The 72089-nt window shown below is 36.4% G+C and overlaps 3 protein-coding genes and 1 long non-coding RNA gene across 9 annotated transcripts in view; 1 reads left to right on the top strand and 3 right to left on the bottom strand.

Annotated features, from left to right (window-relative positions):
* The window catches only part of bmpr1ab (bone morphogenetic protein receptor, type IAb), a 32149-nt gene extending 14300 nt beyond the window's left edge, over positions 1-17849 (bottom strand). Inside the window, exons 1-2 of one of the 2 annotated variants that reach the window (XM_083556583.1) lie at positions 17571-17849; positions 9954-10111 (exon numbers count right to left, since the gene is read on the bottom strand). The gene's annotated coding sequence lies outside the window, so the exon portion shown is untranslated. The remainder of the gene's footprint in view (positions 1-9953; positions 10112-17570) is intronic. The other variant, XM_083556584.1, reaches the window with a different exon arrangement.
* Positions 17850-21046: 3197 nt separating this feature from the next.
* ldb3b (LIM domain binding 3b) lies at positions 21047-34416 on the bottom strand. 2 transcript variants are annotated; one of them, XM_083556640.1, is made up of 10 exons: positions 34322-34416; positions 33888-34106; positions 29643-29794; positions 27717-27792; positions 26013-26035; positions 24607-24807; positions 23763-23789; positions 21816-21982; positions 21667-21703; positions 21047-21563 (listed from the first exon to the last, which is right to left on the bottom strand). In XM_083556640.1, the coding sequence occupies exons 2-10, from the start codon at positions 33981-33983 to the stop codon at positions 21467-21469; spliced, it is 876 nt and encodes a 291-aa protein (XP_083412766.1). In that variant the 5' UTR covers positions 33984-34106; positions 34322-34416; the 3' UTR covers positions 21047-21466. The 2 variants fall into 2 exon arrangements, with proteins under 2 accessions (XP_083412766.1, XP_083412767.1); XM_083556641.1 differs by having other exon boundaries at positions 34300-34339.
* Positions 34417-37812: 3396 nt separating this feature from the next.
* Positions 37813-40602, top strand: LOC310734547. Its single transcript, XR_014536069.1, has 3 exons — positions 37813-37973; positions 38008-38368; positions 38483-40602. It is a non-coding gene; the product is annotated as an uncharacterized lncRNA (long non-coding RNA).
* A 479-nt stretch (positions 40603-41081) lies between these two features.
* On the bottom strand, positions 41082-66822 carry opn4b (opsin 4b). 4 transcript variants are annotated; one of them, XM_083556521.1, is made up of 12 exons: positions 66651-66822; positions 66419-66549; positions 55815-55957; positions 54757-54890; positions 51949-52152; positions 51701-51872; positions 50462-50629; positions 48458-48565; positions 44824-45010; positions 44527-44718; positions 42324-42389; positions 41082-41346 (listed from the first exon to the last, which is right to left on the bottom strand). In XM_083556521.1, the coding sequence occupies exons 1-12, from the start codon at positions 66745-66747 to the stop codon at positions 41101-41103; spliced, it is 1848 nt and encodes a 615-aa protein (XP_083412647.1). In that variant the 5' UTR covers positions 66748-66822; the 3' UTR covers positions 41082-41100. The 4 variants fall into 4 exon arrangements, with proteins under 4 accessions (XP_083412647.1, XP_083412649.1, XP_083412650.1 ...); XM_083556523.1 differs by lacking the exon at positions 66651-66822 and having other exon boundaries at positions 66419-66634; XM_083556524.1 differs by lacking the exon at positions 66651-66822 and having other exon boundaries at positions 66340-66632.
* Positions 66823-72089: the final 5267 nt, after the last annotated feature.

The following is a 72089-nucleotide window of genomic DNA, read 5'->3' as shown; positions in this document are numbered from 1 at the left end:
CTGCGCCCTACTTTTCACACTTCCAAAGTAAAGGGGATACTAAAGAAGGGGATTTAGTGGCTCAATTGGGACTTTTGCCTCCTCTTTTGGAGGAAACAACAGGTACAGCTATAACATGGACTCCAGTTACGACACCAGCAAAAAAAAAAAAAAAACATTCACAATTCTATTAGCTTACCACACACTATGCATCTTAAATACCACCACACAGGATTACAATCTTCAGATTTTAAAACTAAAAGGCACAAAAACCACCTCAGATCAGAAGAAACAACAAGTATTTTCGAGTAACCCAGTCCAGTTATTCTTATTTAGTACTTTTACTTATTATAGAAAACAGAGAGATGGCTGCAAAACATTAGTTATAAAAGTTTGAGGGACAGACTATGTGTGGTTAACAGTTGAGCATGCTAAGGCCTGAGTTAAGTTTGTGGGTCTGTGAGGGAAGACTGTTATATCACACTCATACAAGGCCCCCTGACACTCATAATTCCATCTGTAAACAAGAGCTTCCGCTACACACAGTCGGTGCTTAACACACAAGCCACACGCTGGACTCCTCAGCAACCGCTTCCCACTTCCAAACCTTTAGACTGAGAAACTGAATAACAGAGACTGCGATGCAATTTCACAATGTTAATCTTGAGCTTTCCTGACATGACTTGACATGAGTTAATATTATGATTAACTATACAACATGGTTCATACCAGCATGGCTGGGTAATAAACTGGAATTTTGCTAGATATTTGGCATGATTATTCACACAACTGCACAGGGAATACACAGGGGAAAAAATAAATCCTGCATTTCTTTTTAGAAGTACTTTTCCAAATAACAATAATAACTAAACCCCAAAGGGTGCCTCTGATTTCAACAGGTTAAACATATGAACCTGGATCGTGCCATTTCACACACATTTCTAGTAGTGCAATTATACAGACATCATAATTCTACTTTCATTGGAAATATTCTGTTCTTGACTCGGCCTTACAGAAAAAAACAACTATGTGTGGTCAACAGCTTGAATCACTGCCCCCCTCATAGTAAAGCATTGAGGCAGGGGAATGGGATTCTGGGAAGGAATTCCCAAAATCATCAATCACTTAAAACTTAAAAGGTAGGGGGTTGGGAAGCACTCTAGAGATGAAAATCTAAGAGGAAGCATGGATGGGGATGAATTTTGCCATTTTTGAAAGGAACAGAAGTCACAGGTGAAGGTCTAAATATAGGTCTGAAGAACTTTAAAACATGTCTTTGCATAATATCTACCTATAACGTGGTGAAAACAAATATTAAATAATGGACAAAACCTATTCTGTCTGTATGTGGCTTGGGGAGAAAAAAAAAAGTCTACCCACATGGGGTGCCATGATTATAAAGCAAAAAGAAACACAGCAGTGCACAAGTTAGTCATAAACCTGTTTTTTTGTTGGTTTTAAATGCATTAGATTTGTATAATACGTACAAGGCAAATAACATAAAATCAACCTACATTCTGATGTTTTCTTTCTAATATTGAGTCCATAAGCAATTATTTATCCTGTCTCCTACATTCCCTAATTTATCTGTAGCTTACAGCAATATCCAGATTCAACAGTTTAATAGTCTGTTAAACTGCTGTTAATGTGGATCTACATATTAAATGTAAATATTTTTGGGTTTAACCCTATGCCTTTATCCGTTTTCTGCACTGTAACCAATATCGTATTCTGTCAAAATTCCGATGCTGCCAATATTAGTCTGCGTCACCTAAATAAAAAATATATAGTAAAACAGAAGCTACAAAAAGTGTCCAATATAAAAGAAAAGTCTGCTGTGAGAAGTTTTTTTGTCATGTGTGTTGTATGCAGAAAATGGGTGCATTTGACTAATGTGTAGGCTTACTGTATGGTTTATGCAAATTCCATTCTCTTTACACTGCCTGATTAGAATGCATTTTGTGTATATAGTGTGTCAATCGCATTGTCTGTTAATCGTGCTCTTTAAGATGTAAACAATGATGGAACCTTTTTGAACCAGGCTGCTATTTGTAAGTTGAAAGGCAGATTCAGTGAGTTTTAAAGATACTAGTAAATTGACATGCAGATATACATAATAAGTCTGTCATTCTACATCATCCATTCTACAAAAATAATTAGAACCTCAGATTTTATTACCATCTATAGCATCTGGCTCTGCTGCCTCAAACAAAACTAAATGTGAAAGCAAACATGGCATATGCAGCCTGTGTGTGTGTGTTGGCATGCGGTCCCTCTAGGGGCCCCCTTGCAAGCACTGCAGCGCCTCGACTGCCTCTCAAGGCTCTGGAAAGAGCAGACTTCCCGGCTCCACTCACATTGTTTGCTTGGCTGCTCCTGTGCCTCATTCCAGGCTGGATTAGCATAAGAATAATGAGCACTCCCCCCTTCCAGCTCCCCCCACTATACTTCTCCTCTTCGCCTGTCCTGCTCCTCCTCTCCCTCTCTTTACCCCCATTCATTTATCATTCCCTGCTGGCTGTAGCCTCTCCAAAAACTCCGTCATGTTTGGCCGCTGGCGACACGCTGGCTCCCTCACATCCACAAAGTGTCTATCAGAAATTTATTAAAAGTCTGTATATCTGTCCAGAGACAGCGATGAAACAACACCTGTAACAGTATCGAAAGTGCTGAAATGTAGGAATCACTTTTGTTTCCAAACTGGGGTCGTTTGTTAGAATGTTGAGACACATCAGGTCTGAGTATTTTTATACATCTTAACAAGAAAGACATACAGTGGTGGACACAAGGGAGGTTGCAGTCTAAGAAATGCAAATGTTACTCGATTCCTTGGGTTGTAACAGATTTACACAAGCAGTAGAAGTTGCTGGGAAAAGCTGCATCAAAGATAAAGATATTAATTAGTAAACTTATGTTCATTATATATATATATATATATATATATATATATATATATATATATATATATATATATATATATATATATATATATATATATATATATATATATATATATATATATATATATATATATATATATATATATATATATATAAAATGTGTGTGTGTGTATGTATATAATATGAAATATATCTGTGTGTGTGAGAGAGAATGTAAACATAAGTTTACTATCTATCCATCCATTATATATATATATATATATATATATATATATATATATATATATATATATATATATACACATACATATATACACATACATAGATACACACACACACACACAGTGCAACCCCAATACTCGCAAGGGTTACGTTCTATGACTCCTCTTGCGAGTAACTAAAAAATCGCGATGTTTTGATTCTCTCCTTTTGGTTATATGGGGAAATTGTACTGTAAACATTTCTCATTCATATATATATATATATATACACATATATATACACACACACACACACACACACACACACACACACACACACACACACACACACACACACACACACACACACACACACACACACACACATGAATGAATGAATGAGTTTATTTGTACTTAGTCAGGGACAATGCACAGAGAACATTAGTCTAAGAAAAAAGAGATGTCATGTGCCAGGTTATAGCAAAAAAATGCTAATTTCCACCTGCAGTCCCTAGACAGATGTTACATTTGCAAAAAGTCATGAAATACATACGGTATCATACATGGAAACAGTATTTCACTCACATCAATATATACATACATACATACATACATACATACATACATAATAATCTTTCTCATATATATATATATATATATATATATATATATATATATATATATATATATATATATATATATATATATATATATATATATATATATATATATATATATACAGTGAGGAAAATAAGTATTTGAACACCCTGCTATTTTGCAAGTTCTCCCACTTAGAAATCATGGAGGGGTCTGAAATCGTCATCGTAGGTGCATGTCCACTGTGAGAGACATAATCTAAAAAAAAAATCCAGAAACCACAATATATGATTTTTAAACTATTTATTTGTATGATACAGCTGCAAATAAGTATTTGAACACCTGTCTATCAGCTAGAATTCTGACCCTCAAAGACCTGTTAGTCTGCCTTTAAAATGAACTTTTGGGTCATAATTCCACTAAACGTGTTTGGAGAAAAAAAAATGATGAGTACCATCCCAAGAACACCATCCCTACTGTGAAGCATGGGGGTGGTAGCATCATGCTTTGGGGGTGTTTTTCTGCACATGGGACAGGGCGACTGCACTGTATTAAAGGAAACCTGGTGAAAAACTACAGGAAATGTTTGGCCACTGTAATTGCAAACAAATGCTACTGTACCAAATATTAACATTGACTTTCTCAGGTGTTCAAATACTTATTTGCAGCTGTATCATACAAATAAATAGTTTAAAAATCATACATTGTGATTTCTGGATTTTTATTTTTAGATTATGTCTCTCACCGTGGACATGCACCTACGATGATAATTTTAGACCCCTCCATAATTTCTGAGTGGGAGAACTTGCAAAATAGCAGGGTGTTCAAATACTTATTTTCCTCACTGTGTATGTGTGTATATATATACAGTGGGTACGGAAAGTATTCAGACCCCCTTCAATTTTTCACTTTTTGTTATATTGCAGCCATTTGCTAAAATCATTTAAGTTCATTTCTTTTCCTCATGAATGTACACATAGCACCCCATACTGACAGAAAAACACAGAATTGTTGACCTTTTTGCAGATTTATTAAAAAAGAAAAACTGAAATATCACATGGTCCTAAGTATTCAGACCCTTTGCTGTGACACTCATATATTTAACTCAGGTGCTCTCCATTTCTTCTGATCATCCTTAAGATGGTTCTACACCTTCATTTGAGTCCAGAAATTTTTGATTATACTGATTGGACTTGATTAGGAAAGCCACACACCTGTCTATATAAGACCTTACAGATCACAATGCATGTCAGAGCAAATGAGAATCATTAAGGTCAAAGGAACTGCCTGAAGAGCTCAGAGACAGAATTGTGGCAAGGCACAGATCTGGCCAAGGTTACAAAAAAATTTCTGCTGCACTTAAGGTTCCTAAGAGCACAGTGGCCTCCATAATCCTCAAATGGAAGACGTTTGGGACGACCAGAACCCTTCCTAGAGCTGGCCGTCCGGCCAAACTGAGCTATTGGGGGAGAACAGCCTTGGTAAGAGAGGTAAAGAAGAACCCAAAGATCACTGTGGCTGAGCTCCAGAGATGCAGTCGGGAGATGGGAGAAAGTTGTAGAAAGTTAACCATCACTGCAGCCCTTCACCAGTGGGGCTTTATAGCAGAGTGGCCCGACGGAAGCCTTTCCTCAGTGCAGGACACATGAAAACCCGCATGGAGTTCTCCAAGATGGTGAGAAATAAGATTCTCTGGTCTGATGAGACCAAGATAGAACTTTTTGGCCTTAATTCTAAGCGGTATGTGTGGAGAAAACCAGGCACTGCTCATCACCTGTCCAGTACAGTCTCAACAATGAAGCATGGTGGTGGCAGCATCATGCTGTGGGGGTGTTTTTCAGCTGCAGGGACAGGACGACTGGTTGCAATCAAGGGAAAGATGAATGCGGCCAAGCACAGGGATATCCTGGACGAAAACCTTCTCCAGAGTGCTCTGGACCTCAGACTGGGCCGAAGGTTTACCTTCCAACAAGACAATGACCCTAAGCACACAGCTAAAATAACGATGGAGTGGCTTCACAACAACTCCGTGACTGTTCTTGAATGGCCCAGCCAGAGCCCTGACTTAAACCCAATTGAGCATCTCTGGAGAGACCTAAAAATAGCTGTCCACCAACGTTTACCGTCCAACCTGACAGAACTGGAGAGGATCTGCAAGGAGGAATGGCAGAGGATCCCTGAATCCAGGTGTGAAAAACTTGTTGCATCTTTCCCAAAAAGACTCCTGGCTGTATTAGATCAAAAGGGGGCTTCTACTAAATACTGAGCAAAGGGTCTGAATAATTAGGACCATGTGATATTTTAGTTTTTCTTTTTTAATAAATCTGCAACAGTGTCAACAATTCTGTGTTTTTCTGTCAATATAGGGTGCTATGTGTACATTAATGAGAAAAAGAAATGAACTTAAATGATTTTAGCAAATGGCTGCAAAATAAAAAAGAGTGAAAAATTTAAGGGGGTCTGAATACTTTCCGTACCCACTGTATATATATATATATATATATATATATATATATATATGAGAAAGGTCCATAAATGCCACAGAGGCTCAGTGTCTGGGTTTGTTTGCCTTTACTCATCTGCTTCATGAATACAAGGACTTAGACTGGTCTCTGAACTGTGAAGGATATTCCCAGACTTTTCATTCATATCAAGAAGCAGACACACAGTGCATCATTAACAACAACACAGATGATCACTCTCCATCAGCCTTTTATTCATATTCCTTATCTGTCAGGAGATCAAATCACTTCCTCAATATGTCTAGTGCAGCTGCAATTACTCTGCTATAAATAATACAAACAGGCTGACATCACTCACAGCAAAATCACTTCTAATATAAAGTGCAAATGTGTGGCTGAAACTAGCACCTCCAGTCTGACCTTCAGCAGTTCCTGGGAAACTTGTGCAAAGACTACTGTGGCTTTGCTGGCTGAAGAGTCTCAGGCCAGCCTGTAATTACTCCATGCAGCTGAAAATAAGGCAGAACTTCAGAGGACCCACATGCTTAGACACATTCCACGGGGGTAAAAAAAACAAAACAAAACAACTGTGCTATCACGACCAGAATCAAGCCATCACACTCACACACACACACACACACACACACACACACACACACACACACACACACACACACACACACACACACACACACACACACACACACACACAAGGTTGTATTGCTGCATAAGACCAATAGACTTTTACTGGAGGAACATCCAAGTTTCAGTTCTGCAGCCCAAACTCTCAAATTTAGTATAATTTCCCACAGAGGTACAAAACAACTGGCAGTAGAACAAAACCTATGCAACTACACAATCAATAACAAAGTTGAAATTGTAAATGAATTGGTATATTCAGTCCAAAATAATGTTACAAAACATCCTAGAAAAAAAAAAAAGGTCAGTAGAGACTTTACCGATTTGGTTTTTCATGAAAGCACATGTGCTGACTGAAACTTAAGAGTTTCACTGTCCCGGTCAGCTGCTTATCATTACTGGAACACCGCATCTCTGAGGACTTCATACGCCATAACCAAAGGCATTCCTCTTCAGCGGTCTGTTTTACTTCAGAACACACTTTTCTGTACCTGGGAAAGATCAAGCCTTCTCCATAATGTGGGCCTTTTTTAACGAGAGTGAATTCCTGCCTGCTAAGTCACTCATTCCTAATGAATACAGACCTGCGAAAGCCGTTCAGATGAAGCATTCAGAGGAAACAACGTCCTCATTCACGTGCAATCTTCACAAATATGAAGGAACCTGTCCTACGGTTCGTTAGAGGATGTTAAACACTGAGCGCAGTGTTTAAGTGGTGCAAGTTAAAAGACAGAATTCCATATTAACTGTGGCACAGAAATGTATTTCATGCAGGTAGTCTAAATGATTGCCACGAGAAAAGGCCTTAATGGATTTCACAAGGAGGTTCTTCTCTTACAGATCACTTTCACACTCTGCAAAATTTGTGCTGCCACGCTGTCTGCTCAGCCACTTTTCCATGGGCTTACAAATCTAGATGTCTGCCACACCGTGTTTAAAAGCATGCCTGTTCCCCTCCCTTCACCCATACAGACTAAGGAGACATGCTATGCAAACGTTTGGAGATCTGTTTTCTTATCGCTTGGGGGAAGGGCAGTTGTTTTGCTTTTTCCTGTGAAATTGAGCTCATCTGGTGCCGCTGTTCGCGCCACTCGCTTTCATGAGGCACTTGGGCCCGACATTGGTGGGGAGAGGCATTTTCCATTACCTGCTTGTGCATTCCAAGGGGGACAAATGATAAAAAAGGCTTATCTTATGTAGCAAACCTTCCTTCTTGCAAAGTCTTTCCTGCTTTGAAGAGCAAAACAGACATTAGGGTGGCCACAAAAACTAGCAGCAGCAAGTAAAAGGATGCTTAAAAGTAGCCCTTCCACCTGGTCCGGATCCATAAATCGCTCACATCAGGGACGGCATTTATTTAATCATAATGGCAGTTTTGTGAATATTACAAAAGCAACATCACAGTTTTTGTTTATTGGGTTTTACTTCCACTTCAGGCACGGTGGCTTTTCAGTGGTTATATAGAGTCCTTCAGTTTAATGTTCCGTAAGTATTCTAGTATTTTCTTCGGTGAAGCGTTTTCGAAGATTCCTAAATCAATTAATTAATTAAATAATTCACATTTCAACTAAGCGCAGAGTGGGAACACAGCACTGCAATGTCGAAGAAAACCTGACCACACTGCGGAAACCCACGGAAAACAACAACAACAAAAAAACACGAGCTTTAACATACCTCTCTGCTTCTCCTTGTCACTTAGCGTTGTAGCTAAATATTGGAAGTTGACTTTGGATGACAAAATATATTCTTACGTAAAATATAACGTATTACATTTAAGATGGTTTCTCAATATAATCGGATTATGTCATTTTTGGGGTTCAGAAACTGGTGGAAATGAGGCTTGCTAATTCACTGGATGTGAAAAGATGTAAAAGTCACAAGTCCATAGATTTTTTTGAAGGGTGGTGCCTTTTTAGAAAGTGCTGCAAAAATACTAAGCAGTTTTAATTTTACAGCTTCAAGCAAAGGCCGTCTAATTGAAGCGGCAGGAGAGCTGTAAAAGTGCAGATTTTACACATGTTCTCAAGCCAACAACCTCCTCAACACCACATTGTCTTCAAAGACCAAACATGGCGTTTGGTTTGTTTGATCTTATATCCAAGGGCACGGCTACACTGAAGCTCCGCCTGCCTCCACATTTTCATGCTTATGTCTAACACCAATGGGCATAACTGATAACTATACGACGGTGAGAGACTCGCATTCAGAACAACAGATTGATTTTTAAGGGAAAGCAATCTAAACCCCCCCCCCCCCCCCCCCATACATGGATATCAAATTGAGACTCATTATAACTACATGGATCACATTTCCACAGCTCAGCTGTCTGTGTGTGGTCTGAGTAACGACACAGACTCAAAGCTCCAGGGAAACTTTATGAGTGTGTGTGGAAATGACTGGAAAGGTATCTATGGCTTATGAATGCAGAAGTGGAAGGCAGCACAGCAGCATGTTTGTGCTGCAGCCACAGTAACGGTGAGGTCGGAGAAACACACTGGAAAACTTCTGAACTGCCTACAGGCGAGGACCCTGTTTTAAAGTCTGGCAGATCACACAGCCTCGTTCAGCTCCACATCCTTTGCAAACATGTGGCTGCAATTGAGTGGAACAGCCCCTCCCCCCAGGTCGCCATCTCACCAGGGCCGTGTAAACATCTCTGGGCCGCACGGCTCACTGAACCGCATTTGATTGGCCCCGACTGATCCACTTCTCCAAGCCAAACCTAAACTTTCACTCGGGGGTCAATCAAAACTAAGGCCTGCAGATTGGTGGGCCTTAACGTGGTCATTCTGAGAGGAGTGGCTGTATTCTGCTTGGCACGGAGGTGCATGCGTAAACAAACATTCCTCATGTGATTGAGGGGTGGGCCATTAACGTGGAGTGGAATTGGGGTAGAGAGGGCAGATTGAGTAGTGATGTGGACTCTGACAGACTAATCAAGCTCAACTAATAAGGAGACAGGAAACCGGCTGATTGCTCAGGTCGGTTTTTGCAGGGTTAGGGGGTTAGAACCTGCATAGGATAGCACAAAGGTTTTTAAAAAAAAGAAAAGAAAAAGTGGAGCGTTTGAAAAGTGAGGTTTACAGACTGATGCAGATTTCTGGTTTACAATACACATTAGTTTACACATTCCTCACATTTTTCAGAAAAAAATTTAAAAATATGCCCGATCCTACCTGAGAAGGGAGCCAGCGCAACAAGGCATGATGTTTCAGAGAGCAAGGGCTGGCAAGATTCATGAGTGTTAAAGGACAGGACGTCCCACGTTGAGGGAATTTCCAAGCCAGTTACAAGGAGCAGCACCACCGGCGTGTTCACAATCACTCAAAACAAACTGCAAAGAAGGTTTGGAAAAATATTGGAACAGTTAAAACAGAACTAGAACATATGTAGTGAAATGAAAATAATGGCATAATAATTACAGTAGGATGAACCAAAAAGTATATGGTGTAAAAGTAAAATTCTGTACTGTTAAGGGGGGAAAAAAATAAAAAAGAAAAGAAAAGAAACCATGTATAAAGATGGTTAGCCCAAAAAGTGATGACATTTGTAAAGAAATACACAGATAACCTTTAAGAGCCCTTGTACATTGGAAATAAAATACCAAGCACTAATAGCTAGCAAAAGGTTGCATGATCCACCTTCAGCTTTTGCTGATGTTTCTGATTTGTGCTGGATCTCAGCCACATAGACGGGGAAACACGAGAGAGAGGTTTCGGTTTACAGAATATTGAGTTAGACGCTGTGCTCATAGTTGCACCCGGTCAATGCACAGATACACAACTTGGATCCGGACTAAAAGCTGCTTGGTGCTTCAAACGCCACTTTGTTATGGGCATTCGGTTTGGTGAGGCGTATAATTGGCTCCTCAAAACTGCAATTTACAATTTTACTGCAACATTAATGCCTGCATTAATCCCAATCCATTTACTAATTTCTCACAAAATCAGTCAGACACTGAAATTGAATTAGAATTTGACACTTCTGCCAGTTTTCCAAATTCCTCTGAAACTAAATTGCACATGCCCACAGTTTCTTTTGCACTTCAATGAGTAGGCCACCCAGCAGAAACCGTTCCATGTTCCAATAACATAGGTTATTTCCACATACAGTCTGAGCAGATCAACAGAAAATCTACTTCAACATATCATCCAAGTTTGCCTGACATGTTTGTTAAGTAAGCAGAAATACAGCAGGAATATGAGTGACAGATGAAGGAAGCACAAGTCTAGCGTTTGAAGATGACCTTGGCGCAGTTAATTCCGACGGGTTTAGTAAAGCCAACAGAAAAGCGCGTGGGTGTAGGAAAGGCAGCTGCGGCGAACGCGATCAAAGCTAACAATTGACCGTATCTAATTGAAATTAAAGCCCATGAAATGAGAAGGCTAGCAGGGCTTATAGGGGCACACTCTTTACGGCGACACGGAAAAACTGGTGGGAGGCCACCGACATCTCATCCTGTGTGAAATACAATTTCCATTAGACATCACTAGATTACTTCTTTAACAGAGGAAGTACAATTCTAAAAGTTACTGTTGTTAATAGGCTTCCACAGAATAGCTCAGTAGACCTTTTGAAATCACAATTTTCTAGAACTGCAGCTTTGGCAGTGGTTCCAGCTGTAACATAAATGATAGGTTTATACGAATGAGCTCATTCGAATACATTGCTGTTTCTATAGTAACATCTCATACATTGTGACTTGTATGGTGGATGTTCCATATAAACAAAGAAAACCGTATAATCGCCGATTGGAGACGTTTCCTATAAAGTCTTTTTAAACATTTATGAAAGGAGCTTTGCTTTTGGGCTTGACGAACATGACGAACTTTGTGTTTTTTTTAAAGAGACTCTGGTGAGAGACGCTATAACGTACATGATAACGAAAACTCTTGTTCTACTACATCAGACTAAACTATAAACATTAAAAACAGTGAGCTGTTAGTTTACGCAGTATAAATGGTAATGGTCTGCAAATTGCTGTGGCATACAAGAAATAACACACTTTGGTTCCAACTGATAGAAGAAAATAATCCTCTTCGAGGTGGTAACACTTACTCATGCTTCATGCTGGGCCATATCACTCCACTGTTATGATTGTTTTCCTGTAATAGTGTGAGCCAGCGAATGTTATTCCTTACTAAACGGCATGTTTCTTGGACTTGAGCGAACCTGCGTACGGTTAAACCCAAGTTCTGATGAACTACTGGTGTTTGTTTTTAAATGTTATAGGTTAAAAAAAATTCCTGATCAGGCCAATGACACAAACCACATCACAATATACAAGGTGACAATTTCATGTTATGAGACACTTTGGATGGCCAGGCTCAGATATATACATAAATGTCAGCATCCTGTGTGGCTATAAAAAAATGAAGTTGATAAAAGGTGTTAATAATGAACCTCTTACTCTTATAAGCTTCCTTTATCTGAGTACGTTTCCTATCTCGGGTATCATAGGTGTTCATATTCACAGAGATTTTAAAATAAACCAGTAATAATAGACATAAAATAGATATCATCATAGACTAGAATTAAAATGTTGACAAAGATTAAATCTAAACGCACCGGAGAGAGATGTGTTAAAGGTAAACATTATATATGAGGGGAAAAAACAGGACTACTGTGAGAAAAAATTAGGGAAAAGTTTGCTTGTTACATGAGCAAATGTGGGTGAGAATTGATCACTCTTACTTTAAAGGGAAGACAAACAGTCAATTGTGTACTGTCTAAAAACATTTTCTAATTAACATTCTACTAAATTACTGTAAAAGAACAAAATGCAGTACAAGTGCAAGAGTACCAGTACTAGTCTGGTACTTAAGTACCAGATTCACAATCCTTATAAGGGACTAGAGTAGCAAGGTGCAAACCATTTTACTCGGTCGAATGTGCTTTGTGCTGTAAGATTGAACAAAATAAAGCTTTCATTGCATTAAAGATGAGCATTTACACAGAATCATATACACAGTTTAAAGTCTTCTAAATGGTACAAGATACTTCAAGTGATATGAACCTACTACAATAGATGCCATCTTTACAAATCAATTGATTTTTTACACCATCCTTTCGAGATGAAAAACTACATTAGAGTATGGTAGACAACTGTCCATCTGGCTTCACAGAAAGAATTCCAGACAATCAATTTTCACCGGCTTGCACTGTTTTTCCATGTTTTGCACACATTTATTGTGACACAAGTCTAAACTAAAAATACTTTACATTCACATGTTATTACTGAAGCTATGACACATTGAGAAAAGTAGTCCTGGGCCTTTTTTTTAGAAAAATAAACTGAAAAACATCTGGGACTTTCAGACTTGCAGCCAGTCTACAGTGAGCATGTCTTGATGACTTAGCGCAAGTCCACCCTGGAACTCAAAGCAGATGTGGTTATCTCTTTTTTTCGGGAAAGGGATAGACTAGCAGATGGACTAGGGGGTAGAAAATATGTCATGCTGCCACCGAGTGTTGGGAGTCCGTTCTCAGATTAATACCGACACAGACACAATCAGCTGCCTTCTTGTCTCCTCACTTTTCTGATGCTTTACCATGTCACAGCACCATCTGCCTTTATAAGACATGTAAAAATGGGAATGCAGCCCTTTAATTACAATCACTATACAAATCATCTATGAATATCTGGAGTCCCAAAAACCAAAAGTGCAAACGTTGGACATGCCAACATTTTTCCCTGACACTGTTGGCTCTGGTGAGTTAGTTGGCAATCCTGAGCAACATCTGGATTTTTTTTGTAAAGCTGCCTTGTGACAATGTTCTATTGTTAAACAACTGCACAAGGGAAATTGATTTGAACAGACTGACAATTCTGTCCATGTGGTGAAACCCTACTATTGATCAAGACACATCAAAACAAGTTGTTAGTCTTTAGCCCTCACTGAACTTAATAGAGAGAAAAAAAAATCAAGATTGAGATCAAGATGATTTAATCCCAAGCACAAGTTTTCTTCAATTTTCTACTGGCACTTTAGCCATTTCTATAAGTTGTATAAGTGCAGTATAGTGAAGACTATATATAATAATAATAATAATAATAAAAAATAAAATAAAAAAAAGCATAGAGAGCTCGAGAGTTCAAATGTGTGCTTTGAATTGTAAAAATCAACAGGCACTTCAGCTTTCATAAGAGGGTTCATAAGGAAACAGCAAAAACCACCTTTAAGCCATATAGGTGGGGCACATCTAAAAATATCCATTAGACACTAACCTCCTGTATTATGCTAATGTAGATTAGACTGGGGTATGTAGAGTTGGGGTCCAAACACAGCTCAGAATGTGAGTGTGTGCACTTTTACACACTCCTGCTCTCACATAACCAGCAAATTCCTTTGTGCTGATAAAATAAAAGATTGTGACTGAAATGTCCTCTAGTGTTAAAGCCTACATGCACATATTGTGATGAAAATGCAGCATGAAAGCTGAAGAAGAATTAGCTTGCTGTGCGATAGTTGATAGCCCCCATGCCAATAGAACGACTATTAAAAACACTTAGGTGAGGAAAAAATAAAATAAAAGGCAGGTATAGGAAATCAAATACCCCGGACTAAACCATTGTATCAACCAGGCAATTGAGGCAATGACAAAGTAACACTGTGTAAGTCTAGTCTAGTCTAACTATTCTGGGAATAATCTAAAGACAACCCGTGAAAACAAAACAATGCTATTGAGTTTAACAGCCCTCCTTTCTTTCTCATTTTTCTTTTTTCTTTTTACCTTCTCTTCTTACCTCAGAGCTTCTGAAAAGAGGTGTTCTTTGGTTGCCAGACCCACACAAGTCATTTGTAGACTCAGTGCTCATTAAGATCTGCCGATAACATTCAGTGAGAAAAAAAGTCGCCGAGCCAGGAAGTGCATGCCTGGCTCAGCAGTAAAAAGGGAAGTAAACAGGTAGGCTATTGCTGTGATGAGCGATAAGATCGCTCCAGACAATGTTTCCGCCTACATTCATTGCAGTTACCGTAGCCCTTCTTTGGCTTTTCAAAACCAAGTCTTGTGTCAGCCAAGGGCCTGGTACAAAGGAAAATCTCTGCAAGCGAATGGTGGACATGCACGCACACACACACACAAACACACACACAGCTACATCTTACAAATGACAATACATTACTAAGTGGTTAATTGTACGCAAGTAAAGAAAATAGCATAAACAAGACTACTGAAAGATTATACACAGCTCTGTTTAAGTAAAATGAGAATATTGCTTTCTCCTGTCCTTCAGCTCATAGCACATAGATTGAGGCAGTAATCTGACTCTTGTGCTTGCCTCCAAAATCCCCAACCCCCAAAGCAGCATTACACTCTTCCTGGTGAAAGCTTGAGGGGTCAAAAACACAGCCTAGGCTGTAAAAAATTAGGTAAACGGGAAACTTTTTCCTCAGGAATTCAGTCAGAAGAGAATAGGTTCGAGCAAATTCATGCAAAATCTTATCATGCAATTCACATACACTTACAAAGGTGTTAAGAGTACCGAGTTTGAACTGTATAAGCCTTCTTGAGGGCAAATCACATGTATCTGAAACACACTGAGACCCTATCAGCAGTGCGATCTTCCCACAAGTTTCCTAGTTATAGCAGCCCCACCACCACATTAAGTGCTATTAGAACAAAGCAGCTATTTTCATGGGAGAAAACAGTTTCACATCACACAGTGAATGAAACTGTTAGAGGAGGGAAAAAAACAGCACGGAAGATTTTTGTACTCAAATTCTAGAGCAAACAAAAGATTAGCTTTCTAAGTCATCTAAATCAGTGGCTTTTAAAACGAGAGGGCATGAGGCATAGAGAGAAGATTCTTTTTTTCCTTCCCACACACAATCCTTATAAAAGATGGATTTATGAATGAGCTCTTGGGAGTTATTATCTAGTTTACCTCCAATAAATATTCTGAAGATTATTGTACGCTTTTGAATACCAAGCCTAATATGTGTATAGTGTATTAAATAAACCTCTGGAGATTTTTTTTTTTTTGCTCTGGCAAATAAATAAATAAATAAAATAAAATAAAAAACAGGTAAGAGCAAGTATAGAGGCTGCATAAAGTGTAAGTGAACTCAAATTCAAAATTCCGGTAAACTGATGGGGAGGTAAAGGAGGGGAAATTCACACAATTACCCCGGGATAGATGCTTTCGGTTTACACACTATGACGTCCCCGATGATAGTGATTTGGAGGGCAGACAGCTTGACAAATTCTTAACCGTACACTCACAGTGGTGATAAAATCTTAAAAAAAATAAAAAAAACCCGCAACAGGGAGGTGAGAGTTAAAGTCACAGTTCAAATACGATATGATAGACATATATGCATGTCTATAGAAACAGATACAATCTTTAGCCACGAAAAACACATATTACACACATCTGTATCATGCATCCCATCAGACAATGTTGAGAATCTGCATATTAAACACACTAAGACAAAATTAGGCTCAATATTTATTACAATGCTTACAACTTATCCTGATTAACTAAAAGCTCGACTTCCACAACTAAGAAGCTGAAAATGCCCAGTGTTTACTCGCAAGTCTATTTATATTCGCTGCACCGAGACAGGCAGAATAAACCACAGGCACTAAAATATCGGCCCAGTTGTGTTCCTGAAGACTGGCACTAAAAGAGAAGCGAGGAGAAAAAAAGAAGAAGGAAAAAAAAAAGATTTTCTTAGCAAAGCTAGGATGCAAGCACAGCCCACTTTAAGCTTCTAATTTTCCCCTCAGTGTTTTTCTGCTTTTTTCCTTGAGCACGAGAAGTCCAAACTGCCCACTCTAACTGTCCGCGGATTTCTCGAGAACTTTATCTCGAATACTATTTGTATACAGAAGTCCACTGGTAATAAGTTAGGTCACTTTTTCATGGCTGGAAGGACAACAATGCACAGATTTACTGAAAAGAAAAAAAAAAATATGCCAGGAAGCCCTTGAAGCAGACCAATTTACTTTCCAAGCAGCATGCGTACAAACACACAAGGCTGACAATGTCCTGGGGGCCATGGTGGTACACTCAGAGACTTAATGATGCATTTCTCTAGAAGGTTCTCATCATGATTTGGTAGACAGACGTCCAGATGATGTCAATATCTGATACTTATTGATCCGAATGGCTCCAATGAACATGTCAAGCTTTGCTTTTGGAAAATAGAAGCCATACATATACCCTAAAACACACATTTTAAACAAAGCAAAGCAGTGTATAGTAGGCCTAGGCCCAAGTTTTCTACAAGTAGTGTGGTCAACACACACACACACGCACACACACACACGCCTGCAAGGTACATTTCCACGTTGCAGGTTAGAACTTGTAACAGATGCATCAAAAACACTCTTAATATAATAATTAATAGAGTAAACACGAAAAAAAGCTTAAAAATTGGTTTGTGCGGAGAACCAAAAGGAACTGTTACTTTTAATACGTAAGAGTTCAAAAATATTTACACATAAAAGGAACAGAAAAAAGACTGTAGCAATGAAGGCAGGGCTCCGTGCCAATCCGCATACTCGCTTACTACATAGTGTGAATAGAAACCGGCACTCTGCCTTCACCTATCCCTAAATAGGGCACATATCTATTTAGAACGCTAGTAGTCTAGTACAATGCAGAGCGCATCGGCTTTATGTGTATTTCACCAACACGCAGAATTAAACCCCGACAGGCGCCATTTAAAGCAATAACACAAGTATTAACCATGTACATTTTATACTTATCTAGTATGTATACTATTTATTACGAAATAACCAAATATAATGTTTTTCCCTGGACAAAACCAAAACCCACTCACCTCTATTTAATGTAAATTCACACCAATATGTAATACATCCACAGCAAACAGGTACAGGATGGCTGTATGTTGGTAGTGTGAAAGTATATATATTTTTAAAAAGTCGTATAAATGTCCCGGAATAAGAGTTAAAGGCGGGTTTATCCGGTTAGTGTGGGGGTGAAGGCGAGCCCCGGAGTCTCCAGCGTTGTTTTTATGTTAGTAGTAACCGGAGTCGTAGACATTCCGCTCGCGCAGCTCGGCGCTGGGCGAATCCTCCAATCAGTGCGCAGCAGACAGGCTTGTGGAAAGCCAAAGGCGTCACAAACGCCTAAAAAAATCCCGTAGCGCACATGTGATTTACAAAGTGAGGACTTTATCTCAAACTAGTGCTGCCTGCGCCATCTCGTGGACTCCCTGCTAAAATCATCAGTATTTCTTTCTAAACCACAACTCTTCAGAACTCCCCAAACACCAGGCCGCACAGAAAGAATAAAAACCTTTTAAAATTACTTACAGAAAAAAAAAAATCTAAAAATACGGGATTCTATTTCCATTTTATTGACTTTCGCACATTTTTAAAACAGGACCAATGACAAATTCCCTCACTTGTTTCAGTCGCAGTTTTATTATATGCATCGATAAATTTAGCCCTCACTATACTACTGTGAGTTACGGTAATCATAGATAATATAGAATAACCATTCTGTAATATGGAGAGTTGAGCTACATTTGCATTATATATGCAATAATTACATTTATAATTAAATCATATAATATTATGTATAATTATATCGTAGTGGAGAAATTGTCTTGGTTCATGATGCTCAAAAGGTTGTGAAACATAAAACACAGCTGCTTTGAGACAATGTCTGTTGTGAAAAGCGCTATAGAAATAAACTTGACTTGACTTGACTTGTGGGCTGCTGATCTACTATAACAAAACAGTGATTCTGTTTAATTGTTTGCTTCTTATATGTTGTGGTTTTTTTTCAATAGAAATGTGTCCATCAATTGCAGTAGACTAGGCAGTAAAGTCAAGGCCAGGTGAGGCACTGGACAGACAGCCAAAATGACACATTTATGAACCCTAATGAGATTAAATTATTACATTTCCTATAATTTGATTAGCCTGTATTATTTGAGTGTCAGTACTTAGGCTCCCCATGTGACAAGGATTTTCACTAGCAACAAACCTAAATATGTTGATGATTGCATGCAAATAAAGGCTTGCATACAGTATATTGGTGATATTCACACAAATGAGGTGAGGCAGAATGCTTGGCTTTTGCTCTGAACTTTGCAAATTTGACAGTAAAAAATATAATAGAAAAATAACACAGATCAGAGAGAAAAAGTTGGTTTAAAAAAAAAAATTGCATTTGATTTGACTTTTTTCATTACATTTCATTACATTTATCGGAATAATGCAGGTGAGGCATTGCCTTATTACTGCCTTACCTGCATCTCCCGACGGCACATCTCTGGTAGGCCTAATGCCAAAATGACAGATCTGAGTGTGTTACATCCAGAAGAAATGGACATGAGGTTGGATGTCAGCCTGACAGCAGTAATATTATACTGAACTAAATCCAACCCTATAGAGTCTTCGTGGGTGAGTGCTCGGGTGCTGTGTTATGCTGACTCATTCTGTTCTGTGAGCTCTAGTTGCATTACTGGCCGTACAGCACGTTCACTAATGATAACCGCCTCCCTCGCTTCATTTACAACTTTATCAAATTGCTCTACGTACTTTAATAAATAACATCACATCACAGAGAGTCAGTGCTTCATCATGTTGTGCTGACGTTCATTATACTTTTCGGCCTCTATATTATAATGTGTGCTAGAGGCAGAGCTACCGTCCACTTCCCCAGGTAGACTCCCTGCTGACGTCACTCAGTGCCTAATTGATTCAATAACGGTGAGAGCGTATGACTAAGTTGGTCTATCGGCGTTCATCTCAACAATCTCAATAATGAAAAAGAAAAACTAACTAAAACTAACAGCTACTTCATGTTAAAAATGAGCTTTTTATGAATTTATGAATTCTGTCTGGCGTCTAAACTGATCTGATTTATTTACCGCTTATTGGGGTTTAAATGAGACATCTTGGCTAGTTGGATTTATTACAATCCGATTTCAGTCTTACACTTGGGAACTCCAAACTATGAAAATGGCTTAACAATGAATGAATGAATAAATAAATGCATATTGCAAACAAACGTAGAAATATGTATGAATTGACAGTGAAATCTGGCTACTATCATAACCAGGTCAGAAAAATGTTTAGTACTCTTAATTTTCATACTAATTAATAAAAAAACAGTTTATCTATCTATCTATCTATCTATCTATCTATCTATCTATCTATCTATCTATCTATCTATCTATCTATCTATCTATCTATCTATCTATCTATCTATCTATCTATCTATCTATCTATCTATCTATCTTTGCACATTTTAGCCTGTATATACAAAAATATACACACACACACACACACACACAACTGCTACCTTTACTGTGTGCTTGTATCATCAGTAAACGCCATCATTGTAAAGGTATTATAGAACTGAAAATGGAACATAAAGTTTAATACTTAAATCCATGTAAAATACTTGTGAAGTTTATGTTTTATAAAAGTAGAAATGTAAACAGAGGACCTTTACTGACTTTGATAGATTTTGTTCTACTCTACTTATTGGCATACTTTTTTCTATTTTAACACATAGGTCAGCAGAAACATAGGAGAATAGTGGAAAATGTGAAAAAAAATGAGAGTATGCTTTAATTAGAGTATGTGCTTGAGTTGACAGACTTAAACCTGCTGATCAAATTTAGATTAAATTAATCAGCTTTGTTTAAAAACTTGTTTCCGTTCATTTAACAATAACTTACATTTATCTTATTAACACAAATCAGCAGATGAGTGAGTGAGAGTACTGCAGCTTGGTCTGTGTTGGGATTTAAATCATAACCTTGCAAGCTGCTTTTGCAAACACTCATGAAAAAAAAATGGAGATTTTTGTACAATGGGGTTTCGATATCAAAAAATGTGTTTCATGTTTAAGGGTGGTATAGAAATGCAATTTTTGGTTCTTTCTTTTTTTCTTTCTTTCTTTCTTTCTTTCTTTCTTTCTTTCTTTCTTTCTTTCTTTCTTTCTTTCTTTCTTTCTTTCTTTCTTTCTTTCTTTCTTTCTTTCTTTCTTTCGTTTTTATTTAGGAATTTTCACAATTTGTTTCTTTTTTAAGTGTGGTCTCAGACTTTGTTAGCACTTATACATCAAATGAGCAATTTAAAATCTTTTAATTGCATTGTTTTAAAAGCATTTTTGGTTTTCTTAGATGTGCTTCTTTCTTTATCTTTTTTGTTTGTTTGTTTTTAACACAATACTTCATACGATATGTTCCACTGGCATTTTAAAGTTGAAATAAGACAATGCTTCCAGTGACACAGTGGTACATGGGCAAATCTGAAATAATACAGTAAACACTTGTTTTGTTGGTTTGGATAAAAGAATAATGTTTTATTCACATTTATAACAGTACATTTGATTAATATGTTCGCAGGATATCCGGCGGTGCAATGCATTGTATACGCGTATTTAAGTTCCTCTAAGATTTTGTCTTTGTACATAGGTAATTCATTTTAATTTAGAATCAACAGCCAGCAGAAAAATAAAGTAAAGTAATATATTATCTTATTGGCAGGAAGACACACGAAACACATGACACATGACCACATAGCAGTAAAGGGAGCACTATATCTTAAATATGAATCTACTGCATTAACTCACAAAGCCATCACTACAATACTCTCCACTTTTACCATCTTATTTTCTCTTTCATCTTGTCTTCTACCTCCTTTTTGTCGCTTTCCTTTGTATTTCCTGTCCCTTTGCTAAAGGAAGCTTTTACTCTTGGACATTCAGGATCTGTGCAGAAAGGCCATGATGCCAGTTTTTCAGTTTGGCAAATCGTGGGCCTTTTACCTCTGATTCAAACTTCTCCCTGGAAAGAGTCGATTTGAATATAAAAAAAGGAAAAATACTTAAAACATTTTATTATACTGAGAACCAACTTGACCAGATAGCAACAAACTATATATAATTACCTTGATTTCCTGAGAGCGTCCTCATCTGGATCTTGCACTGTAAACAAACAAAGACAAATGAGCTTGCAAGCCTGAAATGATTCAGTATATACAGTTATTGCATACATTCAGGCAGTGAGACACTCTGAGCAAAGTCAGTCGAAACTCACAGTATTCGGTCCCTGTGATGTGCGCGAGGATACGGAAAGACTTGGACTGCAGGTTAGCAGCACGGCGAGCCCATTCAGAAAGCTGATTCTCCTTATCCTCTGACTTTATCACAGCTTGGTATACTGGAGAGGCACTGTCCACCAGAGGATCTTTGACAGGGAGAGAACTGCTCCCCAAGAACAAACAGAGAAGGGAGGAAAAATTAAAAATAAAAATCAGATCCACACAAGCAAATTATTCATTCGTTTAGATTAAAATTGAATTACAACCAAGGCCTGGTTTATAGTTCTGTACTGGTGCATGCTTGTGCATTTTAAGCTGTCTTTTGCTAGATATGAGAGGATGTGTTTCCCAATTTGTGTATTGAAAGTAAATTGGTATTCGTGAAAATCCTGCCATTTCAGAAAAACCTTCATATTCTACTTATGCTCCTGAGCGAATGTAAATTTCCACATACAAAGATGTAAACCTCAACCTGATTGACTTTATATAATGTAATTTGCAAAGATTACTGGAATTATAATTATATATTTATAATTTTATAAATTTTATATAATTATAAAATTATACTGGATTTGAATGGATTATACCAGGAGTCTTCAGAGTTTTTCAGGTCAAGAACTCAAGAAGTTGATAGAGACATTAGCAGGGAACCCCTGATACAAAAGGCATCAAACACTGCATAACACATCAAACACTATATTTATAAAAAACAATCTTATTACACTAGTAATATTATGTTCAGAAAATTTGAACTATGTTGTTGTACATGCATCATCGTCTGTATATTTTCATATATTTTTAAATCTTAAAAAAAATATTGTTATTTATTTTCCTTTTACTATCAGGTGGACTAATATATATTTACATGAATTTCAGCTGTAATTTTAATAGAACTTTACATTAAATTTTACTGGCAGGTGAACAATTATACGTTTACATTAACACCAGCTTTAAGTTTTAGAGAACTTTATTGTAAGAATTATAATATATTTAGATTTTTTTTTATATTTGATGTTTTTACTCATGCTTATTTTTTTTTATATATTATATGTTACCTATTATGTGATTCAACATTTAATTAGCGGACCCCCTGCAGTACCGACGCGGAGCCCCTAGGGGTCGCGGACCCCCGGTTGAACACACATGGAGTATACTGTTGAGTCAAATGTTTTGACACTTATCTAGATGAGACATTTAACAATTGCAAAAACAGCATTTTGCATGATCACCTGGGTACAATTTCAGTCTTTTTTTCCTCATCTGTTTTAATGTCACACCATTTTTTTCTTTTCATCTCACTTATTTGACATTTATTCCAGGTTTTGTCGAGTTTGTTTATAGATTTAGACATTTTTCATGTGCTGTTTCATGTTCAATGCTTTTCTACCTTTCCTTTTTTTCATTTAGTTGTCATTGCATGTTCCTAGTATTCTCAGTGTGTGACCATTAAAGGAGTTTGGTGGATGTTACTAAATGCAGATGAGTCAGTAATTTGTCTTGTGTGTGATACATATGCAAACAGTTCTAAAATATGCACGAATATTTAAAAAAAAATTCTTTAGTCTTTCCAAAAAAATAGGGCCCAGTCGTCATATTGTTTCATAAATGTTTAAAATAATAATGGTCAAATTAATGTCATTGACACATGTGATAGTTGTTGTAAAGGCCAAACTCATGTGTCTACAGTCCCTATCGTGACACATTAGATGTTACGTTATATCAGTGCTCAGATGTACTCAGAAAATTCCTTAGTATTTATAGTCCAAACAGAAGCCTGAACCCACTAAACCCAGACTGTAGACATTTCCTGCTTTGTTCATAATTCATGTGTGTATAAAAATGATAAAGGATATAACACAGAATTTGCAACAATATAGTTTAACTGATGACAGCACCCTTGGGATGAACACACTGCGTGTATGAGGTGAACTGTGACTATTTACCTCAGTGTAGATCCAGCATCTTCACCACTGATTATCACAGGATGACAACAGGAGGGATATGGGGCCATGGACAAGAAAGGTGGAGCATTGATGATTATAACATGAGGTGGGTGGTGGTGGTTAGGTTGAATGGTTGATTGATGATTGGGTGAAAAGGAAAGGCAGGAAGACAAGAGATGAGGTACATACATCACGGTGTGACAGTCTGACACCTTATCCACTTATCAATTCTTGTATATACACAGATCAGACATAACATTATGACATGATTTGAGTTTGATAATATTTTGACGAGCGGTCTAGACGAGTGTGTCAGTGCATCTCCAAAACTGCAGCTCTTGTGGCGTGTTCCTGGTCTGCAGTGGTCAGTAACTATCAAAAGTAGTACAAGGCTCACTGATGCATGTGGGGAGCGAAGGCTGACCCGTGTGGTCCGATCCAATAGAGCTACTGTAGCTCAACTTGCTGAAGAGTTTATGCTGTTAATGCTCAAATGGTAAGGAGTGTTTTAGCATTAAAAGGGTGACCAACACAATATTAGTCAGGTGGTAATGTTATGCCTCATTGGTGTAAACACTCATACATTTAAAACTAAAAACGACCAATAACACCCCCTAGTGTACATATAAAAAAAAAATTAAAAATAAACATTTTATCTTAGGTTTAGTTTGCTAGGTTTAAAATAGAAAAAATAAATAGGCTTGACCATGAAACACAATCCAGATTCCACAAATATATTTTTTTTATTTGGCCCTTATTAAAATTGGTCGGTGTACTAATATACTGACAAACTGATAAAACAATTTCAGAGCTATGGATTGAAAGTGCTACTGAGGAAACTTGCCTCATATCGCTGCCTCTTGCCTGAGCCTGGCCGGCGATGGCATCCATGATGGCATCCTGTGAGTACATGCTAATGGGAGTGTTGTACTGGGCATGGATGATAGTGGCTTTGCCTCCTGGGCCCTTCACCTCAATAGGCTTGTGAGTGGACAGAGCAGAGTCCTTCAGTGCAGTAGCGTTGAAGCTTGGAACATACTCTTGGCTGTGAGAGAAAATATGAACAATTTTAGGTGTAGAGAGCATATTATCCTATTATTATTATCATTATTATTATTATTATTATTATTATTATTATTATTATTATTATTATTATTATTATTATTATTATTATTATGACTTTAAGCATTAAAATCATCATGTGAATTAGCAAACCCACACACAAGTATTATTATTATTATTATCATTATTATTATTATTAAAGTAAAATTTCAAACAATTAGAAAAGAAGATATACAGAATTTATTGTGAATTTCAGATCTCACAGTGGTTTAACTTTATAGTAGAGCCATAGGCACTTTATACACTCAATGTACAATTTATTAGGAACACCTGTATACCTACTCAATTAGGCAATTATCAAATCAGCTAATCATGTGTCGGCAATGCAATATTTAAAACCATGCGCATGCAGGTCGCTGATGTTCACTATCAAAGTAAGGAAGAAGTGCAATCTTTGTGATTTTGACCATGGCATGATTGTTGTTGACAGACAGCTTGATTTTAGTCCTGTTGACAGGACTGGTTGAAGCTGAGAGAAAGGCTACAATAACTCAGAATGCATCAATCTTTAAAGCATATGGGCTACAACAGCAGCTGAACAAATCAGATTCCACTTCTGTCTGAGGCTGGGCAGTTGAACACCGGAAAAACATTGATTGGTCTGATCTTTCTTAATTTCTGCTGAGGCAAATAATTATCATAATTTGGTGCCAAAAGTATGAATTCATGGAACCAACCTGACTTGTGTTAGCAGTCCAGGCTGGTGGAGATGCTGTAACGGTATGGGGAATGATTTCTTGGCAAACTTGTTCTCAATCACTAATACCAAACAATGTGCATTCATTCATGGCCACAAGCTGCACAATAATGCACCATGCCACAAAGCAAAATGGTTTCATGAACATGACAATGAGTTCAGAAGAACTGAAGCTGTTTTGAGAACAAAGGAAAGTCCTACCCAGGATAGTGTTCTTAATAATGTACTTGTTGCTTAAGGGTTTGATATAAAACCTGCCACATTACTCATCCATTCTTCCCTCTCAATTCGTCTGCATTTAGACTTCTTATAAGAGATTTACCTGGTTATTTGTGATTAAAGTAAGTATCAGGCAATGTACAGTCAAAATGTTAAAGAAGCATGCTTGTGAACACTCAATCACAGATTCTGCATTTAGGAATTTGACTAACTTGGCAGCTGTGTTGGCAATGACCTAGAGAAAGGTGTAAAAAAAAAAAAAAAAGACATGGATAGAGAGAAAAGGAGGAATCAGTCTTAGCTTTGCTGTAAAGGTAAGGCTACATAATAGAATCTAATGCCCTTTAGAGTAAAAAATTCACAGAGCACTGAAGAAATGTTAATCCAATTTTTTTTCCAGGAACTAGTGCAACAGTAATCTGACCACACTTGCCAACCCGTATGTATTCAAACATTCTTTCCCTGGTCACATGATGAAAATATTGGTTATTATTGGTGTATGTGTCTCATATGAGTGACATTCCAGTTTGCTAATAGGTACAGAATGATTGACTGCAACAGAAGTTCCCGCAACATAGCCAGAGAACAGGAACACTGAGATCTAAGCCTTCTGAGAATAACAAGTCAGGTTACATATACGTATTCATATATTCAAATCCTATACAGGATTGTGACCACAAAAACATACATATGGCATGTAAATGAAAAGGATAATACCAGTAATATCATAATGCTTTATCAGTATTCAGTGCATTATGTAAAGTAAATTATGAGCATATAAGTATATAAATAAACCTGCAATTTAAAAAAAAACAATGTAAAATGGGTATGTAATGTTGCTGTAAGATTTCCAGTTGTGTTCCCTGCAAATAAACACATATACATGATAGGATAAGAGTTGTTATTTGGAATAGAGTGTTACAGAAGCTGTGGTATTCTGGGTTCATTGAAAAAGCTTGTCTGTAGTTCCACACCTCTATAAATTCATGATGAGAACATCCCTCATGGCTCAGGGCTCACCTTTATGACAGGCCTGGGACACAACACATGCATGTTCTGGGCCCATCCAGAATTAGAAAAAACCTTTGCACAAATTACAAAGGGGAGAGACATTTGTATCTGAAAATAGACATCTGCTTCTGTGTTTGTGAGACCTTTGTCAGCTGCACATATCTGCACTTATTGCACATCATTACAAAAGCAAATTAAAACTGAAAGACATAGTTTGTAGATATAGAAACAGGTCTACCAGGATTTGTTCAGAAACCAGTCACGAGGAAAATAAAGAGGACCAGCTGGGCAAAAAAAAGGGCCTGTGAGATCACTTGCAAATGTACCAAAGCAATTACCAGAATGTTCCAAGTATTGCTTTTCAAAAAGACACCCAGCCACCTCCCCAGTGCTGTGCTATTAGAATGTTATCAAATGTAATGAGGTTAATTAAGGCCAGTGGTGTTGGTTGAGGAAATATAACCAGTCGTCTTGCGGGGTTGTAACTTTAACTACCCCTGGAATGGCATTCCATTAAAGGCACCATACTGCATGGCCATGCACTGCAAAGCATAGGCTCGACAGGGCAGTTACACCTCTGGCTGAGGGTTATTTTTGTCCCATAGTCCGGAAAAAACACGTATGCAGAGACAGGTGTTATATTTGTCAACATATTTGTCTTCCTTTTTTCGGAGCAGATTGTCGAGTTTTAACCAAGCAAATGTCTAATTTTATGAGTTTCTTTCATGATTAATGCATTACTAAGAAGTATGTAGTGAGAGTAAAATGAACAGAAGATGTGACTAAAGTAAATAAATGACTCAACAACTGACAAAAGTAACTGGACAGAAAGTTCTGCATAGACCTGCGTAGCATAGATTTGTATTTTCATTTAGTATTTTGGTGCTAGGAGTAATTAATATTACCTTCTGGTGAGGAATAACTGGCATGGGTGAGTCCATTCTTGGCGTAGCTGTGGGCACAGGGGCTGGACGTCTTGACCTAATTGCGCCAAAACAATTAATTTCATTATTAACAAAAAGCCAAGACTTAAGAAATAAAACACAAATGATTGTGCCTCTCTCTGTCTCTTTTTTTTACAGTTAAATAAAACACAGCTTATTAAACCAAGAAACTGCAAAGCTATTTCTATAATAATTTCTATGAAGTATTCATCAGCGCTGTTGTTTTATTTGATTGAAATTCTCCTTCAAATAATGCGTTGTGGGTTTTTTTATGCATCCCAGTTGACCAATGGTTTTTATAGCAAACACATCAAACTGCGAGTAAAAAGGTGGATATAGCTTAAATAGTGGTTGATCAAAGTCATTCTCTGTGTTTGCACATTTATATAGATGGATTGAATGTTAAAGGTACGAGCCTCCACCATGTAACCTTGAACACACAAAGCAATACGGACATTAGTCTTACATAAGCTTATGTATAGTCTATGACACAAACAGGCAATTTCATGGATAACAGCTTCACAGATAACCGTGTACTTACATTTTTAACAGCGAATGGAGTCTGCCGAGGCAGTGATTGCTTTTTTATAGATTTCCTTTCAGGAGTTGGTCCTGATTGTAGGCCTGAGTGTGGAATGGAGCTGTTGTGATTGTTGTGCTATTGTTAAGTGTGTAGGTCAAGAGCTTCATGGTAAAGGTTCTTTATTAACACATTTTAACATTCACAATAGCATTGTGACCTATTTTGCCCTTTCTCCTAAGATAATCAGATCAGAGGTCAGTTCAGATTTAGTTTTGCCTCCCATGGCTCTTATTGATCTGTCATTTGCTGCTCTTTTGAAATTAGGAGGTGAGACTGATAAACCGATGCCTGGATAGATTTTGTTTCACATTGTATTGGGTCTTATGTGTTTTTTGTAATATTGTGTTGTAGAAATTTTTTTATTAGTTGTAATCCATCGCAATGAAAAAGAAATAAACTAACAACTCTACCATATCCGTCTCTTACATAAGAAGTAGGCAGACTGTATTTGTGCATAACGTACAGTAATGAACAACAGTCCTGAAATGCCCCAGGACAGCATTGTCCCTATTTGTCTTGCCAAAATGCAATTAACCTGAGCTTGCATCATTAAAATGTCTATCAAGAGTTTTCATGGTCTTATGTGAACGCATTAGATTTATGAAAATCCTTATAGTCATGTTCTGGCTCGTTGTCTATGTCCTTAAGGTCAGTTGTAATGTTTGTAAATTCAGAACATGCTCTCAACAAAATAATATGTTTGCAGAGGAGGAAAAATGGAAGAACATTGAGAAAGTGGGCTGGATTATTGTCACTTATGAAAGAGAGGAAGAGAATTTTAGGTTAATTCCTATTAAAAATGCTACCTGCACTTTACCACATATCTTTTTTTCAAAATGTTATACAATGACAAGATTTCCATCAGTAAGGAATACTCAGCAAAAATATTTAGAGAATATTACCACTGGTATTCAAACAAGCATTTCTTTCTACTTCAGCACAGACGGTTGCATCGTCATGCTTAATCTTCACTGTTGGAAACTGATTGTGGTTGTATCCTGATTTAAAAAAACTGAAAAGCCTGCATTTTTGGAATTATACCCAGTTGACCGGAAGCATTTGCGCTTTTCTTCATTTATGGAATGTGCCAGGTCATCTGTGCCTGTGTTTGTTTCCTAGATGGAAGGGTTTTCGATTGCAGCAATTGTAATACTTGCATTCAATCAGCAGAACAAAGTAATTAAAATAAAGGTGGATATGATGGATTACTGGTGTCCCTGTTGAACATGTATTCAATTAAAAAGAAGGAGGTGTGTGCATGTGTGTGTGTGTGTGTGTGTGTGTGTGTGTGTGTGAATAATTACTTTTGCATGCTGAGGCTCAATTTGTTAGTTGCTATTTTGATCTTGTTCTGGGCCTCCAGGTGGCTCATGCCTTCAGTGCTGACCCCATCGATGGCTGTGATGATGTCACCTTGGGCCAGGTTTCCATTAGCTGCCTTGCTGCCCGGTGTAATCTGTGGACAAGCACATAGTGTCACATTCAATTTGTAATATTTCCAACGTGGGTCTAAGTGCAAGGAAGCCTGTTCCCATTTCAATACCGATGACATTTCTATTTTTTTATATATATTTTATGATATGATTTGGCATTTTTTACATGCTTTCTGTAATCATTTTTAAATGTTCACTCTCTGTTAAAGACTGAAACACCATCCTGCTGTGACATGGTAGCTTGGCTTACAAGCAGCTCATTAAAGTGTTAAAAATAAAGAGTGCTGTTTAGTGCACCCTGCTCCCTCCATTCGAGCCTGCGCAGTGTTCCTGTAGTCTTCCACCTGCTGCCACTACTCAACACACACTCTGAGGTAACCCAGTTGCCAGCAATCACCCAAAATTGATAAAAGATTTCCTGACTAAAAAACTTATCCTTTATTATTACATGTGCTTTTGGTACACACGAATCGAGTGATTTACTGGTAGATCTTCAACACTATTAAAAAAGAATGCCCTACTTCTAAAAAATAATTTCTAGTATATTTACAATGTGCAGGATCATTGATCAATGGGTTTTCCACAGCTGCAACCTGTTGAACCAATCCTTCTTTAAATCATTGTCCTTACTGCCTCTAACCCGCAAGCCATTTGAAAGGTCTAAGACATTATTATTATTTTTTGGAACAAATAACATAGCAAAGCTTAATGATGGGCATTGTCCAAAATTCCCCCACGGTGCTTGCTGCAAGATACATAAATATTCTTTTCAGCATAAAAGCCATAGCTACACACACCTCATAGCTAATTAGTAGAAATCCTCTTTAGAGATGCTCCTTATTGGACTGAGTAGAACTCTGTTACCAAACAGCTTATTTCACAGATGCTCAATTATGCTGTTATGTTCCAAAAAACATTACTGAACAGTGTTTGCAGTGTGGCATTATTCTGATAAAAGAGGCTACTGCTATTAGAGAATACCTTTGCATGGAAGAGGTGTACTTGGTATGCAACAGTGTTTAGGTGGGTGGCATGTGTCAATTTGTGTCAACTGCCTTCACCAGCTTGCCTTCTTTTAACTGAGCATCCTGGTACCAACACTTCTCCAGGTAAGGAATGTTTGATATGAATTAAAACACGAGTCATTAAAACAGACCACATTCATCCACTGGTCCATGGTCCAGTTTTGTCCACTGTCCCATTGTAGGTACTTTCAGTAGTGGAAAGGGGTAAACATGTCACTAGAAAGCAGCACTTTCAAACCTTTCGGTCATAGCCAGCTGTGTCTTAATAATTCTTCTGTGGGTCTGGAACAAATGGGTTATCGTTTGCTCCCCATGCACATCAGTGAGTCTTGGGTACCCATGACCCTATTGCCAGTTCACTGGTTGTCCTTCCTTGGATCACTTTTAATAGATAATCACCACTGCATCCCAGGAAATCCCCACAGGACCTTTCATTTTGGAGATGCTCTGACCCAGTTGCCATGCTTTCCCAATTCAACTTTTGTTAAAGCTGCACAGATTCTGTTTTCAACACCTGTCTGTACATAGCTGCCTCATATTACACCAAAGGTTTTATTGTAATAAGATAATCAATGTTATTTGTGTTTCCTTACAGTGATTTTAATGTTATGCTTATCGAGGTAGACAATAGTGTGTATGGGAGAAAAATTATTTAATTATAATTATTTTTGGTCCTAGAAATGTCAAGTGATTATGTTTCTTCAAAGAAATGTAAGAAATGACAACGATAAAAAAATGTGACAATGAAAATTCTGTAAAAATGCACAAACTCCTCTAAGAACTTTTTATTTAACAATTTGTAAGATTTACACTTTTTAATTAAAGGTGGATACCAGAACAACTAAAACATAGTCAGAAACAGACAGCAGATACTTCTAATATTTCAAAATTTTAGTTCACCACTGAAAATTTATTTGCCAGCAAACCCTGCATGTTTTTTTCTGTTATGGAAATGTATGACCTAAACCCCTGAAAGGCCTCATATTTTGGTATGATCTCTTCATATACACTTTTCATATGCCCACATATAAAAATAACTTGCCTAACCATAGTCTGCTTGGAACCAGAGTTCAGGAAAAAGAAATTGTGCAAAAAAAAAAAAAAAAAGATCAGTCTCAGGTTTCATTATTGTACATAACAGACAAAAGACTTTGTGACTGCAGAAAACAAACCAGAGTCAATGAAACTTTTGGCAATATTACAATAAATGTTTAGCACATTTAAAAACAACAAGGAAAACCCAAACAGAACCTCTTGCGGAACATGTTTAAGGTTGGACAATAATGCATTTATTAGCAACAGGCAATTAAAATCTGTGCTGCCATCATGTTTATTTTCTCCAATCTCTACCTGACTAAAATTTCATGATAGCTTATAAGTTGTATGATGTATCATACTGGAAATAAACAAATATATGAACATGTATCAGGTTTGTATTCTCGACAGAAATTGTCATTAGCAATCTTGTGCAAGCCTCAGCCCATGTGTAGTACAGCAGGTGGAAATCCGAGTGTGTAGCATGTGCAATCGGTATAAGTGTCAATGTACACCTCCATTGAATATACATTTCAAAAGTAATTAGGATGAACCTAATCACCTTACAATATAAAACCTCCGAGATACATCTCCTCTTAAAGCAGGCCAATGGATTTGCCTACACTTACTGACAAACCAGCAATTGTGTTTTCCAGATTATGTAAGTAGCATTCAATAGATTTCCCTTAAAACTGTGTTCTTAAGCCCAAAACTGCATTATAATATCTATTATAGATGTTTAAAGCTTAATGAAAAAAGTTTGGGCAGTAGTCAGTTAAAGTTACACACCATTCCTAAGGGCAAGTATGCAGTTACATCATGGTATATTAATAGTAGCTTATGCTTTATTACTTTTGTATATTATCAATACACTAGCTTTGCTTCAGACAAATTGGGACAAGGAATATATTTTATAAATACTTTATCTCCAGGCATGCTCGAAAAAGTAGCATGTGAAAAGAAAAAAAGCCTATAAATCCAATAGTAAAATAAAGTCTAGTCTATTTCTTTAGTGCTTTTTCACAATGAACATTGTCTTAAAGCAGCTTTACAGAATTTAAGAAGTGGGAGGATTAGGAGGAGAAACACACCTCACAGCTCCTGCTCTATTAAATGACGTAGAGTGGCATTGTTAAGCACGTACACAGTTCAGAATGTCTTTCATGACATGTGTCCTTTTCACACTAGCACTTAGCGATTACACCAGCTCACCTCCCTTAATATACTTCATTTCTTCCCCATGTCGGTGCCATGAAACCACACATTACTGCATGCTAAAAAAAGACAGTAGCTATTTTAGCGGTTACTAACCCTGATTTAAAACAAGCTCTGTCGTGTTTCATTAACAAGGTCTAAATTGTCTTTCTGTGAAACATATTATACTTCACAGAAGGCTCTCCGAGCAGCAGAAGGAAAATTAACGTCTATCTAACTAACATAAATATGGCGTTGGGAGTTTGGTGTTGCCGAGACAATTTTTTTTCTTTGTGCTGTTAGTGTCATACAGGATTATACAAGATTATAAAACTTCTCATGACAATTAAGCCAATTTTTCTGTCTGTTGGCAGTTGAAGAGAGCATATTTCATTTTGCCACACAAGCTGATAAAACACAAGGCCCTAATGGATGACATAAGCATAAAACCGAATGCAATGTTTGACCAAAAAGTTTATATCGAAGCTTCAATGCTCTTCTCAGCTAGCCAAAGCTACATTTGCACATGCCCATTTTGTCAGCCACACCTGACCTATTCATAGAGCTTTAACTTAGTGGTGCTTCGTACTGCTCTTAGACCCTACACTGGATACATAATGTCATTAAGGCATAACAGCTGTACAGCATAGTTATGTAATCCTGTCTGATGTGTATGTAGCACATTTGTGCTTTCATATTATATTCTGTAAAACATGAAATACTAAATGTGGCATTTTGACATCAAGATGTGACAAAAATATGGTTTAGTTTTAGGTTTTTTTTTATGCCAATTAGAATGGCAGGTTAATAAAGAGATTATTAAAATATATATGTATGTAAAAAAGATTAAATCCAGTCTTACCCTTGAGATTGTAAGAGGCATGTTGAAGTCTTTGCCCCCCTGCAGTCTAAAGCCCCATGGTGCAGGTCCAGCCAGAGTTATTGTGTAATTGCTCATTTTGAGGGAGCGTTTAGATGGAAAGCCTTGCCTTGGGACAAGTATCTCCTGTCTTTTCCTTTGCTAGCTCTTCACTCTGCAGTCAGGACAAACACCCGGGGATGGGCAGGCACAGAGGAGCCTCTAGAACACAATAACAACAACACAGGAATGAGTGGGACAGCACATAGCCAGTCAACAAACATCTGTGCAGACAGGAAACAACTCATAACGCAGAACCCTTAACCCATCTATTCCAGCATTAGAGCAAAAACTGATTATCAAGTGCAGCCTTGACTACATAATCAAAATAAGTGAGAAAAAAAACTGTTGAAACCCAGATAGAGCAGAGATCTTGCCTGTACGGATGGCCTGGACAGACAGCCTAAGAATAGCCATCCACTGCAAAAAGCGATAGCACTCATGTCCTCAGGGTCCGTATTTGGTGTGTAAGGAGACACCCTGAGATACCAAGCCCCTATGATTCACAGGGCGAATATAGCCTCTTCTTAGGCCAACACTTTATTTTTTCTCTGCCAGTGTGGCCTTTTAGTGATGAAAGTGCACCACAGAGTGGTGGGAAGAAACTTACAAACAAGAAAAAGCAATTTGTTGATTGAAGTGGGATGGGATGTGGTTGGCAATAAACTGTCTCCAAATAGTTTTCTAGTTTATCTAGTTATTCTATATTTATACATGGGCCAGCTATTCCCCTTTGACAGTGTCAAATTATCCCACTCTTAGGGCTCCACATTCAGTGTTGCTTTCAGTATTACACACTGTTACTTTTCACAGCTGATTTACTGAAGACCGGTTCATTAAACAATGCTAGTAGCAACAGAAGGTCTCATCGGCTGCTTTAACACATTAGCTGATTTTGGCTGATTATGTAATTAAAATATTATTATAAGAAAAACACAAAGACTACAGTTTCTGACAATAGAACTTAATTGATTCAACAAGCCACACCATATGCTTTAGTAAAACTTTCTTTCGGCTTCTCCCATTCGGAGTCGCCACAGTGGATCATCCGTATTCGTGATCTGCATGTTCAATTTGTCACGTTTTTACGCTGGATGCCCTTCCTAACGCAACCTCTTCCCATTTATCCGGGCTTGGGCCTGGCACTAAGAGTGCACTGGCTTGTGCAACCCTAATGGCTGGGTTAGGTTCCCTGACCGGGAAATGAAACCGGGCCGCAGCGGTGAGTAGTAATTTAAAGAAATATTACATTTTGTAATTTTTTTAAATAGCTTTGGACAAGACTATTTGGGTTAGCAAAGTAATAAATTGCAAAATCTGTTTTCAGTTTTTGACAGCAATTATGGTTAGAATTTCCATGCAGTATAATAGTGACATTCCTCCAAAGTGCGTTTCCTTTTTAGCTTGGTTATAATATATGGAATATTTCACTAAAGATGAATTCTTATGCTAGGTGCTGTAGCTGTCTAGTGTTAGCCATTATAGATTACAGTGGGGTGACTATAGTTTGGCAATGCAGTATAAGAGTTAATTGTCTAATTGAAGTCTGTAATGCTGAACATGACTTAATAGTACTGCGAACAAACACTACTTTATACATTTAATTATACACTCATACTTATGTGTATGTTTTTAGACAGTTGGAAGGAACCAATGGCTTTTCTGCTTAAATATGAAAAGTCAAAAGTTGTACAATCCCTATTCCAAAAAAGGTAGGGACACTGTGTAAAATGTCACAAAAAAACCAGAATGCAATGTTTGCAACTCTCATAAACACAAATTATATTCACAACATAGTTTAAACTGAAGAAATTGAACATTTCAAGAAAAATATAATTAAAAATGTTTGCAAATCACAGATGGGTGAAACTCTGCCTTTCTTTAATTCTGTGAGATTTTGACTCTCAAGATTCTCTCTTTTTTATTTATTTATTTATTTATTTTTTATTTTTTACACCAAATCATTTTACTCACCTGTTGCCAATTAACCTAATTATTTGCAAAACGTTCTTCCAGCTCTTCCCTGTTAGTGGCACTTACTTTTCCAGCCTTTTGTTGCCTTTGCCCCAACTTTTAATTGCTGCAATCAGTTCTAAATGTACCTTATTTGTTTAGTTCAAATGGTAATTTCTTTTTACAATTTAAACATTTTATATGTTTCCTATGTTCTAGTGTGAATCAAATTTGAATCAAATCACTGGAAAGCATGACAGATTTAAGGTAACTAAAGCAAAATGTCAATCAGCCAGTTCTGCAGTGATTCATCAAGGAGGAAGATATTGCACAAAATGTAAATATTTTCTTCAAGTGGAGGCCACATAAAATTCAAGACTTACACATACTGATGGAGAGTGGTAGCTCAGTGGTTAAGGCACTAGGTTACTGATCGTAAGGTCAGGGGTTCAAGCCCTGGTATTGCCAAGCTAACACTCTTGGGCCCTTATAGAAGGCTCTTAACCCTCTGTGCCCCAGCTTCCGAACAAGTTGGCATATGCAAACAAAAGAATTTCACTGTGTTATAATGTATATGTAATAAATAAAGGAAAAGAGGAAGGCCAAGGAGGTGGTTAATGGAATGTGGTGAGGGAAGACATGAGGGTAGTTGATTTGAAAGTGGCAGATGTAGAGGACAGAGTGGTATGGAGACAGATGATCCGCTGTGGCGACCTCTAATTGAAGAAGCCGAAAGAAGAAGAAGATTCCACTGATAGTGACTGTGGGTAAAAAGACATGGAATCTGTTTCTTCAGTACAATTTTTAGTCATTAAATATTTCACTTAATCACGGTTCGACTTGAGAGTCACAGAAGTGTGTCCAATCAGCAAAACTCTGCTGTTGCCATAATTTCTGGATTTAATCAAAATATAAATATAATGTGAACTGTAGGACGCACATATGTAGAGGGAGCACAATAATAAAGACACCAAAAAGAGCAGACAAAGCAACTGTTTTGTTTTGTGTTTAAGGTGTTATTAAGTGTGTTGTCTACTCTTCAGAACTCATTAGAATATATTAATTAATTCAGGAGTCTTATCTGGCATTGTGGCTCCAGGTTTTTCTTTCCATCCAACCAGCAGAACCAGCAACTCAAGCAGTTTGAAAAGCAGTTTGAAGATCAGAAACTAATTAAACAAATAGACAGAACTATGTAGAGGCACTTCAGTCTTTGCTTTGAAATAGCAAAGTTGTCTGTAGTTTGAACTAAGCACACTTGCATGTTGTTTTGGAGAGGATTTTTGGGGCAGCTAAGTACACAGTAATCCCACTTGTGTGGAGCAAAACAACCGTGTGAGATTGTCAGAGCAAAGTCATCTCGGTCCATTCCCAATTGAACACTGCTTATTGTAAGAAACCAATTTGACAGTAAAAGCGACCTAATAACCAAATAATGATATGTATATTGGCTATACGACCCTTTTTAAATGTAATTTGAAAACTTCCCCTAATAATATATTGAAAAGCCAGATCACACATTTACAGTGCTGAATAAGGTTTGTTTAATAAAGTATATACAACACAAACAATTTCAACCTTAAATAACATTGTATCAGATTTACACTTAAAATAAATATAATTTCTTTAATACATGTATAGTCATACCATGTAATCTAGGATGCAAAAGTAAAATTATGCAAACAAAAATTAACTGTTGAGTTGTGGGTATTGTGAGAGAAACATACACAAGACTCAGACTAGTCGATTAATTGCAACAGCTGAGAGAACTTTCTGGATTATTAATTAATTTGTCTACAATAAAAAATTCAAAGAAAAAGTCACATTTCACATTTATGTTCTGGAAACAATAATAAATTACTTAAGTATTTAGATTAACTTACTGATCTACACAAATATATTCACAGACAATAATGTATGACACACTGTTCAGGAAGATAAATTAAAGCAACAAAATACACCAAAACATTACATCTCCAAGCTTTTATCAGTAGGTTTGATATAGGTATATGTAGATATATAGGTTTGCCAAATGAACTATTTGATACATTGTTAAAAACAATTTATTTGAAGATTGTACACTGTTACAAAATGATGAAAAAAAGAGAAGGAAAGGTTTTGATGACAATCATTGAGAAAAAAAGCAGCAAGATGAATAATAAGGGTATAGGGCTTCATCATCTCTTCAGATTCAGCCAAATGCTTCAAAACCACAAAGACAGTGTTTCACAGACAGAAACCATACTTTGATAGCAAACCAGAACAATGAAGCTGGTTGAGAAGAACCCAAGAATGTTCAAGGTTTCACCAGGAATAGTGTTGAAAATCTAAACTATAAAATGATTTAAATTCAATAAGACATGGATTTATTTAGAATCTGTACTATACATCCATCAGCCATAACATTAAAACCAGTGACGAGTGACATGAATAACATTTGCTTAACTTGTTACAATGGCATCTGTGAAATGGTGGGATAGATTAGATAGGAAATAAACAGCATCTGAAATAACATCAGGTCTTTTGGGGTGTCCCAATTTGCAAAGTTTATTCCCTACTAAAAGTTGTCTAAAAAGAACAATTAGTGATCTTTCAGGCTCACTGATATGGGTGGGGCTAGCTGGCTAGATCCCACAATAGAGCTAGCACAAATTGCCAAAATTGTTAATGCTGGCTAAAATAGAAAGGTGTCAAAATGTATAGTGCATAACAGCTTGCTATGTTTGGGGCTATGTAGTCCAGTCCAAGTTCCCCATGACCCTTGTGCACTACCAAAGGTACTTATAATGGGCATGTAAGCATTAGAACTGGACCATGATGCAGTGGAAGAATATGGCTTGATCTGATCAATCACATTTTCTTTTAGAGCAGGTGGATAGCTGGGAGAATGTGCATCACTTAACTGGGGAAGAGATGGTACTAGGATACACTCTCAGCAGAATAATACTCCCTGCCACTCTGCAGTAATTGTTAACAAAAGGTTTGAGGAACATGACAAAGGTTCAGGGTGTTAAAATGGGTTCCAGATTCCTGTTTTTAATCTGATTGAGCATCTCTGGGATGTGCTGAATAAACAAGTCCAATCGATGGAGGACCCACCTGGCAACTTACAATAATTTAAGAATCTAACATCTTGCCAGATACAACAGCACACTTGGGTCAGAGTTGTTTAAGTGGTACAAGGGGAAGCTTAGTGTTAATAAACAATTAACTTTGTTAAGGTTGCAATACTGTTGCATTAAAAGGTGCAATATGAGCAAGTCTGTGCAAACCTGTGATTTCTAGTGAGGAGATGGAGGGGTAAAATGATAATCAACACAAGACAGATAAAGGAAACAGATGGAGAAGGTGTTTGGAATTTCATTTCTCACTGGGATTGAATAAATCACATAACGAATAACACATCTAGCACCTGTTTAAACCATGGGGATCAGTTCTTATAGAAATTAGACATCAAGCACTAGGCAGACAAGCACAACATAGGACTGAAGTAACACATAACCGTGACTGATAAGATATATACCGTGTTAATATTAAAGTAGCATTACAGACCAATGTGTTAATTTTAAGGAGCATTACATTGAACCATCTAGCTGTCTCTCGACAAAATAAGAAAACATGTTGTAACAATCCAGAAGGATTTTCATATCAAAACAAGGTGAGCACATGGCTCATTCCTAAAAAGGAATAATACAAGCAATAGTTAAGTAAGTGACCTGAATGGTGCTAAAGCCCACCACCTGATAGAGCGTGTGTGAAAAGAGCATCAACTGGATCAGCCTTTCCTCAGAAACTAATCTTGTTAAAAGCATTCTCTAGTAATCCCCCCGGAACCTGTGAGGCTGCCATATTAATCCCACTAAAGTATTTCCAAAAATGCAGTCAAAAAGAAAATCCTTACTCTGAAGGGTATAGTGTGCTTAAAGCCTAGCAGCAGTTATTTAATGTTGTGTGATTAAATGATTCATATTTGATTAGCAGCATCAAGCAGTGGTGGTGTGATTTAAAAGGAAGTAATACTGAAAACTCTAGAAAAGATGTCATGGATCGTCTCAGAATATTACACGATAAAGGTTAAAAATGCATTCACTGGAGGCTATGCGAACATCATTAGTGAGGTATTTAACACATTATTTATATATTTACTTTAACAAATAGCACAATGCATTCATTTAAATTCATCTTGTGACTCATGGATGCAAAGTATATATTCGTAATATTTGGTAGGTGTTTAAAACCCAGGGAAATAACGGGTCTTCCCCTTTTTGAGTATCCTTCGCTGAAGATTGCGTTCCATACTCTAACATTTAATAAGGCTATCTAGAAGAAATAAGTTTCAACTGCATAAATAAACACAAACAACAAGTTTGTGGTCTGAAGATGGATCATATTCTAGTGGATTTATGATATTGGCTCATATCTTGACACCCAAACAGAAACATTTACTGAAGATAAACTAAAACTATAATTACTACATAATTAGTTATAAAAAAAAAACAAAAAAAAAAAACGACATTTTACAAAATATAAAGTGACTGACTAAATATTTGCTAACATTCTTGTTCTTAATTATTTAAGAAAATGTATTATGTAACACCAAATAGCAGTGGTTGATAAAATTAAATGTGTACCATGAACAAACAGCAGTTTACCAGAATGCCATTCTTCTGCATAACAGTGAACTGCATTTGATGATAAAATAAAACTTGTTTTGAGAAAAAACTGCAGTTTGTTGAAATTTCAGACTCCAGGTAGTTCATTCTCTTGGGGTAAAATTTAATGTATTTTTTTTTGCCCCACCATACAAGTAATTTTGTCCATTATATTTCTGTAAAAGGACAGTATTTGTGCCTCACTAGCTAGACACGGTGTGCTGCATCTTTTTTGCAGCAATAGACAGAAGAGAACTCAAACTGTAGTAAGGTCTCTACAGGCAGTTCTGTCTTCCTGGAAAAGTTTGCAAAAAGGAAGACTCTCTGCCCTGCAGAAACCTTGAGCTATACCTCAACACTCTTTTCATTGATCACACATTCACACAACAAATAAAAAAGGGTGAACACAAAGTTTCAAAACCTGCACATCCAGATAAGTGACATTATAACATTTTAAAATGAAATGAATAGAAAAAGTGCATACTGTTTGTTTTCAGCCTTGTGCAAAAAAAGATCAGAGAAAAGAGATAAAGACAGGGCAGTTGTGTTTATTAGATTCGATGCTGAGGAATGGTAATGTTGGCAGCATTACTGCAAGCCTGTGTCATGCTCACTTTGTCCATTACAAGGAGCTCCATGCTGGCAGAGGACACTGGAGAAATGCTGGAGAGACAGTTAGAAGTGTAGCCATTGGTTCCATCAGACAGGAAGGTAGGATGGGACTCAGAAGTTACAACAATGGAAGGAATATGAGCTGTCAGCTTCTTGTTATCAGCCTGATCTGAGTTGTCACACGGCTAAAAGACAGATTAAATCTTTGTCATTATATGTTCACTTTAAAACAACTTTTATAACCTAATTTCAACACTAACCGACTGATCTATCTATCTATCTATCTATCTATCTATCTATCTATCTATCTATCTATCTATCTATCTATCTATCTATCTATCTATCTATCTATCTATCTATCTATCTATCTATCTATCTATCTATCTATCTATCTAAAATATCTAAAAAAAAATCACACACACATTTACATTTATGAAATTTGTCAGACTTCCTTCTCCAAAGTGACCTACATTTATCTCATTCATAAAACTAAGCAGCTATGAAGGTAAGGGCCTTGCTCAGGGGCCCAGGAGTGGCAGATTGGTGTGACTGGGATTTGAAATGATAACCTTCAGATTTTTCATCACTAACCTACCACCTCTAATATATAAAATCAGTGGTGGGCCAGCAAGACCTTCTTTTCTGGCTTAAACCCTATCCCTAACCCTATCAAAATCACTGCATTAGATACGTGTCTCTGATGCAACGCTGTTATACTGCATTTCTGTATAATACAGATAATGTCTATAGCTGTGGTGTTATAATGATAGTATTAAGTGGAAGATTTAATCAGTTAGGACCCCACTAAATGTCGAGGGGTGAAATGCACGGCCTGCCAATGACTCCGATAAAACATGCACAGATTATGGTGATATACTAAAGGCTTTTGTCATCAGGAAAGCAGGTTCAGAGTAATTTAAAATGCCGTATTGAATTTCTTCCCAACATACCCTTGAGGCTTTTTAATGGTTTATTGCAACAAATACAAACATAGATTGTACAGGACTAATATTTATCTATAAGGGGGAAGTTGTCATTTTTACCCCCTGAAACTAAACCCTGCTTGTGTGTCTATTAGAAGCCAATGTCCATAAGACACTATTAGAAGTCTATCTTTATGTAAAGTCACATATACAGATGTTATATTTGGCTTTGCACTTACTGGTGTTACCAGATGATTGGTCTGGACTGACTCAGTGATGGAGATGTCGTCCTTGTCCAACACAGTCTGTAAAACCACAGACAAGAATACTTTGCTTCAGTACCTTCTCAGATTTACTCTTACTACTTCCTACTTCCCATGCTACTAAACTGTTGCTTGGTAACACTTTCAGTGTAGATCTCACCTATGAGACACCATACACAGACTGAAATGCATTATAATGCCATGCCTAGTAGCATTTGAATATAACTGTTGCTTTACATTTTAGTCTTGATGGCATCTGCTGGCACCACTCAATAACTCTTTGTGCTTGTACATTGACAATAAAGGTATCTTTTTATTTACAAAAAAATGCAGGACATTGTAAAGCTTTCCTTATAATGCAGTAGAAATGAAAATGATGCATAAGTTGTGCATAACAAATATATCACTAACACAAATAAGCCCTGTTAGCAGTTCATAAATGCAGCATAGATTTATTACAAAATGTGTATAAATAAATAGAACTGTAAAATGAATGCATTGTAACTTAAATTAATTTAATAATAGGTTACCATTCATGCGTTTTCAAGCTCAGCCTGTTTGCAACAGGGCTTTTGGCAGGTGAGCAGTAATGTGGCAGTCTGAGTAGAGTGCCACTTAGTGGATGCATTAGTCACATTTCATCTGACACAGGTCTTGTGGACACGAGGCTGTTTCAGGGGATTATCTCGAACAGCAACAGAGAATTATACGCCCTGCCTTAATCGCTTGGTTCGGACTGACCCACGCAACGATCCACATCACTTGGCCTAAATCAAGCTGCTCTCTCGAGGCACATAGCGATCTGACCAAATTACATTCCCTTTAGAACTTATTGGGGCAGAAAGAGACCAAAATCAATATTGTAGTCAAATTTTAATTACTAAACCATTTAGTCCCCCCTCCATATAATGCAGTGTGAAAGGGGAAAAAAAGAATATAAAATTCTCATCCAGATAAATTAAGAACCAAGAATAATTAATGTATCCAATCCATTAAGAGTGCAAAATAATAATAATAATAATAATAATAATAATAATAATAATAATAATAATAATAATAATAATATTTTTGAACAAAACTATATTACTACCTACTATATTTTATGTTATAATAATGTTTGTGGTGTATTACTCTAATGGTGCTATGCTCATGACCAAATGTATACTACAAGGTGATTATCTTTGCAGGAGGAACGATCCATTTTAACAGCCCTCCATCTTGTAATTCCTTTTTAGATAGTAAAACATTTGTTTTGACTTCTTAGATTCTGTGACGTCTTGGGCATTTCAGGGCTCATAGTTAAAAGTGAGAAAAGGAAATAACACTATGATATAACCATTTTTGTTTTTCAGTTTCTGTTAATATTTAAAATATACACACTCAAATTTTAACTTTGTGCAAGATTCTCTCCCTAATTTAGTCACTAAAATTTTTTCACCGACTAATAACATCTTATTTTTGTGCCTAATTTGCATATTAAAATATCCCCCTAAATGTTAAAACTTGTTCTCATCAGACACATTTTAGTAGGGTTATTTACACTGTCAGGAGTCGTAGTATTCGCATGACTACTCACATCACATCACATCACATCACATCAAAAATGCATCATGAGGTCAGAGATGCCTGTGATTGGCTAGTGTTGCTCTGATTGTTAAGGGAGACAATGATATAGGTGAGAGAGTATTCTACACTTTCTTTTGAGAGCACAATAATTGTTTTGCCACTAATCTTTTACAGTAAACAGTAATTGGGAAGTATCAGGTTCTTAGTTGGAACATCACGGCTGCCCACTGGCGAATGGAGCATGAGCTCCAAGATCTGATATTTACAAGCTAAGTTACAATTGAATATGATTGACAGACAATAGTAGTTTAAAGTTTTCATTTGAGAAGTAAATATTACCATCTTTACCACTAAAATAGTGCTTAAACTATTGACTAGACAAAATAAAGCAGAGAGGCTTTGCAGATAAACATTCAGCCATACAGTGAATACTGCGATTATCTGTTGCACAGGTCTGAGAGTTAGAGTTAAAACCTAATATTTTCATCCGTCATCCTTAGAAACATTTTGGAATTTCCCAGGAATGGCAAGATGTACATTTCAACAAATTTCCAAGATCCAGGTAATCTGAGCTATCAGAAGTACACATACAATAACATGGATTCTTACTCACGCTGATATAAGAATAGCCGGTGAGGTTTAGACCCACATCAACAGGACCTCTGTTGAAGCCACCTGAGTCTCGGCCCCTCACCTTCACCTTTAGAGAGCTGTAGTGCTTAAAGTCAGACAGCTCTTTACGGCCCTCATACGACACCTGGCGGGAAAGTGCACTCGCCATGTCCACCTCTGTGTCTGTCAAAGCCTGAAACAGATACAGAGAAACAGAGTGGCATCTCTGCCTCATACTGACTGAGGCAAATACTCAATGAAAGGAAAACTGTGATGGATAGAAAAGGCGTGTTCATACAGACTCGCTGTCGGACATTGAGGATAGCCGAGTCCTGCTGGTTTGGCGTAGGTTGCTGCCAGTATCTGAAGCCTGGCTGGTCACAGTGGAGCGGCGTGTGGACATAAAACTGCTGCTGGTCAAGCGTTCTCCATGAGGAACACATAGTAGCACACCCAGACATGGAATATACCTCGCTAAAGCAGATCTGATATACCATAACACAGGAAAGTACAGGAAAAAGTGGAAAAGAGGAAAATTGAAAGTGAGTACACAAACAAAACAAACATACATGTAAGACTTGGGTGTATTCTATAAAAACAGAAAAAATTACAATCTGACATAAGGTAAATCAAGAGAGTGACACAGCACAAGTACATACAACTTTACTAAAAAGATCTCAATATTGTTTAGTAAATTTATTTGTTATATTTTACCAGTTTATAATTTTGAATTCCGAAATTGCATTTTTTTCCAATATGCACCTTTAAGACAAAAAATAAAAAAAATTAATAATGTTATGTTAAATAATTATGCTACAGATATTAAATATTTATTAAGAAAACTACAGACTTTAAATATAAAGACACATCTCCACTATTATATATATCCAAAACAGATTTGACTATGGAGCCATGTGCTTCATTTTCATGATAAAGTAGTTTGTTCATTGTTTATGAACAAGCTCCTAAATCTGGCTATTTCACACCTGGAAAAGGCTGGGAGCACTGTGAGAGTCATGTTTTTTGACTTCTCAAGTGCTTTTAACACTATCCAACCTGCGCTCCAGAGGGATAAGATGGTGTACATGGGAGTGGACCATCATCTGTCTGCCTGGATACTGGACTACCTCACAGACCGACCACAGTATGTGAGGACTCGTGACTGTGAGTCTGACATGGTTGTCTGCAACACTGGAGCCCAGCAGGAAATGGTTCTAGCCCCGTTCCTCTTTACCATCTACACTGCAGACTTCTCTGATGACTCTGCCATCGTCGGTTTGATCATGGATGATGATGACAGAGAATACAGAGGACTGATACAGAACTTTGTGGACTGGTGCCAACTGAGCTGCCTCTAGATAAATGCGGGGAAAACCAAAAAACTGGTGGTGGATTTCCGTAGGCACAAACACACTTCATCATTACCATCAGTGAACATTCAGGGAAAAGACATTGTGAGAGCTGACTCTTACAACTTACTGGGTGTTCATCTAAATAGCAAATTGGACTGGACAGACAACACTGAGGCAATTTATAAGAAAGGACAGAGCAGACTCATTCTGCTGAGGAAACTAAGGCCTTTTGGAGTTCAGGGAGAGCTACTGAAAATTTTTTTTGACTCTGTGGTGGCCTCAGCCATATTCTGGTCTGCTGGGGCAGCAGCATATCTACTGCAGACAGAAAGAGACTGGACAAGCTGATCAGGAAGGCCAGCTCAGTCCTGGGAATTCCTCTGGACACTGTACAGAAGGTGGGAGAAATGAGGATGGTAGCAAAACTATCATCATTGCTGGAGAATGACCCTCACCCCCTGTATGAACCAGTTTCATCGCTGAGCAGCTCCTTCAGTGACAGACTGTTACATCCTAAGTGTCTGAAGGAGCGATACAGAAGGCCTTTTCTCCCTGTTGTTATGAGACTTTACAATCAAAGCTGCTCCCAGTGATCCAGTCACCAAAATACACACTATTATTATTGTTTAACTGTGTAATAATATTACCTGTGTGCAATATTACCTGCAATACGTGCAAGACCACCTGTGTGAAATATTGCCTGCAATACGTGCATAAATATTTATCACTAGTGGTCTCTTTTTTCTTCTTCCTTATTTGTATTTATACATTGTGTTGTGTATATAAGGTATACTACAGTATGTTTCTATTCTTTGATATATTTGCATATATTTTTTCTTTGCTGCAGTGAAATTTTCCCACTATGGGATAAATAAAGGTATATCTTATCTTATCTTATCTTATCTTATCTTATCTTATCTTATCTTATCTTATCTTATCTTATCTTATCTTATCTTATCTTATCTTATTGACGAGTTTAGTTTTTAAATTGTTTGAAAGTTGTAAATTGTATTTGCAATTTGACAAAACCTGTCTATTTAAACTAGATTGTTTCCTACAAAGGGCCAAAAAGTAGTGTATTCTCTTCATTTATTTCTAAATAAATAGGAATCATGACTCTAATCTGTTTAATTAATGTAGTTTTTTTTTTTACGTTTTCTAGTTGTGAAACGTACAAGTCCATATATATTATGATAGATTTCAAAGCCTAATATAGATATTCAAGCTATAAGCAAAACAGATATGTGTTATAATAAGCAGTGATGGACAAAGAGCTCAATACATGTAAGAGATACATTTGTTTTTGTGAAAAGACGTCAATGTTACTTCTAGCACACCAATCTATTCATTGAATGATAGTAATGAGTAAAAGACTGATTGATATCTATTTAAATGATCATGAGCCTAAAACTACTTTTTTTAACTACTTAAAAAAATCATGCAGATAAGACCACAGGTGCTGTGCCAAAGGAGTTTTTTTCCATTAACTTCCCTTAAAATGTTCTCCTTGCTGTTGAACTTAAGCTGTACTGTATGTTATTGCTAAGTAAATACCACCAAGCAGCATTTAAAACAATTTCAAAACTTCCTGGGTGTTTGACCAGTTATGTTTTTATCCATTCATAAATAGATGAACAACTGATTTAGAAAAAAGTTGTTGAGAAAAATATGATATTTAATTTTGAATTGTGGTGAAATTAAAGTAAAAGTCTCTCCAAATATAAATGCTTTAGATATGCTAAAGACAGGCTACTTAAGTACAGTAATGAATTACATTTACTTTGCTATTAGCCACATATATCTCTAATGATATAAATGAAGCTGCAGCCACATTAATTTTCCTTTGAAATAAAACCAAAACAGTTATGTTAAAATAAAGATAAAGGTCTGTGTGAATGGCATTTCTGCCCCCTTTTATTTCCTGTTCTCACAGATGGCAGGTGGCATTTGGCTTCTTTTCAGTATGTATGCAGTGCTAAGCAAAAATTTTATACATATCAGAGAAAAGCCTCAAAGATAAATATCAATTTGTTTACTCCAAATGAGTGAAAAACTCCTAAATGAAAATATGTTTAGTATGATCCTTTCCTAAAAAACTGCATCAGTTTTGTTTCTTTGGTTGTGTGCAGGTTTTTGTAATGAATTAAACAAGACTCTTCTGTTGGAAAATAATTAAATGCAAAACAGAGGGCTGTTACCACACAGAATTTATTTATTATTTTTTCTCTCTCTCTCTCTCTTTTTCTTTCTTTTTGAGGATCGAGTCTCCTCAGAGAACCTGAGTCTGTTTTGGCGCAGATATTTAGACCATAGTTTATTATAGTTTATCAATATATTCTTTGAAAAGTAAAAAGGCGGATCCTTTGTGACAATTATGTAAACATTGTGTAAGGATTCTGTAAATCTGCAGCTTAGAGCCTGTCAATATTGCATGCTATGTATATACTATATACAGTATATATATGTACATACATAGCTTGGCTTGGCTTGGCTTGGCACTTCCGAATACAAGTGTGACACAATCGCACCAGTAGTCACTTTCTCCAACAACACAATCAAGCCTATGATGCAGTGAAGTACCTGTATTTGGGATGTGTGATGGCGTAAATTATGGGGTTGTGGATAGCTGAAGCCTTGGCAATCACAGCAGGGACAGAGTTCATGTATGGTGTGAGCAAGTCCGCATAACTACATGGAGAAAATGTTATCAAATGAATATAACAGAGGTAAAAAATAAGTACAACAGAGACACATGATCAGATGCACCTGTGCTTTCTACTTGACATTTACAGTTAGCTAAAGTAGATGAAATGGAAAAAAATAGTTAAATAAAAGACTAAAGTATTTATACCAAATAGAGAGAAGACTGCAAGACTGGAGCAGCCAAAAGGTGATAAGAGTTAAATAAATATTCCAGATTTATTGTTTGACATCTGCATTAATAGTCTAATTGATTAGATTAATTTAGTATTAATAATGACAGCAATATTTTATAAAGAAATAATATACAATTTTCTAATAACTACACAGAGACCGATGCTATGATCCAAATCATTAAATCAGAGGAAAGAACACAATCAGTGAGCCTTTTCCAGTCAGAGTCTACCAACTTTTCACATATTGATGGTAGGATTTAGAATAGAACTCTGATTGGGCCATTCTAAAATATTGAAATCATAACTTTGTTGATTTGGATTTATGCTTTGGGTCATTATCTTGCACCAAAGAGAAATCTTTCTTCATCATGGAAACATCCATGATTTCCTTTGTCTTGACTAGAGCCCCAGTCCCACCTGAAAAAAATAACTTGCAACTCCCACCACCATGCTTCAACATTGGCCATTTTGTTGGCCAATGCTTTAGGTCATAAGCTGGGGTTTTTTTTCGTGCCAAATCGATGTTTTAGACTTAAGTCAAAGAAGTTCTCACTTGGTCTCATCAATATAAATATGTTGGTGGGGTTAATCATAATCACTTCACTGATAACAGGTGAATGATAATTACTTTAAAACAGGAGTTTGGATGTAATTTGATTAAATCTAAGTACAGTCACATGCCCCATTATACTATAACCCATAGGCAGCCACTTTATAATATTTCTTCTTATTTTTTCACCTAAAATGTTCGTTTTTTTTATTTTTTTTATTACTAAATGTGGAAAGCTTTTTCTCTTTTTTTTTTTTTTTTTTTTTTTTTTTTTTACACATTTTTATATGAGTAAATATGTCTTAGCAGCTAAGAGTCTATGCTACTGATTAGGACCCAGGACTAACCCAGGTTTTTTTTTATCAAGAAATGTATTCAAATTCTTTTAAGCTCTTTTGTTTTACTTTGGCGTGCTCATGAGAAGCTGGTTATAAAAAGGATTATGGTATTTGTGGTACATTAAGCTTTGGAAGTCTTGTTGGGATTGAAAAGATGGATTTCTAAGGGATTCACCATCTGGGCCATTCTTAGCCTGTTTATTTACAGAAAGCCTAGCTATAATCAGAGTAATAACACCTAGGTTGTACTAAAACAGCAGCAGTATTGTGAAAACTGTGTGGAAAAATGTACTTACAAATTTCCTCTATAAATGTGATTTACTTTGTCCACCTACTTTTCTCCTTCCAAATTCTAGTTGGATTTATGTTTTAAGTTGATTTCCATTGCAGCAGATAGCCAGCATGTTCCATCACATGATCACGCTTATCCTATAACTATGTCACTGAGCTGTTTACATATGCTTGTGTGTTTGTTATGGACCCTATTACATTACATTTTCTGTTGATTTGAATTTTGCTCATTGACACCCTAGAGATTTTCACTTCCCAAAAGTCACATGGATACTATGGACCTGTACTATGGCACAATTTTACCATATTTTACAGCGTAACTCGTTTTATATTTCTACATTCAGAAAAAACATTATATTATATATATTTTAATATAAATGTGTGGCTGAGTGAATATAAACCTTTAATTGCTGGGCCATTTTCATTCCAATTTATAAAATATTTACAAATGAATGTAAATGTTGTCAAATGCAGTTTTGTTTAAATTGTACTTTCTGTTAAGCAGTAAATAATAAACATTGCTCCTCACCCTGCAAATGCCGTCAGAGCCACACAGGAATATGGAGACCAGGAGATCACGTACAACAGAATGACTATGAGAGCCACTTTGGCCATCTTCCATTCACTTTTCAATCGATGGATCTTTTTAATTGAGTCTTTAGTGATTCCTCCTTCTTCACTAATTTTGCCCACAGCACTGTAACACAGACATTTAGTTTAATTTACAAACTGTACTAATATTCAACCATACTTAAAAGTGATGTATTCCCAACGCTATAGAATATTAAATAGTTTAATACAGTGCCAATTTGTAAATATTCACCACCCCTCCTTGCAACTCTTTTACATATTATAGTGTTAAACCTGAAATTGTAATGGACTCGACTGGAATTTTACTAAATTACATGCAACTTATATCTGAAAATCAAAAAAAAAATTTCCTCACATAGATTAATTCAATTAGCTGCAGACCTACTACTGTTTTGGCTTTAATTACAGATACAATTACTCAGGGATATGACAATACTAGCTTTGCACATCTAAATCCTGATATGTTCACCCATACTTGTAGGCAAATTGCTGTCAAATCGAATGGCATCCAATCAGTTGTTCAAGCCTTTCACCAATTCTCAGTCAGAGTACTACCTGATCTTTGAATGGGCTTTTTATGAACAATAGGGTCGTCCTATTTGAGTCTTACTAGTTTTGTCCTAATGCACTTAAGATTCCTGGTCCCTGCTAATCAAATACACCATGCTACAATGTGAGGATGGTGTTCTCTGTGTGATGAGCATATTTTGGCTTTTCTGCCAAATCAGACCAGATAAAACTGTTTGCATGTTTCCTGAGTGCCTAAGATGTCTTTTGGCAAGCGTATTGTAGTAATAATTACACATTACGCATACATGTTACAAATGAAAGGTAACTACCTATGCAAGGCACTGCCTAAGACTTTTTCCCATACCCCAATGGCCCATAGCAATCAAAATTATTGGTTCATATCCAACATAAGGTTAATTAATTAGATAGATGGTAATATCACTCTAATCTTATTTGTAACACAGATTTTTACAGAAATGCCTGAGAAAGTTTTAAATAGTGAACTTTTGCATATAACAAAAAATTCTTACCAAATCAAATTCATATAATCATAATCTGATCACAAAAAGGTGTCCTTTTAACTATTTAATAATGAAAAAAACATTTTTCAGTTTAGAGCCCTTGTTGAATCTGGATAATTCATGCTGACAGTCAGAATAAAACCAACCTGGTGGTGCTGCGAATTGCTCGGAAGATGCAGAAATAGCAGTAAATAATGATAAACAGAGGAATGAAGAAGACACAGATGAAGAGCAGCATTGTGTAGGCACGAACGGATGGGGTAAATGTCATATAGTCCCATGTACAAGAGGTCATCAATCCCTCAGGAACATATGCACCTAGAAGACAATACAATGCAATTATTGTTCATGTGTGATGTAGATCAAGCAAAAAAGAGACATAGTGTCCACTCACTCCATCCAAAAAAGGGAGGAAGGCTCCAGAACAAGGTGTACAGCCAGGCTAGGGCGAGGATGACCAAGGCATGCTTGTGTGACATCTTGCCAATGGAGGTCAGAGGGCGAGTGATCACAAAATATCTATCCACTGCAATGACCATTAGTGTTATCATGGAGCACATCCCAAATAGAGCACCACAAAATGCATACAGCTCACACCCTATAAAGAGAAAAAAAAAGTTATGTTATGTTATGTTTTCTCATTGACACTTAGCATGCCAAAGCTATTCCCCATTTAATAAATTAGCTGTGGTTATCTTTTGACCGTCGCATTCATACTGATTTATTGTCACTATAGAAATGTCACTTCAATCAGGCACACAATGTCAAACAATGATTATTCCTGTTTATTTTTCTTTAGTATTGTACTAATCACATTTTCATAGCCATGATTTTTTGTCAAAAAATGTCCCACATTATCTTCATACCAGGTCAGGGGGTCATGGCTGAAATATACTGCTTAGTTTACTTTCACATATCTTCTCAACTTTATTGTGGGTTTTTCATACTGTAGTGTAAGTTTCTGTGTATTAAATATGTATTTTTTATTGTAGTAGTGTGAAGGATTAGGTTATTTAAATGTGCACCTGGCACAGAAGAGTTCAGGATCTTTACAAGTCCTCTCTAATCTGCTTGGCATATATAGCTGCTATACCCTGTCTTTGGATTATTCATACAGAAGCTGTACATTTGTATTGTACACTTCCTAGCATTCACTGGCTTCTGCACAGACTGGAAAAGCAATCTACTAATTGAGAGCTAAGCTTAGAAATTACTCACTGACATGCACTGACTAAGAATACACAGAGATACAGAAAGTAAATAAAACACTCCAGGAACAGGCAAGCAAGCCAAGTATTTTTATAATATTTTTCTAGCACCTACTCTAAAAGAAGGGAACTGTATAATCAATCAAAATATATCTGTATAATTGGTATTATCTGATATTGAACCATTGCAATGGTGCACACTCTTTACACTGAGATGTGCACATTTCACTTTCACCTTCAGGGCTGAATACATACAGTACTTATTAAAAAGCTGTTGTAGCTTGCACAAAGAAAGCCATTCACCACAAGAAATCATGGAGGCTGCAAGAAATGAACGAATTAGTTAATAAATAAATAATCGCAAAAATAAATATTACTTATTCATTATTAAAAAAAACGTAAGAGGGGAAAGGCTAGGAACCTGAGAAGGAGACAAACTGAGAGGAAGCAATTGAAATTTTTTTGTCTTCTTTTTTCAGTTGATCAGGAAACATGCTCAATGTGCTTCGACGTATTCAGCCATGCAGTGACTGCCCCGCTTCAAAAAGAACAGGTTTAAAAACAAACTTCCATTAATGATCAAAGGCTTCTCTCAGTCTATGCAACTGAAGCATGATGTACCCTGCTTGTTTCTACCGACAAGACATTTCTAAAATCTCTGAACACACTTATTCTATTTTGGTAAATAAAGGAATGCCATTTTTTTTTTGTGCTAAATTAAATGTTATGTCAAACTATTACAGATGCATTTATGGCTAAGATGTATGCACCAGAACAGACTTGAGTGTCTCACCACTATTTAATTTACTAGGTTTACATAGGACTCATCTGAAGACAAAAGTTTATCCATGTTTCAATTTAAGATCCAAGTCTCCAGTGGCCATTTTAAGGGAGTATTAGTGCAACCCATACAAACAGCTTATGAATGCAATATATTATGATAGATTTTAAAAGCCACTGTTTAAAGAGCAGGGTTTCGTAGGGCAGTGCTCTGCTGTAAGAATCAATATCATGTAAAGTTAATTACTGTTGCTGTGGCGTCACTAGGCAACAAGTAATACACTAAACTCCTGTATATGGCCAAAAGACATGTGGACACATGACCATCATTTATTTGTGAGCATTAACTCAAAATTGTAAAAACACATAATGTCTTTGAGATTTGATGGTGGGCTGGAGCTAAAGAAATATGAAAAAAACACAATAAATAAAGATAAAGACACTGACTATACAGTTTGTGCAAGGTATGAAAGTGAGACAGTGCACATAATAATGTAAGTGAGGCAGTGCAGAGCCCTGATGATGAACTAAAACTATGACATTCAATATCTTCTCATCTAACAACAGTGCCTGACCACACTAATGCTCCTGAGGCTAAATAGGCAAATCCGAACAGTCATTCTCAAAAAAATGAAGTTAAATCCTTTTTAGAAGAGTGGAGTTTATTTTTACCAGCACAGAGAGATTCCATATTAATAACCACAGTTTTGGAATAGGATGTCTGACAGGCACATATGAGAGTGATGGCAAGGTGTCCGTATACCTTTTGGCCATATAGTGTATCAATACAATACCTATTTAGAATTACAAGTTAATTAACTCTCCACATTGTGCTTTAAATTATGTTAACTTTTAGTGCATCTTATAAGTGGAAAATATTTTGATTATAATCCAAATAGGACAAATATTACTGCAAATAGCTTTCTACATTATCTTCAAACAATGATTTCCTGTCATTCTCAAAACAGCATTCTTATTGTAGTCCTTGTATAAAAAAAAAATGTTTAGAAAACGGCATAAGAGATCACAAATACACACTCTACATAGCGGATGAACAGATACTACACAAAGCACTTAACTTCCAAAGACAAGTCTATAAACCTCATGTAATGTTACATGCTTTATCCCCAATTTTGATGGCCTGGAACTGAGCGATTAAAGAAGATGAAGGGATTAAGCAAGCAGGGCCTGTTGCTGACTCTGGATTACTGTACCTTTCTCTCCAAAGATCCATCGCCTGTGCATGCTGGTAATGAAGAAGGTGGGTGTCTGAGTGACACACATCAGGAAGTCAGTAATGGCCAGATTAATAATGAACATGTTGGCTGGTGTTCTTAGACTTCGACTCCTTTGTTTGTAGAGATGAGAGAGAAAGACAAAGTTTAGAATTGTAATCTCTGTGTTTTAATTACATATCACATTGGGTTTTTGTACTGGGAGACTTGAGTTTTAAGAATGTGGCCAAGATATGAGAGTGATAACTACTGTCTATAAAGGATACTAAATTTTAAATGTCTACTATTAGTATACAATTAAGTAAAAAAAAGCCACTAATACCTGTTGTACACCCGTAACAGGATACTACAAAGGACTTGCACTACATTTTCTCTCTTTTATAGAACCTTAATTCAATCTACACTATGTTTGAGGCTCTTGTGCAAACCCTTGACCGATGTGATTAGGAGACTTTAAACTGCAGAGACATTCTTTTCCTCTTGATATTTACAGTACATGGTTGCTTGTGCAAGTGTAAATGTTATTTCAGCAGCCTGCTAACCTTCATCATGATGAGATGTATGAACACTGACCTTCCTCTTACCCTCTACTACTACAGCAGGGGTCACCACCCTTTTTGAAACTGAGAGCTACTTCTTGGGTACCGATTTATGTGCTACCAGTTTGATACACACAGTTTTCAGTTTCATCTGTAAATACATTTTATAGATAAATAAATGTACCTTTTATTATATGTTATTATTAATAATTAATGATATTTGTCTATGTGAAGACACTGATAATGTTAATGATTTCTCATAATAATTATCAACAATGATTTAACAAAGTAGGAAATAGCTATTTTTAGAAAGGGCGAACGGCTACTCATTTGGTCCTTGCGGGTTACCTGGTGCCCGTGGGGGCACCATGTTGGTGACCCCTGTACTACAGCAATCAGACGTTTTCCTCTTTCAGCTAGTGCTTTGTTGAGAATTAGTTCTACAGACTGCTTATTTCATACATTCTTAATCAGTTTAAAATGTGATGAGTCCCTTACTTGCTGAAGGCGTACATGACCAGAAAGTTGCCCACCATGCCGGTGATGCCAACGATTAAGATAACAGTGCCAATAGTATAGTGGGCGTGGGTTGGAACATCCACCGTGGGAAAAGGATAGCGTGGCGTTTGAAGCATAGACACCTGTGAAATGAAACAAGCAAACAGCAGGTCAAAGGAACAGCTAGAAAAGACTAAAAGTGTTTTTTCACAGGTCAGCGCAGGGACACATGTTTCACTTCCATTGCCAAGTTACTTCTAACATAACTTCAGCATCCTGATTTTTGTTGATTCTTACCAGAATCTTCAGGGTACAGAACTGAGACATAAAAGTGAAGTTACAGTCATCAAAAACAAAAACAAAAAAACACAGGATGTGAACCAAATTAGATCGTACGGAATCCTACTGCATGGTAATCACAAATTGTGCTTTTGTTTAATGGGATGGTATTCAGAAGTAAACTATGGTGGATGTGTATATGGATAAATCTGGATATAGATTACAATCAAATGAAATTGTGTGGTTTAATTTCTAAATGTCTGTATGAATTATATATTGTACATGGGTACACACTGAACCTTATATTGGTAATTATCACTTACTGAATATTATCTGATAGAATTATTATTATTCATTATATTAATTATTATTACTTCCACTACTACTACTACTTATTATTATATGAGCTATATTATTAATAATAATGTAGCCTATTTTTAAAACTAAAATCTGACTTAAAAAGTGTTTAACCTAAACTAATTAAATTTAGTTAAACAATCTCATGAACATTTGTTTAAAAAATTTATAGAGGAGACTTTGGGTAAGTGCTAAAATAAGTAAATAAGTATAAGCTGTAAGAATTTGAAAACCCTGTACACCTTTGACCTGATTTTACTTTTGCAACTTGCATGTGAAAAGGAATTCTTTGTTTGTGAGTTGAAAGTGGCATAAAGTGACCCACATAGCGGCGGCGGATTTAGTGCAGCTGTGATGAGCAACAAAGTTCTTTCTGTGTCGAAATATAATTTTTTATTTATTATTATTTTTCAAACCTTCACAGGTGACTACTGCTACTATGGTTGTCTAAATGTGACCAATAGAAGGATGGAATAGGATGACACAGAATTCACAGATTGTATTAAAGCTCTATCATTACAGAGCAAAAAGAGATGCAACATGAACAGAATCGAATTTACAACCAAATGCTTTTCTCCGACACGTCAAGTGTTTACCATAAATACAAACTATTTCATGCTTGCAAAATTTCCCTTTGGGATGACTAACATTATCTATCTATCGATCTACAAGTGTGTGCTGCTTTGCTTTACACAAGTGCTGACTGATGACACATGATAACAGGCCATTAGAGTATCTTTCTTGAATCATCTGACATCCCAGCTAACAATTTTATGTTCTGAGAATGTTTTTCTAACATGTTTTCCTAACATTCTCTTTTGATTGTGGAAACAGTGATTGGAAATGTGAAAAATGTGAAAATGTTCAGTTTGCTTAATGTCGCTGGAATGTTAATATAACATTCCTGCAACGTTCTCTCCACCTACATTTATTCCAAAATACAACGTTCTATGAAAATTGTTTTGTAACATTCCGAAAACTTTCAAATGTCCAGTTTGCTTAACGTTGCTGGAATGTTATGTTAAGGTTAGCATATCATTACTGCAATGTTCTTTACACCTACATTTTATTAAAAATACAACATTGTATTATTGTTATTTTAGAATATTTCAAAAACATTAAAACACCCAGTTTCTTAAATGTTACAGAACATTTTTTAAGGTTGGTACAACATTCCTGCAACAATCTATTAACAGAATAACATTTTGTTAATAACTTTATTTACAGAATATTTACCTTCTAAGAAAATGTATTTAGAACATTACATAGTTTAGTTGAATATATCTGAATTCTAATAGTTGAACATTTTCCAAGTAAAAAAAATTATATAGAGACAATGGCAGATTGATATGGAGGTTATGGCTTTTAATGAAACTTCAAAATTTGTGAAAATAACATTCATGTCATAAGTTACAATTTTTTTTACACTTTTATATTATATACTTAAAGAAACAAATTTATATGATTTACATGATTCAAATTTAAGCATAATCAGTAAGAACTCTAGTAAAAACTCTAGTCAGTGGCAGAAAATTAGGGTTGTGATCCATGCCCAGTCTTTTCACGTTCCATCTGTAAAATTAACATTAAGAAATTAAATAAATAATTAGTGTGGATATTCCATAAAATATAACCCTTAAAAACTAAAAATGTTAAATCAAACAAGATTCAATAATTAGATGACAAATGTTTTACAATAGAAATATTCAAGAACACGTTGTATAGCAGTGACCTGAAAAATGAAAACTGGTTTGATTAAAGAGAAAAAAGTGTAGTGTAAAAATGCTCTATAGCCGAAATTTATTAGATTTATTTTTTAAAAGGTCTCTTTCCAGTGCTATTTTCCCCACATGGTAAGATAGGGTCAGATGACCCACAAGGCTAAAATGACCCTCCAACCAACAGTAGGATGTTAAAAGGTCAAAAATCTTTGAATTCTATAAATCATAAAAATGTTAATGTTGCTTGTATAAAAAGAAATACAGTAAAAAGAACAAGTCAAATTTGCATTAAATATAAGTTGTTAGCAATTTCTTGAAAGTTTACTGTTATTCAGAACAAAACAAGATAAAATTTAGAAAATTTGAATAGTTTAAATAATACAAACATATAAACAGCGTACAAATATCAAAATTATGGAGAAAAAAAATTATAATAGGCATTACAACAAATAAATTAGCATACAGTTAAAAAACTAAACTGAAACTTGCATCTCTTCTTCAGCACCAAATACAAATGTTTGTATATTAACAAAGTACCAGTTTATTTGTAATGCAACCAGCCATTTACCATTATTATACTTTATATTTTATATATATAATCAGGGTTTTTCCCTGGGTTAAAAAAGGTCTCCAGTGGTGGCTGACGGCCATCCACACTAAAAAAAGTACCTTACCCATGTGCTCGGCGATCGCAATACTGGTCATATTAATAGGCTATGCAATCAGAAACAGATGTTACCTGTCACTCCCACTGTCATCCTTTCTTGCCCTCTGCAAAAAAGCTTTGATTTTTCTACTGGCTTTTATATTTATGTAAGATTCTTTGCACCTTATTAGCTAGACCTGACAATTATTTTGGTATAGTCATATCAATATGGAAAAGCATTAAAAAGTTTATTTTAACTAATAGACTAATTTTCTACCATTCATCTGAATGAAATTAGTACCTAGCTAACAAATTGCTTTGTAATCGTTTTACCTTAATTCAGTCTAAATGAAATGATTTTATAGGTAATTTACTACACATTGTAATATAAATAACCTGAAATAATGTGGATTGTTAAGGTTTAATCTTTTATAATTATTAAGGTTATAGGCTACATCAAAATTAGGATCTCATTTCTGAGGTGTTCTGTGAGAGCTTGTGAGTTCAGCCAATCAGTTGTTTTAACTGTTCATAAAAATGATCTGTTCAAATCTACTCACTAAGAATTTAAAGCCAATCCACTTACATGCATCATGTAAGTTCATTAGCCAACTGTGCAAGTCTAAATCCTAAACAAGGCATGTTGTTTGTGTCATCAGAATAAAAATAAATAAAAATAAAAAAAGACACCTATATTTTAACATCAAACTCCAAATCACTGTGCGTTCCCTTAAGGGGTGGCATTTGCTGAAGGGGGCAAGCAAAAATTCTTCAGACTATTTGCACCTCAGAGTTGTCTACATGACACTAATCAAATTTGTTGTTTTGTAGACATTGTTAATTGCCAGTCTCACATTTTTTTTTTTATAAACTCTAAAACATACCATTGCAGATTCAATATGGACTGTCTCCTTTTTTCCTGTGGATGAGAATGCATATAAATTGTAAACATACTGAGCGAACCTCTGTGTGTCAGTGTTATTAAACAAGTCCTTTAACTTCTTTAATGGTCCCACTGACAGGATGCTTGCAAAAAATATTTAATCAAAAGTTGTTTTTGTAAATCTAAATGCAAACCTGACAAACATTATATCATTTGAAAGCGTAAAGATTCTAGTTTTTATAATTGACGATTTTTTTTTCTCAATAGGTGAATTAAGATCTTTACTTTGAAGTAGCAATGCACAGGTAAAATCTGAAAAAAATAGACAAAGAGATCAAAACATTCATCCGTTCTATGTTTTGTGAAAAAAAAGAAGGTCTATATATAAAACGTTTTATATATTACATTTTTTTTTTTTTGTTCTGTTCGTAGTGCAGCACATTGTATAATTGTATAATGTTCCTTCACTTTGGGTTCGTTGCCACAGAAACCCTGGGTTTCGTCTTTGACATTTTTGTTAGAAGCTGAATTAAAATCAAATTCTGCCAAACTGCATTTCCTAATTTCTAATAGGTACTCTTTTTATTTATAAAAATAAATTGGAAAATCTTATTTTTTTTTCTTTTTTACATCACAGCAAGTCACCCTGTATTACACTTACCTTTATGCATTAGCTAAAGTAATCAGTGCAAAAATTTTAAACCATGGTAAAAAAAGGAAGCCAACCGTTATAAATAAAAATAAATCACTGGCACTTACCTTTTCTTGAGTTGTGAACTCATCGTGGTGATCAAATTCGAAAAACTTGACTCTGTCATCACAATTTGAAATACATAAAATAAATTGCTGTACAGTCACAGTATTCAAACACATTTCTAAAATCATGTGCACCTACACCCTGACTGAACTGTGAATACTGACCGATTCTCCCAAAATTACGGAGTTAATGTCACGGTCGACCGATAGATTTTGAGCGCGAACATTACAAAGAAAGAAAAATATTAGCTTATTTAAAAATGACCACTGCGTTACTACATCATTTCCTTTTTTGTTGCATTTTAGAGCAGTTTATAGCTTTTAGAAACTTAGACTTAAATAAAATCTTTACCCTAAATTGGCATTAAAGCTTACAGTAAGTTATTTAGTACATCACATCTGCAGCACTGCTTTAGTTAAAATGATCAGTGAGATATATTATATTGCCATATTATATGAGAAAATATACAAATTGTTTTAATTAAACGAAGCAACAGCTATAATTACGTTAATAAGAAACTAAATCACTGGTACTTACCTTTTGGTGTATGTTCTCGTCTGCAAATGCTGATCCAAAACTCCTCTAACGTCAAAATTTTCAAATACATATAATAAATCGCCTGCGTTGTCACAGTAAATCATTTCCAAAATCGATTACACCTACTTAACACTGACTAAACCACCATGAATAATGCAATACCGTCAATACCGATTTTGGGCGTAGACAAACAAATTCAAAAGATTAAATATTATCTTATATAAATATAACCACTGTGTTACAACATTGTCTTTTTTTCTCTGCATTTGAATAGTTTATAGCTTTTAGAAAACCTAGACTCAAATAAAATCTTTTTTTTTTTTTTTTTTTTTTTTTACCTCACAGCAATTATTATTACTATAATTATTTTTATTATTAGAAGAAGAACGAAAAGGATGTGTTTGTAATCAGGTTCATAAAACAGCCACCACTTACTGGCAGTTTTAGTGTTATATTTAAATACATTATAATTATTATTATTATAATACATTATTTTCAATCATATTTCTGTATTAATAGGCTAATATTTACATTTAATCATTTGGCTTACATATTTATAAGAATGTTCTTTAAAAGTTTAGCATTATGAGAATACAATATGTGTACAATTACAGGACATAAACACTGTTCATGAACACAGAACATTTGATGATAACATTATAAAAATATTTAGCAAATATAGCTTTAAGCAAATATTAAAAAATAACATTTAGAAGTTATAGGAACTTTTTATGTCAACGTTTTTAGGACATTCAATGACAATAACATTGTAATGACATTCCATGAATGTTGTTCTAATAATGTTTTAATAACATTCAACAAATACTAATACATCAGAACAATGTTCCAAGAACATTGAACATTGTTCTAAGGATATTTTCTGTCAACATTAGAAAAACATTCATCAAGTACAAGGAATGTCATATGGACGTTCTAGGAACATTGTTCTAATAACGTTTTTCTCAACATTAGCAGAACATTCATCAAGCATTAACGTCATAAGGACGTTCCAAAAACATTGTTATAAGAACCTTTTTTTAATCAACATTTGGGGAACGTTTTAACAACTAATAACGTTATGAGAACATTCCATACACATTGTTTTAAAAACATTTTGTTTAACATTCAGACAACTTCTAAAGACTGTTAAGGAAAGTTGTGGGAATGTTACCTGTTAGCTAGCTAGAGTAATAAGTATAAAGCTTAAGTTTAAAATGATTGTGTGTATATATATATATATATATGAGTGGTGGCTCCAGCAGTTAAGGCGCTGGGTTGCCAATCGGAAGGTCTGGGGTTCGAGCCCCGGTATCGCCAGGCTGCCACTCTTGGGCCCTTGAGCAAGGCCCTTAACTCTCTATGCTCCGGGGGTCCCTTACGGGGGAAATATCAAGGTCCGTGACGTCGGAGTGACGTGGGGCCGCCTTCCCGTGGGCTCACCACCTGCAGGAGGGACCGTAAGGGACGGTGCTGTGAGGATTGGGCAGCAGTCGAAGGCGGGGGCCTGCTTAGACTGCTGCCCCGCGACCCGAATTACGGATAAGCGGGAGAAAATGAATGAATGAATGAATATATATATATATATATATATATAAAGAGCAAACAACACCTTAAAAGCAGCAGTCAGTATTAATTTTATTTCTCTACTCATTATAATGTAGAAAAATTATCAATATTACAGTGTATGACACACGGGATGCGTTTAAATAAAACCTTTTTTTAACATAATATTACCTCTTCTGTACATGCACTCAAACACAAATAGTTTGGTATATTATCAGGTAACGATTTTACATCATCTGAAGGTTAAACTGTGGCTTTGTCTACAAGTAGGTGAAAGTTCCACCTACTTTAAAATGCTCAAACCATTAAATAGCCAATGTTTAGTTGTGAAGGGTGCTTTAGTAAGCCTGGAGTAGTGATTATGATTGTGGGTAAAATCCTTGTTCAGCTTTTGTGCTTGCAGCAAAAGATGTCAGATGGTTATTTAAAGAAACATGTCTTGTCAAAGTAAATAATAACTGTCCATCTTAATCTTGTGAGTATAAATGATCTGATCTGATAACATCCAAGAGAGTTCCTGATCCTGATTGCATGTATTATGCATGAAGATTGAAAACAAACTTCTGGTTTGTATATTTGGGGTTTATTTCCTCAAAGTAAAATGCATTAGCAACCAACTTCTAACTAAACAATTAAACGAACAAAATGCTTATCCTATAACCAATATAAAACAAAACAATTAATAACAACTAGTATCAATCATTTTGTATGTAGGTTACTATAGCACAAGATATCTCTATGTTTTGACCTAGAGTGCTAATTATTGAACGATGTTTAGCATGTTTAGTATAAACAAAGCTAATTTTAAGGTTGTATACGTAAACCTTAGATTTGACCATGTGACACCAGTTATCAGATTCATTTGACTGTAATTTAGATCACCTTCATAAAAAGCAACCTGGGTAAATATATGCCAGGGAGCCTATACAGTGATAATACAAGTGTTTAGCAGGATTGTGTCTCAATCTTCGCTCTGCTCGGCTTTTGTGATCTATTTGTTATTTGTTTTAGGACAATTTGTACCTTAATTTTGGTGTTCTTACTTTAATGGAGGTAATTAAGTTCTTAGATTAACAGCATTTTATTTGTAGTTAGGAAGTAGTTATGTTTATTATCCCTTTTACCTTTCCTTGAATAGAAATAATCCATATTCAGAAAATGATAGTATTTTTGATACTTTTTTTTTGCATTTTTTTATACTTGAGTAAAAAAAAAAAGGACGTCATGAATAAATGTGTTGAATGTTTGAATTTAGCCTCTTTTATATTTATTTATTTAGATTTTTTTATAAAAATGGTCAAACAGAAATGCGCACTGGTTTTAGCACACATTAGTCTACAGCTAGGCACCGACTTTACACAAATTCTAATGTAAATGCTGAACGGAAGAGAAATGATTCAAAACATTGCCTAAAGCTCAGTTCAAAAGTTCAAAAGAATGTGAATGGCGTTTAGCTAAACTGGTTTTATTAATAACTACATGGACAGAAAGCCTTGCCATCTGTAACCAGGGCCCTGATTACAGCACAATCAAAATATCTGTCCATCACGACATGAACAGTTAGACCAGGGATCACCAATATGAGTAGCCCGCGGGCCTTTTCTAAAAATAGCTGTTTCCTACTTTGCGAAATCATTGTTGATAATTATTATGAGAAATAATTAGCATGATCAGTGTCTTCACATAGATCAATATCATTCATTATTAATAATAAAGATAATAAATGGTAAATTGAGCAAATTTGTTATTTCAGATCAAACTGAAAACTGTGTGTATCAAACTGGTAGCCCTTCACAATAATCGCTACCCAAGAAGTAGCTCTTCGTTTCTAAAAGATTGGTGACCCCTGATTTAGACTGATCACAAATCTTTGGAACATGTTTTTTCATTCCAGTTAGGATGTGATACTGCTGAGTACCGGTAAATACACTGACGTCTGGTCCATGGTGTCAGCACAGGCAATAAAATAAACCAACTTTGTCATCTAAATGGTTTAAATTCAATTAGTTGCTTACTGTAAGCAGGGACAGAGTAGCCTCTTTATTATTTATTTCTTTTTGCACACATTTAAATGAAAGATCAATTTAAAGGACAGATTATAAACACAACTTTCATAAAATTAAACAACAAATAAATGATTTTCATTTTTTATAAATGATAGATGAGTTCTTAACCTATTTAATAAGAATGTAATTATTTGTCTCTATTTCTAAAATATATGATGTTTCATTCATTGAAGTCAATGAAGTATTCACTAACAGCTGCTGTGGTATAACCAGGTATAGGTGGAGGAACATTTTAGACTGTGCTGTTATTAAACAAATAAACAAAAACAAAAGCACAGGGTTGATCATGTGCCTTCCTGGCAGGCATATTTTAGTACAATGTCACAGTTTGGAGTGTGTTGTTTATTGTTCTGGAGTCTAAAGTGTACTGTAGAAATTGTTGGATCCTGGAGTTTGCTGAAGTCTGGAGTGTTTTGGATCCTGGAGTGTGTTTGTGGAGTGTGCTGGAGTCTGGAATGTGTTGTGGATTGTGTTCGGTCCTGGATTGTGCTGTGGAGTGTGCTGGAGTCTGGAATGTGTTGTGGATTGTGTTCGGTCCTGGATTGTGTGGTGAAGTGTGTTGGAGTCTGGAGTGTGTTGTGAATTGTGTTGGATCCAGGATTGTGTGGTGGAGTGTGTTGGATTCTGGAGTGTTTTCTGGATTACGCTCGATCCTGGATTGTGTTGTGGAGTGTGTTATGTAGTTTGTTGGAGTCTGGAGTGTTTTGTGGATTATGTTCGATCCTGGATTGTGTTGTGGAGTGTGCTGAAGTCTGGAGTGTGTTGTGAATTGTGTTGGATCCTGGATTGTGTGGTGGAGTGTGTTGGATTCTGGAGTGTGTTCTGGATTACGCTCGATCCTGGATTGTGTTGTGGAGTGTGCTGGAGTCTGGAGTGTGTTGTTCCATATTTATATGTTCTTGAATGAATGTATCTACTTGATACCTAAAAAAGAATCTGTTTTTAAATATTTATTCATGACCCAATAACCAAAGTCTTTAAGTTGCTTCAGAAATTCTTTATTCGTTACACGTTTTGCCATGCAATTGAACATGTGACGTCACTAGGAGTGTTTTTAAGACCATATTTTCTTTACATACTTAAGTGACTTTCTCCTGAAAACAGCCAGCCTTATAGCTGCTACCGTACATGTTAAACACGTTTCCATCACGACTTTTTTGTCTTTCATCTCTAATCTACACTTTATATCGACCGGTGTTTTGGCGTTGCACTGTATTTCTCAGCAAAACTCCACAGTAAACATCATGCATAATGTCGGCTCGGTAACTGCGCACATGACATTATAAGACTTTGTAGTGTAGCATCAAATAAAAAAAGGATCTAAGACTCTTTCCAGCTGTGGCGCGCCGCAGATGATGCACGAGATCCTGTTTCTAACATTTTCAACATTCATATTTAACTATTGATACAGCCTAATAATGCATCCTGATTATCACGACCTTATGATTTGAGGTTTATTTATGTATTACACAGTGCGTTTGTGTGCGCGCGCGCGCGCGTGAGAAAAGTCTTACAGAGATTTTTTTTTTTTTTTGCAATGGCAAATATTCCGTAATAAGATATTACCAAAAATAAATTCAGCAAACCTAAGTCTGCACACACAATCCTGTTCTCGTCCCAGTGAATGAGTCTTGTAGCGCGTGACGCACGGTAGGCATTTCCCCAACAAACTCATTCATTCGTGCCCATTCATGCACGCGCTCTAAAAGTTCTTACCTTGTTCATAGAATATCCAGAGGACGTTTACACACAAAGACAAAGTACAAAAGTGGTTCAGGTACGCAGGAAGTCTTACCGAAGTGGTGCGCGCGGGCAGCTCCGTGCTGCTGTAGTTCCAAGGCTCGTCGGTGTGTCCGCTACCCGCCATGCTGTTCGGCTCCGGAGTGATTGTGAATCCGCACCGGGAAAAAAAAAAAGTTCTGAAAGCTGAAAGTGTGTAGTTTAGGGGCGAGACGACAATCACGAGTAGTTCCCTATAAAGCAAGGGGGGAATAGCGTCCCCCCTCTGCCTGAAGCAGGATGCTTACTGGAGGTCAGGTGTGTAAAACAAGTGCAAGAGAGAGAGAGAGAGAGAGAGAGAGAGAGCACGCGCAGGATACAAGTGGACTTCGTACAGTCCTTCATATAGCTGCGTTATAGTGTATCACACGGAACACTCCAAGTGCATGGATCAGTTCATGCATACAGAACTTAGAAATCAGCACATGCTCTCTCTCTCTCTCTCTCTCTCTCTCTCTCTCTCTCTCTCTCTCTCTCTCTCTCAAACACACAGGTTTGGTTGTTATCCTTATAAGAACCTTCTACTCTCATCATTATTAATACAGTTTATATCACATACTGTAAATCTAACCCTAAAGTTCATTTCAGCAACTAAAAGGAAACACTCAAGCAATGTTAATTTTAAGATTTTTTTTTTTACATTCAATAAAACAGCAGTTTTCCTCACAGTAATATGTTTACATGCCTATCCTTGTTGGATTTCTTTTTCTTTTCCCTTGAGGGAAATAAAAGATTTTGCATAGAACCCTTTAACTTCCAAGTCAAGTCAAGTTTATTTCTATAGAGCTTTTCACAACAGACATTGTCTTAAAGCAGCTTAAGAGAATTTAACAGTTAAGGTGAATGGTGTGTGTTAATCCCTGATGAGCAGCATGGCGACTGTGCCAAGGAAAAACTCCCTTAGATGTTATGAGGAAGAAACCTTGAGAGGAACCAGACTCAAAAGGGGAACCCATCCTCATTTGTGTGATATCGAGAGTGTGATCATAAATCTTTAAACAATACAGAACACTGTTGAGTGAGAACTAACATGAGCACTGGAATGTAAGATTATGAGTAATGTTCTTTCCACAGTCTTTTACAGTCATTTGTGGTTATAAATCTAGGAGCTACTGAGCAACTCATAAAAAAGCTCAACATTTGCGATCATCACAGGTCCAACACCAGCTTCTCCATGCCAGAGCCTTTAAAGACCCAAGGAGGTCCAGTCCAAACTCCACATGAAGTGGGATCCATTGGCACTGGTATGTCTCTAGATGTTGCGGGATGTTTGCAGGGTCGGCATCAGCTTCCCTATAAGTATTTACTGTCGGAAAAAAGAAGTCATGTAAAACCTCTTAAGCTTTAGAGTTTTGAGCATTTACTGTCCAAAGAAATGCTGAGGGACCCTTTACGCTTGAAGCAGTAACAATCCGAGGTATTAAGGTTTTAGTGATTAATAATTAAAAATCAATTTAGCAGGTCATACGGGAAAACAAGTTGCACCTAACACCCCTGTGAGGTTCTTTGGCTTTTGCCATTAGAGGGAACTTAAAGGTTTTATGTAGAGATATTACAGGACTTTTCAAGAGGCTAATATGCAGAATCAGTGAACTAAGAAGATGAAACTTGTATGAGAACCTTTAAGGATTCAAATATTTAAATATATAATAAAAAAGTCCAGTTTAAAAATGTTTAAAAAATTATATGAAGAGGATTCAAATATTAAAATCATGGTCATGTCCTAAGTATACAAAATACTTGATCTCATCCACAAGGACAATGTTATTAGATTTTACTAAAATGTATAGGAATTAAATCTAAAAAAATACTGCAAGCACCAAATTCAACCCTGAACCCCGACACGAGAACATGCTGATAAATTCAACCAAATATAGAAAACTTAAGAATAAAATTATGAATATATATCCCTGTCCTTACAAATGATTATTTGCTTCACATTTATTCATCTTTTAGTTTATTTCAGGCACAGAATTTCAAAAATTGTTGCCTTTTTATGGAATACAGCCTGAGGTTATGAATACAGTGCTCACGTGTACCAGGGCAATGCAGGCACTGCTGTGGGGTAAAACTGTCTGATCCCAAACATCCCAAAATATTTCCACACCAAGAGTTATTCTCCTAAGTACAGCGTTAATCTGTGTGTACGTAGAAAATAATGTGTAGAGCAGACCCACACAAAAGAATACTGTGTGTTTGTGTGTGTGTGTGTGTGTGTGTGTGTGTGTGTGTGTGTGTGTGTGTGTGTGTGTGTGTGTGTGTGTGTGTGTGTGTGTGTGTGTATCTAAAGACATAGCAGTAGAGTTAAAGTTTATACCATGCCCATTTTGGGTTTAATTGACATAAGATATACCTTTATTCGTCCCACAGTGGGGAAATTTCTTACAAAGTATGGATTTGGATGGGTTTGGATATTTGGAGCCCTAAACTGACAGATAGTAGCATTGCGATACACTCAGACTATTTATGTATCTGTCTGTTTGTCTAGACAAGACATATGATTGAGCATCAGAGCTTGAAGGCGGTTATGTTCTTAATGTGAAATAAATAAAAAAGTGAAGAAAGAGCCACAGAAGGGCTTTTTGTTGTGCTTGAATGCTCTTAAGTGTAGCATGCAAGATGTATCCCCTTGCCTAATTCTTAGCTGGCATAAGGCATATGTCATAAGATGTCATAAGATTGCTTGATATTAAGATAAAGCTGTGGGAAAAGCCAGAGAGGTGAAATTAGGATGGACTGTTTCAGAGTGACCTAGCATATAAAGCATATGTAAAGTAGTAATTTGTAACCTACAATAAAGCAGTTTGACACAGAACTAGGGATAGAAAAGTTCTTCACCTCAGTCTAGAGTTTAGTTTGTTAACTTTCCAGTTACCAGAAATATATAAGGACGTTGGTGAGAAAAACTCAGTAAAAGTATTTCAGGAACAAATGATCTTACCATCAGGCTGTTGGAAACCAACACTATCAGTTGCACCATTTTGCTGCCCGAATACTACCACCTGGGTTTAAAACATCTTTTTCCATTCAATTTTATACTGCGATATATTTATGCAATTCAACTAACAAATAACTTTAGCCAGATTACACTACTTATACCACTTATACTATACTACAACTGTGGTTTTCTTTCTTGTGGGCAAGTAATGACCTCTAATGATTGGTCATAGGGCAGGACATAATCAAACAAGAATTCTAACTTTTTGTTTCACTTTATTAAACAAACAACTGTTGTTAGAAACTAATTGTAGCTAGTGGAACAAAACATTGAACTGTATAAAACAAAGAAACTCCACTTGCAATACAATTGCTTTGTTGCTTGCTGCTGATGCTGAAACCGTGGCTTTATGTAACTGCACACACATTTATAGAAAATAAATGATCACCTGTTGCCTGCAAGTGTAAACATAGGGTTAGGTTTTTCATGTTGTACTGCATCACTCTGCACTTGAAACACCTGGTCTGGGATAAACAAACGTGCCGGCCTCAAAAACCATTAGCCTCAAATTGCTCAATCGGTTTCTATTGCCGTTTTATCTCAGCCAATATCCCTGTAATAAAGAGAAAGAATTGTCTTTATTTGTCATATATACATTACAGCACCTCTCAAACATAGAGGGCCTTGCTCAAGGGCCCAAGACTGATAGCTTTGCAATACCAGGGTTTGAACTCCCGACCATCCGATCAGTAACCCAGAGCCTTTACCACTGAGCTACCACTCAGTTACCATTCCCCTAATAGGCTTGTTTTTTTGATGATACTAATGGTTTTTTCTCAGCCTCTGCTCTGTTCTTCAGTGGAATGGGTGTAAATAGGGCAAAACCACCCAATTCAACTGTTATTTAGGGATTCTGATGAGTTTCTACCGCTGCATCATCGAGAGCATCCTGACCAACTCCATCACTGTATGGTACGGAGTCTCCACTGTTTGTGAACGTAAGGCCTTGCAAAGGGTGGTCAGAATCCCCCAACACATCACTGGCACCCAACTACCTGCCATTGAGCATCTTCTCCAGAGCAGATGTCTGTGCAGAGCTCACAACCTCATCAAGGACTCTTCCTACCCCAGTAACAAACTGTTTAACCTCCTTCCATCAAAAAGGAGATACAGGAACATATGCACCAGCAGGTTCAGGGACAGCTTTTTTCCATCCACCATCACACTACTGAACTCTACACTACACCGCTAGATCACTGTAAAAACACTGTATATAAATACTGTACAATTATACATACAATGTACATATTACATATTGTATTTTTTATACCCCTTTTTCTCTACACTTATCGTGTCTAATATACATCTGCACAATTTTATTTATGTGTTATCTATTTAAACCTTATTGTACATTCTGCCTAATATTACACATTCATATTCATATTCATATTCATTCACTGCATTTCGTTGCCTTGTACTTGTACATGTGTAATGACAATAAAGTTGAATCTAATCTAATCTAATATATACAAACCCGATTCCAAAAAAGTTGGGACACTGTACAAATTGTGAATAAAAACAAAATGCAATGATGTGGAAGTTTAAAATTTTATTCAGAATACAACATAGATGACATATCAACAGTGTTGGGGAACGTTACTTTTAAAAGTAACGCATTACAATATTGAGTTACTCCCCAAAAAAGTAACTAATTGCGTTACTTAGTTACTTTTTATGGAAAGAAATGCGTTATATTACTTTTGCGTTACTTTTTCTTACCTGGCTAAGGCTTGATCTCTTTCAGGCCTTACAGGTGTAACAGGTGAGAAGTTCTTGTACTAGTGTTTAATGCAGTAATGCACGGGTGGCCAACCCGAGGCTCGCGAGCCGCATGCGGCTCTTACGTTCATATCGAAGTTTGTGTTTGTTTGTTTTTAATGTGCGTGTTCGCTTCGCTTGAGATCAATACGGTATTTTTAAGACTTAAATGATCTCGCCCCTACTGCGAACACGCACATAAAAAAAACTAACACAAACAAAGTCTGTGTTTTCTGTCATTATGTTGGTGTGTGACATTTACAATAAATCTGGCTGAACAGAGTGTGTGTGTGTGTGTGTGTGTGTGTGTGTGTGTGTGTGCGCGCGTGTGTGTGAGAGAGGAAGGGATGGGTAATGTTCATGTGTGCCCATGTGTATGATGTGGCTCGGGTTAGGGTTAGTATCTGAAAATCTACTGAAAATCTATTTACTAAATATTAATTTACTAAAATCAAGCCTTTGTTGTTTATCTTGAGGCGGGGTGCAGGTTTCATTCGGCTCTCTCTCTTCCACATCTGTAGTGCTGTGCTTGCAGATGTTTTTTTTAATTTGAAGTGGTATTTTTTGCCGTTGACAAAAGCTTTTCACCAACACATAATTTACACTTAACGATTATTCCCTTCTCCTTTTCCTCGACTATTTCAAAATAATGTGAATACTTCCATCGCAGTAATGTAATGCTCTGTCCTGCCATCTCCGCTTCTGACCAGCTTCTGTTCCCACGGCTCGCACGAAGGGGTGCGCGATTCTACGAGATTACGTTCATTTTAATGCAAAATAATTGAACTGAAAAGTAACTCGCATTACTTTTTTTAAAAAGTAACTCAGATATTAGTGTGTAAATTTATAAAGTAACGCGCTACTTTACTCGTTACTCCAGAAAAGTATGTCATAAATTCCACATGCAGTCATGCAACCCCATACCATCAGA

Source organism: Silurus aristotelis, assembly GCF_946808225.1.
Source record: "Silurus aristotelis genome assembly, chromosome: 12".
Taxonomy (NCBI): Eukaryota; Metazoa; Chordata; class Actinopteri; order Siluriformes; family Siluridae; genus Silurus; species Silurus aristotelis.
Note: the sequence above shows the minus strand (reverse complement) of the source record. Positions and strands in the feature narration are given on the sequence as shown.

Excerpts from the sequence above, each read along its gene's own strand:
- ldb3b (XM_083556640.1), bottom strand. The coding sequence starts at position 33,983 with ATGAGCAATTACACAATAACTCTGGCTGGACCTGCACCATGGGGCTTT. Across the intron at positions 29,795-33,887 it reads TGCCTCTTACAATCTCAAGG|ATTACACCGGGCAGCAAGGC; the intron begins GTAAGACTGGAT and ends GCTTGTCCACAG. Across the intron at positions 21,704-21,815 it reads CATCACAGGGACCGAATACT|TGCAAGATCCAGATGAGGAC; the intron begins GTGAGTTTCGAC and ends GTTTGTTTACAG.
- opn4b (XM_083556521.1), bottom strand. The coding sequence starts at position 66,747 with ATGAAGGACTGTACGAAGTCCACTTGTATCCTGCGCGTGCTCTCTCTC. Across the intron at positions 55,958-66,418 it reads TGCCCGCGCGCACCACTTCG|GTGTCTATGCTTCAAACGCC; the intron begins GTAAGACTTCCT and ends TTCATTTCACAG. Across the intron at positions 52,153-54,756 it reads ATGGATCTTTGGAGAGAAAG|GGTGTGAGCTGTATGCATTT; the intron begins GTACAGTAATCC and ends TTCTCTTTATAG.